Consider the following 72,089-nt stretch of genomic DNA (forward strand, 5'->3'; position numbering starts at 1 on the left):
TGAGCACAGTAGAAGTATGTTATATACATATGGCTCAGCTACACTATATTTAATATTTATATAACATGGAAATATATTAATATATTTAATAACATGGAAGATTGCCCAGGATAGATTGATAAGTGAAAAAGGAGGTGACAAAACAAGGTTTAAAATTCAATCTATTTTAAAATTAATGTATATGTACAACCCAAAATATTAATAGTGATTATTTCTTTGGGGGGTAGATATAGATGGTTAATTATCTTCTTGTAATTATCTGTAATTTTTATACTTTTATAACAAATGCTTCAATAATGAAAAAACTACTAAAATAGTCAAATACACACAAAAATCCCTTAAGCTCTGGTATTTTTCACAGATTTTTGTTGTTGAACCTTGACAAAGGCATTTTGCTGGCCTATGTGTAAATCATAATCACTGGTGGTAATTTGTCTTCATACTTGACCTCTAAAAGAATCCTAAAAGCCATGATTTTTAGTCTCAAAACTTGCATTGCCCTTCTCCTAGTATGTCTTTGGTGAACTTATAGGTCATTATACATTTTATTATTTTCCCTGAAAGGAAATTATATCTTAGTGGTCTGCAGATTCTTTATGCATTGAGTGAGTTTGAGTCAATCTCTGAGTTGGTATCACTGTGGATACCAGGATACTTTCACATGCAGTTGCTATTCCCTTTAGAAATGGAGGTTACACTGGCAAGTCCTAATGTGCTGCAGAGTCCATGAGGAAATACTTTGGTGTTTTAGTTTTAACCCTGGGTAGTCATTGTTGAAAATAAAAGTGAGACTAACTGGAGTTGTCACCAGTAATGAATGTCTTATACGTTGACTTAGAGGCAAGTACTGAAAGCCAGTCATACAAAAGACAGTTAAAATCCTCTTAGCATTTTCATAGAGTTGCCAAAAATGATGTTATTTATATGGAAAAACATGGCAGATATAGCATAGATTTGGTCTATGTGCCTCCTAATGATAACTGATTGTCTGCTCTCTATATAGTAGTGTTGTAGGAGTTATGGATAGATGGTGTATAAATATTGCAAACTGCCCTTTTCCAAGGGAATTGGGTTGCTGGGGAAAGAAAGGTCGTCTATTTTCATTGCAAATTACTGAAAGACAAAGAATGAAGTGAGAAAAAGACTTCATGTGGATTTAGCCACAGTTGGGGTTAAGGGCAAAGTGACCTTATGCTCTTTGATGAATCTATATGGTGCCAATTGATTAGGTTAATATGCTTTCAAGCAGAGATATAGGTCAGGGGAGGTGCTCATTAATGAGAATTGTGGAATAATGTGAAAAATCCCTAGATTTGGAGTCCTAGGTACCTATATTTTTATCCCTTAGTAGTAATTTAGTTAAAATGACTGCTTGCAACGAGGAAATATGAGTCTCTGGTGTATAGTATTTAGTAGTGCTATTCTTAGGCTGGTATGTGCTAACATTTTTTAGGAGCCCTCCCTCATCTATTCTGATCAAGGATTTGCACTGCCCTTCTTACTTGTCTCCACAGCAGATAAAATTTAAAGGAACATGTAAATTAAGAAGCATTGCAATTAGTTATCTTAGGCAAGTTTGACTAATTTTAATTTGAGAATTACATTTGTGTTTCCTACTGAGCGACAAGATTAGAGATAACAGGGACAATGGCATTGTTGTGTGAGAATGCCCCATTGCTGGGAGTCAGTATAAAGCCCTTGCAAAGGTGCTTGCTCCTTTGATACTTCCCCTAAATAGGAGTTTGGAGTAGTTCAAAGAGGTCATAAAATGCCAAAATTGATTTCCAACAGTAAAGAAAGAATATTGGAAATGATATGGATATAAATTATATGAATATAATCTCTGGCATTTCCAGGATACTTGTCTTGTAGTTGCAGATGATTTCAGGTAGAAAACTGGCAAAAGTTTCCCAGTTTCCCATGTGGGGAGTTATGAGGCTCTAATTAAAGAGCTCTGCAAGGCATTCTCACTTACACAAAAACTCCACTATCCATACCATCTTCCATCTTCTGGCCTAGTAGAAAACATTCGGAAATATTTGAGATTCCCTAGCTCATAGTCTCTCTCCTTATGGCTTAGTAACAGGAATCTGTGCATTTTAGAGCATCATCTGATCTTAGACACCATTCTGTTGCAAGCAGATATGGCCCAATACTACAGGGAACTCATGTAATACACTCGGCTTTATCATTAGCAGATACTACCATCTTTTCTTCATCCTCCCAAGGAAACCTTTCATGCCTTAACAGCTGGAGAATTTCCTAGAGGAATCGCTGATTCACTTTTTCTGATTCCATCCAAATGGAGATTTTTATAAGTGATCATTAATTGGAAAACATGGCCAGAAATGTGTAATTAACCTTAGTGAAAGTTATAATTGACTCTGACAGCTTTTGAGGCTCAATAGGCAACTCTAAGCATTTTAGCCGGTGCGATAGTGGACAACCAAATAGCTTCAGACTTTTTATTAGCGAGCCAAGTGAGTTATGTCTGTGGTATTGCCAACATTTTTTGTTGCACTTGGATGTGAGCCAGAAGAAACAATTAATCTCTAAACCGAAGAAGATGGTTTATCTGGCTTGTCAAGTAGGTAAAAAATTCAGGGACACATTGTTTTAGCTTGAGTTTGGTAATTTTAAATTATGTCTCTGAAGCATTCTGCAGTGTTCAATCATTATTTTGCTCTTGAATTTCTGTGCATTGTGATTGCAGTGATTTCCAAAGTTTTAAGGCAGCTCTGCAACCACTGTCATACCACATGATCCAACAACTCATCATTTGACAAAAGGAGCTTGGAGATCAGTTCCTAATTGGACTCCAGACTGTAGTTTCCGTGACATCAATGCCATCTAGAAATCCTGACAATGATGTATGCAAGAGTGAGGCTACTTTTTTCTGACCCTCTGGATGGGACAAAACACAGTCATCAGTTATCCTTGACTAAGAACTAGAACAACTATCTCCATCAGTTGTGTAATTATAATCAGGGAATAACTTGTGATTCACACTGCACTTTTTTTTTTTTTTGCCTAAAACCTTGCCTTGCCTGCATCAGCTCTTGCCTTAAGACATCAACCAATCCAAATATTTGCCCAGTTTTTGATAGCCTGTTTTAATAACTGTGAGATCAACCCATATGCCATAGAAACCATGTTCTCACTTTCCCTAATTAAGTGCTGTTTTGGAATTGTGTTATTCCTTGATGCAGTAAGTCAGTAAAAAAAGTTTAGTAATATCATAGCAGATTTTTTTTATTTGAGAAGGAGATTTCCACATAAAAATCCTTAAATTCACTAACTCTTTAAGATATTTAGGAAATTCCTAAACTGAGACTGTAAAAAAATTATACCATATTTTTTCTGGTCTTATAAACAAAAACACTTCATATAAAAAGTGCCCAAATGTGGAAACCTTTAATGCTTGTAATGTGAATTTTAAAATTCATCTTTACTTTAGAAAATAGTTGAAGGATGTGTGGCGATTTCTTTGACTTTCTCAGATCAGAAACCATAGTATCAGTAGCTTCAAATGAAGATTCAAAGGACACCAAATAATTTTTTCAGAAGTGTGTCTGCATTTTAGTTACTTTGTCTCTTATCTTTATTTGATCTTTAATCCTAAAGAATCAACTTGAGTCTGTCTTTGAGATAAAAGAGTTCTTTCATTGAAATTAGTTGCCACTCAGTAATTTTTTTTAATACAGTAAACCTGAACTCTTCGACTTAATGATCTTATGAATAACTCAGTTTGTGATAACACAATTCAACTACTTGTAAGACCTCTACAATCTAGGGTACTCAGAATCCATCAAGTATCCTAGAATGACAAAAGGCATCCAGCATTTTTGAAAAAAACAACAAAACTTCTCACAAATTCACGGAAACTTCTGTCTACCTGCATTGTTTTCATACAATTATCTTTCAAACAGAAGTTAAGGTGCAGTCCTCATCCAAAAAAGGAAAAATGTAATCAAAACAGAGCATTTTTAAGTTACATCCTTACCACTTCCCATCAATAGTCTTGGCATTTAACCAACTTCCTTTGCCAGAAGAGGATTTTTGTTGATTTTTAAAGCTAAAATGAGAAAGATCTTATCAATTAGTTTATGTTGTAAGTCAGTCTTTTCTGGTTAGAGGCTACATGATGACTTACTGGTTAGTTTTACTCTCTTTGTTCTCCCTCATGTCAGTTATTACTTTCTATATTTTCAATATATTGAAATACAGACTTGTCTTTAGTATCTGGCTTTTTAGCTTATTTCTGTGTTTTATCTGTATGTGCAATACATACTGGCAACACCTCAACTCGTTTTTAATTTTCTATAGGTCACTAGTTACAAATGGGAAGAAGAAGTAATCCTCAAATAAGATAGTCATGACCTGTAAATTGCTAGGCTAGTGGGAAAGAAAAAGTGATTATAAGCAATTATTCCCATAGCTGCACCAAGCTCCAAAGGCAGGGAGCTCAGTTATTTCTTCCAGCAAGAAAAAGAGCCAGAGAGGAAAATATAAAGATACGTTTCCCACGTTTTTATAATTTGTGATGCAGTTTTTCTGATAGAATTCTTGTATTCTCTGTATATGCAGTTTCTTTATGACTTTTAATTTGATTGTTTTCTCTTGATAATCTGGCAATTTTATGTAAGTGTATTGTTTTATGAATAATTATATACATGTCTGGAGCAAAATAATTCCACCTCAAGAATTTGTGACTTGGCAAATTCTTCATAGAAATATCTCTTCCTAGACCACCTCCTCCCCTTATTTCAGAATCAACTTCTGTTTGTGCAGAAAGAGTGTTTGAGATGAAGGCATTGTAAATACATGACGACATTTCTATTTATCTCTATTATATCAGGGCCAAACAGAGAAACCTGATTCCTATCAGGTCAGCTTCAGAACTCAAACTGAGTATTCATGACTTAATTTCATGAAGAACACACTCAAACCAAATCACCTTGGACAGCACTTTAAATATTCTTGCAGACTAGTTTCTCTGCAGTGAGGCGGTTAGATTTGCCCAGTGGGTTCCCACAAGAGAATTTTTACTTTCCTTTGAACATCATTTGATTGCACTGGAGGGGAGACTTTTTGTTGTTGTTGTTTTAACCTCAAATTAATCAGGTCTTGCTCTGGGAAACAGAGAAATACTTTGTTAGGAAAAATTTGAGGATGACTTGGAAATGGCCAGGAAATTACTGGATGCCCCTTCTGTGGAATAATGGGCATTAGCTAGGGGATCCTCTGGGATTGTGTGGTTCTGTAGGAATGTGGGCCTTTGTCTTTGAGGAGGCTGTTAGTATCTGGCTTTTTAGCTTATTAGAAAATTGAAAGTAATGCATATTTCCTGTTCAGAACAATGGAAATGGGTTCTGTCCGTGGCAGTGTCAATACATGCTGTTTATGGCAATGCAAAATACAGAGAATGTAAGTCTCTGTAAGTCAAATTCCCATATGAATTGATTTTAACATTTTGTTAGTTTGCTCATTAATGAATGACTTTGGGTGAGTGTCATGATTTTAGTGGTTTGAAAATGATCCTTTCACTTCTCTATGCAGGGACAACTGGCCTTGCAGACACCTGTGCAGACGTAGAGCCTGGCATCTCACTTGCAGTACACCCCCAGCAGCTAGCCCCCTGGGTTAGTGCTTACCTAACCCATCAACCTGGGTGCTGCCAACCAATCCACAAAATTCAGAGAGTGCTTTCCCAGTATGGGAGGGAGTCACATCGTGGACTTTCAGCTTTAATAGAGTTATTCCTTTTCTTCCCATTTCCTTCTAACTACCAGTCTTTATTATTATTTTTTTAAGTCTGTTTCTGGATTGGATTTGATAAAATGTTTCCATTCAACACTTTCTTCTGTCTCTTAATTTTTATTTTACCACACCAACAAGATAGAAACTGAGACTGATTAGCCTCTAAATAGAGGCAAAGGCAAGTGCTTTCTTCAAGAAGACTGTAGTAGTGACTACCGAACAAATTTTAGTTGGCGTTTTTGTTGAGACATGGCTCAGCAAACCTTTGTTAACTTAAAGTGAGGTGGTGGTACAGCTTGTTCATTTTCAGTACTCCTGTGATTTTTTTCATGACTGGTCCGTTTATGGTTCATGGTGGTCATTGCTTGTGATTTGGTTTTGCTCCTGAGAATTTTTTGCTCCTATTTTCTTTTCTCAGTTCCTAAAACTGCTTTTAGATACAGAGAGTGTTATAAAAGTTCATGAGTGGAAAAGTACAGCTTTTCACAGCATCATCTGACCTTGGATCCTTACTCAGTAATTTCATGAATTTCCTTTTCCTTATCTCATTAGCAAATTTACAGGGGAAAAAAAAAAAGAACATAACAAAACAAAGTGGTTCTATTCCAAATTAGAGATTAGCTGCAGAGACAGAGAGCTCTCACTAAAAGCCTTAAAGAAAGGGTTCTAGCTCTAAGTTTTTGGTGTACCTGTGATTTAGTGCCAAGCTAGTTTGTTTTGTTACCCTGTGTTGGAAGTTGCTATCTGAAAGAAAAGGGCTTTTTGGAGTTTGACGTGACTTACAGTTTTTAGGGCTGCAAAGAGAATGGTGGACTTAAGAGCTGAAGTTTTCTGACTAGCAAGAAAGATCCATAAACCTTAATAGTGATGAATTTACTTATCACAGAAGTATTGAGTAGTTTTATAGCTTTAGTAAACAACTTAAACAAATTTTACTTCTAATAATAAACATATTGTGTTATAACTTCAGTATACAATTGGAATTCTCTGGGAGCAAATATGGTTTCCTGATTAAATGATAACATTGATAAGTTTAGTTTCTTTTCTTTCTTTCTTTCTTTCTTTCTTTCTTTCTTTCTTTCTTTTTTTTTTTTTTAAAGATTTTTTATTTATTTTTGTGACAGAGAGACAGCCAGCGAGAGAGGGAACACAGCAGGGGGAGTGGGAGAGGAAGAAGCAGGCTCACAGCGGAGGAGCCCGATGTGGGACTCGATCCCGGTAAGCCGGGATCACGCCCTGAGCTGAAGGCAGACGCTTTAACGACTGCGCTACCCAGGCGCCCCTCTTTCTTTTTTTTTTTTTTAAACATTTATTTGAGAGAGAGAGAGTGAGCACAAGCAGGGGGAGGGGCAGAAGGAGAGGGAGAAGCAGACACCCTGCTGAGTAGGGAGTCTGACAAGGGGCTCAATCCCAAGATCCTGGGATCCCAAGACCCTGGGATCCCAAGACCCTGGGATCCCAAGACCCTGGGATCATGACCTAAGCTGAATATAGATGCTTAACTGATTAAGCCACCCACGTGTCCCTATAAGTCTAGTTTCTTTTCAACAACCATCAGTAAAGACAGAATCTTAAAATTGAAAATAGATTATATATTTTCCAGCTTTATTATGATATTATTGATACATATGTAACTTTGAGGTGTACAGTGTGATAATTTGATGCCTATATACAAATCAATAAATGTGATACACCACACTAATGGAGTGAGAGATAAAAATCATATGATTATCTCAATAGATAAAAAAAAATTTAACAAACTTCAACATCCTTTCATGATTAAAAATTCTCACCATATTGGGTGTATAAGGAATGTACCCAAACAAAATAAAGGCCATGTGTGACAAAACGACAGCAAACATCATACTCAGTGGGGAAAGGTTCACACCTTCTCCTGTAAGATCAGGAATAAGACAAAGATGCCCACTCTTGCTGTTTCTACTCGATATAGTGCTGGACATCCTAGCTGCAGCACATAGATAAGAAAAAGAAATAAAAGCCATCCAAATCAGAAAGGAAAAAGTAAATTGTCTATGTTTCCAGTTGATATGATTTTCTTTAACACAGAAAATCCCAAAGACTCTTCCAAAAAACCCCTTAGAACTAATAAATCAATGTAGTGAAGTTGCAGGATACAAACCAACACATAGAAATCACTTGCATTTCTTACACTCACAATGAACTACCTGAAAAAGAAATAAAGAAAATAATCTAATTTACAGTAGCATCAAAAGAATAAGATACTTAAAAATAAATTTAATCAAGAAGTTAAAAGATTCAAAGAGATTGATTAAAGACATTGAAGAAGACACAAATAAATGGAAAGATATCTTGTGTTCATGGACTGGAAGAATGAATAAAATGTTTATATACTCAAGGCTCTTTCATAGCTATGAAACACTTTAACATATTCTATACTTTTTATTTTTATACTTCTATAGATTCAGTGCAATGCCTGTCAAAATTACAATGGTATTTTTCATCCAAATAGAAAAAAGAATCCTAAAATTCTTATTACAAAAGATCCTAAGTTGCCAAAACAATCCTGAGAAAGAAGAACAAAGCTGGAGATACCACACTTCCTAATTTCAAACTTTACCAAAGAAACCTATAGTAATCAAAACAGACACATACATCAGTGAAATAGAATCAAGAGCGCATCACAAATCTCTGCATATACAGTCTCACTCAGAATTGGGTGGGGCACCTGGGTGGCTCAGTTGGTTAAGTGTCTGACTCTTGATTTCAGCTCAGGTCATGATCTCAGGGTCATGAGATCAAGCCCCATGTCTGGTTCTGCACACTGCCTGGAGTCTGCTTGTCCCTCTCCCTCCCCCTCTGTCCCTCCCCCTGCTTGCATGTGCATGCGTATGCACCCCCACTCTCTCTCTCAAATAAATAAATAAAATCTTAAAAAAAAAAAGAAATGGGATTACATCAAACTCAAAAACTTCTGCCCAGCAGAAAAAGTGACTTACAGAATAGGAGAAAATATTTGCAAACCATCTATATTATAAAGGGTTAATACCCAAAATATATAAAGAACTTATACAACTCAATGGCAAAACAAATAATCCAATCAAAAATGGGTAAAGGAATGAATAGACATTTCCCAAAGACATACAAATGGCGAACAGGTACATGAAAAGTTGCTCAACATCACTAATTATCAGGGAAATGCAAATCAGGTAGTACCTCGTACCTGTTAGAATGGCTATTTTCAAAAACAAGGGATAACATGTGTTGGCAAGGTTGTGGAGAAAATGGAAACTTTGTGCACTGTTGGTGGAAATATAAATTTGTGCAGCCACTATGGGAAACAGTTGGGAGTTTCTTCAAAGAGTTAAAAATAGAACTACCATATGATCAACAATCTCACTTCTGGGCATACAACTGAAGGAAATGAAATCACGTGTCAAGGAGCTATCTGCACTCCTATGTTCATTGCAGCATTGTTTACAATAGCCAAGACATGGAAACAACCTTAGTGTCCACTGATGGATGTATGGATAAAGAAGCTGTGATACACACACATGCCTTCACATAGTGGAATATTATTCAGCCACGAAAAAGAAGGAAATTCTGCCTTTTTCAACAGTAGGGGTAGATCTTGAGGGCATTAGGCTAAGTGGAATAAGTCAGGCAGGGAAAGGCTGATACTCTGCAGTCTTTCTTATAGGTGGAATTTTGAAAAGCCAAACACATAGAAACTGTAGAATGGTGGTTGCCAAGGACCAAGGGGTAGGGAAAATGGGAGGATATTGTCCAAAGAGTACAGATTTCCAGCTATAAGATGGATAAGTTCTGGGGGTTTAATGTACAGCATAGTAACAGTAGCTAACAATACTGTATTATATATAGAAAGTTGTTGAGTATAAATTTTAAATGTAATCACTACATATGTAATAATGGTAATTATTGAGGTGGTGGAGATGTTTATTATGAAAATCATTTTATAATGTTATGTGTGTATCAAATCATGCTGTACACTTCATTTTTTATTTATTTTTTACATGCTGTACACTTTACACAGTATCATATGCCAATATCTCAGTAAAGCTGGTAAAAATTTAGGGTATCTATAGGCATTTTTGCAAAGAAATTCTGGCATGATTCCTGAACTGTAAATATAACACTGATTAATGTTTAATTAATGTTAATTAATGTTAAGCCATAAATATCTGAGGTTATCTGTTCTACTGGACAGAAATTATGTAACTTTGAAATTATATATAATTATTGGTTTAATGTTAAAAAAAAGAAATTATGTATATCTCTACTGGGCAAAAATCTGTGAGGAAAATGGTAACTTCACCAAGTCTATATCCTTTAATCAATACTTAATAGATGAATTATGTATATTCTCCTGGGTAATCCTTGGGTGTCCTTTGCCATCACGTAATGTTGAAAGGATTAAACACCAAACTTTTTGCCTCCAAGTTTTGTACTTCTGTATGTTTATTGGCGTTTTAATTTTTTTTCCTTTATCAATTGTCAGTTCATTCTATTTTTCGTTTTCTACTGGTTCTACTATATTTGATTTACTAGAGTAGAAGAAGGTAAATGTCTGTAGTGATTAATCTATACTCTTATTTAAAATGTATTTTATTTTAATGTTTTTCATATTTAATATATGTAAAATCCAAGAAAGTTGTATTTTGGGCCTTATTTTGAATGCAATAATCTTTTTTTTTTTTAAAGATTTTATTTATTTATTTGACAGAGTTAGAGACAGCCAGCGAGAGAGGGAGCACAAGCAGGGGGAGTGGGAGAGGAAGAAGCAGGCTCATAGCGGAGGAGCCTGATGTGGGGCTCGATCCCATAACGCTAGGATCACGCCCTGAGCCGAAGGCAGATGCCTAACCGCTATGCCACCCAGGCGCCCCTGAATGCAATAATCTTAATGTATTTAATTGTGAGTCCTTGTATTAACAGTTTTTGTGTGAATTATCTCGTAGTTTTCAAATTTGCTGTGCTCTGACAATTCTTTTAGTTGGTTTCCTATTGTTTCTCCAGAAAGTAAAGGGTTTGTGCACACATCTCTCCATCTCCATCTCTACGTTTCTTGTCCTAATCTGTTTCTACTCAAGTATTCACATCTTCCTCCATTATTCTAAGTCTTTCGTATTTACTCACACTTGCTGCTCTTAATTGTTGTTTGGACCTTTGAACACACAGAGACTTAGTTGACAAAATGTGTCAAGATTTCTAAGTTCTACAACTTTTTTTCATAAAAGTGTTGGAGTTTTTTCCATTTAAAAATTAGAAAATACATCTTTCATTAGAGATTTTTCTGGGTCATATCATAAAATAAAGGTAAAAAGTATGTAAGAAAAAAATAGTGGATCTTTATTTTTTATAAGAAAATCCTACACCTCTTTCCTCCCTCCCTTATTATCCTATGAGACCGTCCCCTTGGCCTGATGATCTCAGTCTGAGAATCCCAGAACTCTAATGCCTCACTTGGTCACCACCTTCTGCATTAGCTTAATTAGGCTCCTTTCTCAAAACAGCAGTTTTATTTAGCTCCTTGTCCTGGGGTGGGTGGGTGGATATGGGCAATGCTTATGCACAGGAGAAAATGCAGTCGGTGGAACTTCTCTGACTCCCTGACCATGTTGCCACCGGAGGTCTTTTGATAGATTAGGTAGGTGATGTAGTGAAGAGGGACTGAAGGCTTGGTGAACCGTCTTCTACCTGAAGAAAAATCTCCTTCACGGATTCCTATGCTTCCAGAGAGGAAGGAAATAATAAAATAAGCAGGAGCAGAAATCGTACAGGAAAGAAGAGTGGGGGCAACTGTATAGAGAAAGGCACGTGAAAGAAAGTGAAGTTGATTTTTTTCTAGTTTTGTTGAGAAATAATTGACATACATCATTTTAACTTTAAGGTGTACAGTATGGTGGATTGATTACATAAATTATGAAATGATTACCACAATAAGTTTAGTTAACACCCACCATCTTATAGATTAAATAAAAAGAAAAGAGAAAAAAATTCTTTGTGATAGAAACTCTAAGGATTAACTCTCAACAGTTTTCTTGTATATCATATAGCAGTGTTAACTATAATCATAGTGTTGTCGTGAAGTTGATTTTTAATGGGAATCCAGTTTTGAAAACAAGATATGGAAGAGAGAGTAAAGGATAGAGTTACTGTCCCTGCTTTTAAGATCTCTGATCTGTATTTTGTTATCTCCATATATCAGCTCCTTTTTGGCTTCACTTTCTGCATTGCCCAGTATGTAATTTGCTCAATTTCAGTGTGACCTCAGACTTCCAAGGATCTTTGTTTTTCTTTCTCTCTCTCTCTCTTTTTAGAGGAATATATTTTATTTTTTTATTGTTTTTAATTTTAATCCCAGGTAGTTAATGGTGTTACATTAGTTTCAGGTGTACAATACAGTGATTGAATAATTCTATACATTACTCAGTGCTTATCATGGTAAGTGTACTCTTAATCCCCTTCACCTATTTCACTCATCCCCCAACAACCTCTGCTCTCATAACCATCAGTTTGTTCTCTATTGTTAAGAGTCAAAAGGATATATGCACCCCTATGTTTATTGCAGCATAATTTACGATAGCCAAATTATGGAAGCAGCTCAAGTGGCTATCGATACATGGATGGATGAAGACACACAATGCAATATTATTCAGCCACAAAAAGAATGAAACCTTGCATTTGCAACAACACGGATGGATCTAGAAAGTATAATGGTAAGCAAGTAAGTCAGAGAAAGACAAATACCATGTGATTTCACTCATATGTGGAATTTAAGAAACAAAACAAATGAACAAAGGACCTCTGTCTCTTTTGATGCTCCATTCTGCTTACTGTGCCAGACAGATGTGCTGCTCTAAAATGCTGAATATCAAGTTCCTGACCATTTCTGAAGGGTGTCACAAAAAGGTTCCATCTGGCTTTGGACTAAGTTTGTGAAACCTGTCTTCAACAAGATTCTCACAGTTGCTTGGAAATTATCTTTTAACTATTGGTACATTTCTGACACTCTACAAATTTTCTACACATAGCATATTGCCTTATTTTCCCACTCACCCCCAAACCTTTTCCTCTATATGATTGAAATTGTCATTTCCTGATTTTGCTTTCTCCACTTTAACACCATCTGTTACTTCCCTAAAATCTTGATTTTTCTCTCTGCTGTTTGGTTTTCTCCCTTTAATGGTACCAGTGATATCTCAGCTCTAAATCTATGCCTTTTATTTAGTCTTCTAATTTTGGTCACTCTTTAGCATGTGAAAGTGAGCTGTTACTTACTTCTGTGACATTCCTTTTTCCTTGCTTTTTATACATTGAAACAGGGCTTTTAAAAGGCAGATAATGTGTAAAAATAGTAGTTATAGTAACACAAAAATGATGACAACAAATACTATGTATTTGTTCTTTTTTGGCCATGTATGTTTCCTCCACTAGCTTTCTTCTGTCTTATATGTTATCCTTTAAGTAAATCTTTCTTTCTCATGACTTCAAATTTTGGATGGCTCCTAAATTTTTGTCCCAGAGTGGGAAATTGCTCATCTGTCAATTACTGTGGATTTTTATGAATAAATGGCCCCCTGACTTGGTGAATTTTTTTAAAGATTTTATTTATTTGAGAGAGCACACGCATGCAGGAGCAAGGGTAGGAGGAGGAGTGGGGGCAGAGGGAGAGGGACGAGCAGACTCCCCACTGAGCAGGAGGCCTGATAGTGGGGGATCATGACCTGAGCCAAAGTCAGACACTTAAGTGACTGAGCTACCCAGGCGCCCCTGCTGAGTCTTTTACTAGCACCAAAACTCTGGTGGATTTTGTTTTTTTTCCCTTCTGATCAGCAAACACCTTTCTCCCTTCCCCTCAACTTGTAGCAGTAATATGTAGGTTTAAGTCTTAGCTCTGCCACTAGTAGCTATAAAATCTTGGGTAAGTTAATTTATTTATGTATTAAATGTTTATGAGAATGGGATGGAATATTCCTAGTAAAATGGAATCCTTTTTTCCCCAGATTTATTGAAATATAATTGACGTATAACATTGTGTCAGTTTAAGGTGTACATTTTTTGCATTCTTGCTCAAAGTTCATAACAGGAATAATTGTTTTAGATCATGAACAGATATCCATATTTGCATGATGTAGTCAAAACAGCACTGGATTTGGAATCAGAGGGTCTAGTTTTTGGTTTTAAACTATGTAACTATGTTTTTAGGTAAGTTACTAGCTTCTCTGAATTTGAGATTTTGCATCCATAAATGAAAATAATTCTATCAGGTATATCTATCCTATAGGTAATTATAAGGATCAAACATGTGAAAGTACTTAGTAAATATGTGCCATAAAAATAATGTATGGTTTTCCAGCTCTGAGATTCTATCATTAAATATTTTAGAAACTTTCAGAATATGGTGTAAAAAAATCTATATTTTCTTTGTGACTTTAACAATGGCATGGAAGATGATTACTAATTATATCATGAAGCCTGGGAAATAGAAACTGTATAAATTCCCTGCTATGCTGGCTGCTATTGGAACTATTGCTCCCCCAACCCTTTCTTTTCCTTTTACATGCTGCTTCTTCTTTTCTAAAACCTCATGAAGTTAAACCATGGACCATTATAAGTCCTGAGATGAGGCTTCCCTACTCCCCAGCTGGAAGTTTATAGCAAGAATACCAGGCATTCTCTTGGGAGTGACTGGGAAATGTGTTAATGCTTAGGTTTGAATTTGGAAACTTCATTTGTGCATGCTGGACTTCAAAGAAAAAGATGGTAGACTAGAAAAACAGGAACTGTGAAAAATTATGGACCCGAGAAAGTGCCTTTACTTCAGAGAAGTGTTATTAATTGTATTTTAGGAAACACAAGAGCCAGAAGAAAGGCTCCTTTTCCTTCTCAAACTTACAGTACATTTGAGGAGGGAAAATCTATAAAATTGAAACCATTGAGGAACTATGATTAGTAAGAACTGATTTGCTCTAGATAAGCAATCAGTTATTATCTCTTTTCAGCATGTTTTCCTCTCCCCTCTCAACTTGTTAAACTCCTATAGTTATTTTTGCAAAACTCACAAGACCTTTATCCTTTGTAAAGTTGTGTCTGAATTTCCTGGACTCTTGTGTGTCCTTCCTGGCCAACAGCAGACATCTGGAATGTCTCCTATGGTACTATATATTATGGTTTATTTTTATGTGGATATTTATTATTTTTCAATTAAAATTTAAGTTTCCTGACTTCTGGGAATAAGAGAAGAGATTCATATAAAGTGGAGTTACTAGGAAAATTTTCGTGGAGGAGATGGGATTTTGATTTACCTTTAAGGGATGAGTAGTGATTGGAAATGTTCCATATTGCACTATCCTGTCCGTAACCAGTAGCTAGATGAGGCTATTGAGCACTTGAAATACTAGTATTTCAATACTAGTATTTCCTTGGCCAGTACAACCGAGGAAATAGATTTTTAATTTCATTTAATAACCATATGTAATTATTGGGAACTAGTTTGGACCAAGTAGATCTAGGTTTGGCATATCTCTTCTTATTTTGTGATTTTTCTAGCATGTGGTATCTGAAGCCATACGTGGACTAGAAAAACCAGATTCTCTGTCTATAACTAGTTGCTTGTTCCTCACTGGACTACTGTTTTCTCATTTGTAAATGATTAATTTGGACTAGCTAATCACTTACGAGATTTGTGGGATAATATTTTTATGACTGATTTCACTCGTCATGCACAACTGAGGTGTGTGTGTATGTGCATATATAAATACACATATTAAAAGACAAAACTTTGGGATCCTTTTTTTTTTTTCTATTGCTGGGTTTCTCTTGCCCTTTCCTTTCAGTTCCAGGTGTGAGGCTTTTTGTGCATTCATGTACCTTTATTTTACCAGCTCTTTACTGTGTATGCTGTAACCCACCTCTTTTCTCAGACCACTTCATCTTTTAGCAGCATATCTAAGTATTATGGGAGCAAGAGGGCTTGAGACACAGAACTGTTTGACCTACAGGCAAGAGAATATATTTTCCATGTGGTCACATTGTATTCCCTGCAAAAAAGTGGATAAGAACTAAAGAGATTCATGTAGTCACCCAGAATTAGAGTCAGGGAACCATCAGACTTGGCATTGGATCCCAGACACTTGAGAGGTTTGAAGCAGAGAGATCAGATAAGAGGGATAAAAGGGGCTAAGGTTGATGAAGGGACAGGAGAAAATCAATGGTTATATGGCAACTATGAAGTTTGCATTTCTTCATCCCCAGCAAATTCCAAAAGCTTCGGGCTCTAGTAGCTATAGCCAAGGTTCACAAACTTCAGAGATTGTGAAGAATCTGGACAAATAAATCAAATTGGCTTCCTTAACTTCCTGACTTCCCATAGCACTCCCTTCCCCCTTGTACATCTTGGCCATGTCCCGGCTGCTGACCATCCTACTAGGTACTTCTACTTTTACCTTCTGAGTGCCCATGCAAATACTCTGTGCCATTAGTATCTAGTCTACCCTTGCCTTGATCCTTCATACTCTCGAGTCACCTTTATACCCTATGCCTGGTTCTCTTTTGTTCACTGCTACTCTGTGGGCATTGTATGAATTGTAAATATGATTGTAGGTAGTGGTATAATTATAAGAGACATATTATGTGCCTGAGATGAGGCAAGGGTAAGAAACGAGACAACTTGAATGGCTGAAGAATTGTTCCAGGAGCAATTAAAATAGTACCAGTGAATTCTGGCAAATGCCATCTTTACCTCCTCTTTCTTTTTCTCATTGTGTTGCACTATACCACCTTCCTTGCCCTTCCTAATCTTTGTTATGCATATCTACAGTGTTTTTATATTTGCTTCATTTTCTTGTTTATAGATGAATTGTCCTGGAAGCCATGGTGTTAGGGATGTTGCATGTGGAAGTGACTCAACTGCTTTAGGTGACACCAGGTAAAATGCTTATTTAATAATGGCCCTGTGAACGAATTGAGGGGATAGATAGTCTTCACAGTGTGAATATCCTTGAATAATTAATCATTATAATGTAGAACTTTATTAACATTCTTATTTTAGTTTCTTTTTAATTTTTTTTTTAATCTGGAAACATTCCAGCTGATAAATCAATGGATGGAGTGAATCACTCTGTGGTGTCAGAGTTGGTGTTCCTGGGAGTCACCAACTCCTGGGAGATCCAACTTCTCTTTGTGTTCTGCTCCATATTTTATGTGGCAAGCATGATGGGAAACTCCCTCATCATGCTCACTGTGACTTCTGACCCTCACTTACATTCCCCCATGTACTTTCTGTTGGCCAACCTCACCTTCATTGACCTTGGAGTTTCTTCTGTCATTTCTCCGAAGATGATTTATGACCTTTTCAGAAAACGTAAAGTCATCTCCTTTGGTGGCTGCATCACTCAGATCTTCTTTCTCCATGTCATTGGTGGTGTGGAGATGGTGCTGCTCATTGCCATGGCCTTTGACAGATATGTTGCCATATGTAAACCTCTGCATTATTTGACTATTATGAACCGAAAAATGTGTATTTTGCTTCTGGTAGCTACATGGGTAATTGGCTTGACCCACTCAGTGATTCAATTGGTTTTCGTTATAAAATTGCCATTCTGTGGCCCTAATGTGTTAGACAGCTTTTTCTGTGACTTCCCTCGGTTAATCAAACTGGCCTGCACAGACACCTACAGTCTAGATTCATGGTCATAGCCAACAGTGGGTTTATATCTCTGGGATCATTCTTCATATTGATTGTCTCCTACAGTTCTATCCTGACCACTGTTTGGAAACACTCCTCAAGACGCTCATCCAAGGCCCTCTCCACTTCAGCAACTCATGTCATGGTGGTGATTTTGTGCTTTGGTCCTTGCATCTTTGTTTATATCTGGCCTCACCCCACATCACGCTTCGACAAATTTCTTGCTGTTTTTGATGCAGTTCTTATTCCCTTTTTTAATTCAGTCATCTATACATTCAGGAACAAAGAAATGAAAGTGGCAATGAGGAGAGTATGCAGTCAGTTTATTACTTACAGAAGGATTTCATAAATGACAAAAGTATTATGGACTTTTCTTAATGACTTGAAATAACATCAAATTTCTATAGTTTCAGTATCAGTTTCCAAGTACCTTACTACTGTTTAGGTGTCTGAGATGAAAATAACATGGTTATTTAAGAGTCTTAATTGAGAAATTGTGTTGCTGTCTATTGTTGAAGGAAGCATGTTGTGTGATAAAAAATATCTCCCAGAGAAGGCCAAATGCTGTCTCTCAGGAGACATTATCTTGATGAATTTACTATGGTCTAGAATTCAAAATTGAGTCTCTTCAGTGGGAGTTATACAAGGGAATACTTGCTGATTGACACTAAATAAATTGATACTGGATAGAAATATATGTATATCAAGATGTCAATTTGTTAATTTGCTATAAAAAATTAGTAAAGTGGTCTAAACTTTCATGAAAGCCTAACTTACTATTTCATTATAGGGAAATTTCTGAGAAGTTAGGTGATAAGGACATTCATGAGCAGGGAATCAGAGCAAGAGGAGTTAGATGGATTTATTCAAATATTTAATCATATCAGATTTTGATGATTAATGCTTATATCTCCACACTAGGATATGCTTTCCATAACAAGTGGAAAAATAGGATCCTTAGACCAGGCCACTTTTCTATCTGGACAGCGCTGGCTGGTCTCACAAGTTTTAACTTTTGACTTTTGTTTGTACTGTGTTTCAGGCTGTCTAACCCCTTTATTCTTTAAGATTCATTCTTATTTTCATTTGTAAATAGCCAGGTTCTTCCTTTTTCTTCTGCTGACATAATACTATTCCCATTGCATTTACATGATTTGAGTCATTACAAGCTAAATTTTAGTTTGGGAGGCTTTTTATATATGACCATATTCTCTTCTATCATAATGAGGGATTTGCATACACCAATTTAGAAATTTCAATTCTTATCCATTTCAACACAGAGGAACCAAGGCTCATTCTCAGAGATGTAGTGTGAATGACTCTGAACCACTCCATACATCTTAACCAGTTTATCAGTATTCCTATTGTCTTATAAATGGTCCTTATTTACCTCATAGTTCATCTCACTTGATAATTTATGTGCCTTTTCTTTTGATTTCCATTGCTCTTATATTATTCATTCATTCATTCAGCCCCCTCTTGGGGGCTCTTGACTATTGGAAAACCAATACATATATTATCAATTTAGTAGCTACCAGTTATGCTCAGTCTCCCTAAAATTTGTTTGGAAGTGGTGTATTTAAAATGGAAATTCCACTCGGTTTTCTCTTTCATTAATTAAAATATGTTCAAAAGGCCTAGCAGGGATTCCTAGATTCCTCACTGTTTGTGTGTGTTCATTAAAAAGAAAAAAAAAAAAAAGGCTTACTCCCAATCTTTTGTCTTTCTGCCTTTCTCTCAGGTCTATATCTATTACAGTATACATTCATTAACTGCATAGTGCCTAAAGATTTTCTGTATCATCTAATTTTAAAGGTCATTCTTTTTACTCTGAAGAAATAATGATTTTTAAAGAACATCTAGTCTGTTGTTTGCTCAAATCAGCAACCTTCTTCTCTTGGTAAATGTAGTTTTCTCTTGCAGTAACCATGTGGTATGATTATGAAGGTGACATTAAGTCTTACTTCTTTGACCCCTACTGTTTGGTCAAAGGTTGGGCTTCTGAACCAAGTCATAATGCACATCTCTTAGCCACAGTTGAAGGGTGCAGGTATGAGCCTCTGACCAAGATGGGCCAAATCTGAGCTTTTTCCCAGGATGTTGGATTTGAGAATAGAGAGAAAACAAGCACAATCTCTTTTGGAGCTATATATGCAGAAACCACTGGCAATCATATTTCCTGTTGTCAAAAACCAAGTCTGGGATACTGAAAAAAGATATGTTGGAGAAGCTATAAGTTTTAAAGATAGAAGCTTGGCAGTAATCATTTTCTTGGTTCCAGCTGTCTTGAGCATTCTGCTTCATTCTTGCCCTCCAATTAGTTTGTTCCAGCTGAGCTAATGAATGAGCCAATACATTAACCCTCTTGCTTAAGTTTGCTTAAGGTGTAGTTCTGTCATCTACAATCAAAAGGGTACTGAGAAATACATCTCTGGTTCTAAGAAGATTGTATTTTCCATTACTTCTGTTGTGAAATCCTCTATGTTTTATTATTTATTTGGGGAGATTTTTTTCTAATAAAAGAAAAAAATTTCTTCTAATAACGAAAAATTTATTTGTTAATTAGAGGTGATAAAATAGAAATCATCTCCATAAAATCACCATATGGAGATAATTAGTAGTAATATCTTGATATACTTATTTCTAGTGTTTTTCTATGCCTAAATAAAAACATATATTTACAAAATGGGGATTTAATGGTCTCTGTATTTTTATCCTGCCTTTTTGATGAATATTACATTCTGAGAAATTTTTCACATTATTAGATATTGTAGTACAAAATAATTTTAAATACATAGTACTGCATTATATGACTATATCATAATTATATTTGTTATTCCTCTGTCATTGGTCAGATTATCTTTAATTTTTTACTCTGTCTTGAAAATCTTGCATGTATATTGTCTGTATTTCAGATTTCTTCCTTTGTAGAGTGATACATTTGGAGTTAATAGGGGATAATAATCTTTTAAACTCTTTATTCACATTATCATTTCTCCCCAAAGATTTGTACCTGCTAAGAAGTAGGTTGAGAGCCTACTTCAGCAACCTTCCTCTCTTGGCAACCTCAAATCAAGAGGTTTGCCTGAGAGCCTCCAGAGAACTGAATGAATTTGAAGGGGAGCATTTCTGAAATGGAGGAGGTGGGGAACAACCATCCGTGGAAGGGAAGTAGTAATTTAGGGCAGGCAAAAAATTGTCACGTGTTTTTTCTAATTTGAAGTAGAACCTTTGCTGAGGTGTTCTTCCTCCCCATCTTCATATATAGAATATTAGTTTTGTCATATTTATTTACCAGTCTCACATATATGTTGAAGACACTAACTCCTTTACTACTGTATCTATGTTCAAAATATTTTCCCCAATTTGCGGTTTTCTTTTTAATTTTACCTATCATATTCTGCAACATGAAAGTAATGATTTTTGTGACCAACTTCATGGAGCTTTTAAATTGTGACTTTATAGTTTTATTCTTTATTGTGAGTAAGTTTTATTCTTAGTCCTTTTCCATTCTAATACCTAAAGAATATCCATGAACATGTATTTCTAAAATACTTTATCCATCTGAAAATTATTTTTAGTGAAAATAATAGGAGAGGATCTAAATTTCTCAAATTTGTTTATTAATTTTCTTGGCCCCATTTAGTGAGTAATCATTTCCCTTCTGATCTGTAACCATTTTATACTACACTATTATATAAAACATAGTCCTTGTCTCTTCTGAGATCTAGATTCATATGTAATCTGTCTTCTGGCATTTTTTCATATGTCCTTTGACTGAATAAATGCAAAATGGTACTTGTGATCATCACTGAAAACTGTGTCTTCTTCCACTATTATCTATCCACTCATGGAAACAAGAAACCCAGGAGTGATTCTCGTCCTCTCCCTCTCCTTTTCCCTCCACCTCCTCTTTTCAATTTTTCATTTATGCAGCAAATACCAAGTGCCTACTGAGTGCCAGGCATTATTGTAAGCTTCTGGAATATCTCAGTTAAAAATATATTTAATGTACATATATATCGTATTATATACATAGTATGTATATATATGTTATATGTGTATATAAAATTCCTACCATTGTGAGGCTATCCAGACAATAAATAATAAGCAAAACATACAAGTAAGTTCTGTAGTAAGTTAAATAGAAATGAGTGCACTTACCAGTGCAATAGAGGAGGTTAGGGTGAATCTGAAACTCCAGAGTTGTGGGGAGTGGGTTGCACTTCTGAGTAGGGTAGTCAGGGTGTAGGCATCATTGGGAAGGTTTGATATAGGTGAGTGGATTATCAATGTAAATATCAGGGAGAAGGGCATCCCAGGCAGAGAGGATAGTCAGTACAAAGGCGTCAAGTGCTTTGTTGTATTCAAGAAACAGCAAGGAGGCCAGTGTGACTTTGTCAATATAATAAACGGAAAATAGTAGGAGAATATTCATGGAGGTAAAGTGGGGCCAAATCATATAGGATTCTGTAAACCATTGTAACAGATTTGGCTTTTACTCTGAAGAAGGGGGATCATTGGAAGATTCTGAGCAGAGGATGGCATGATATAATTTACATTTAAAATTAACTTTGGGGCACCCAGGTGGCTCAGTCTGTTGAGGATCTGATTCTTGATCTCAGGTCTTGATCCCAGGGTTGTGAGTTCAAGCCCCACATTGAAACTTAAATTGAATTTTTTCAATAAATTGAAAAAAAAAAAGGAAAAAAATAAGATTAACTTTTTGTCTGGTTGTCCTGCTAAGAATAGTCTAGGAAAAGTGTCTAAGCAGTGGTTAGTTACTACTGTGTTGCAGATTAAGGGAAGAAGGAAACTGGCTTGGGTAGCAATGCAAATGGTAAGAAATGATGAGATTTTGAAGGGTGAGCTAACACAATTTGCCAATTGATGGATATTGAATTTTAGAGAAGTGATTCCCAAGTTTTTTGACATAAGCAGCTGGAAAGATGGATTTGTGATCAGTTATTTGAAGGAGTAGGTTAAAGTAGGAGTTCAATTGTGTGCGCGTTACATTTAAGATGCTTTTTGGATATTCAAGTGGAAATGTAAAGTAGGTATCTGGATAAGCAAGTCTGGTATACAGGTTAGAAATATGAGCAAGAGATTGATACATAGATGTTTATTTATTATTTATTTATTTATTTATTTATTTATTTTTATGATTAAGTTGATCACCTTATTTTTAATTATTTAAATTTAATGGCTCATCACTTCCGTATAACACCCAGTGCTTATCATAACAAGTGCCCTCCCTAATACCCATCCCCTGTTTAGTCATGCTGCACCACCCACCTCCCTCCATCAACCTGCAGTTTGTTCTCTATTGTTAAGAGTTTCTTATGATTTGCTTCCCTCTCTTTTTTTCAGTTTTCCTTCCCGTATGTTCCTCTGTTTTTTTTTCTTAAATTCCACATATGAATGAAATCGTATGGTATTTGTCTTTCTCAGACTGATTTCACTTAGTATAATACACTTTAGCTCCATCCATGTGGTTACAAATGGCAAGATTTCATTGTTTTTGATGGCTGAGTAACATTCCATTGTGTGTGTGTTTGTATGTATATCACTTTTTTTTTTTTAAGATTTCATTTATTTATTTGAGAGAGAGCGAGAGAGAGTGCGCGGTGAAGGTATAGAGGGAGAAGCAGACTCCACTGAGCCGGGAGCCAGACACGGGACTCGATCCTAGGATCCCAGAATCATGACCTGAGCTGAAGGCATACGCTTAACTGAATGAGCCACCTAGACACCCCGTATCACTTTTTCTTTATCCATTCAGCAGTTGATGGACATTTGGGCTCTCTCCATAGTATGGTTATTGTTGATAATGCTGCTATAGTGAGAGGCATGTATCCCTTTGAATCTGTATTTTTGTATCCTTTGGATAAATATCTAGTAGTGCAACTGCTGGGTCATAGGGTAGTTCTATTTTTAACTTTTTGAGGACCCTCCATACTCTTTTCCTGAGTGGCTGCACCAGTTTGCATTCCCACCAATAGTGCAAAGGGGTTCCCCTTTATCCACATCCTTGTCAACACCTGTTGTTTCTTGGGCCCTTAATTTTAGCCATTCTAACAGGTGTGAGGTGGTATCTCATCGTGGTTTTGATTTGTATATCCCTGATGATAAGTGATGTTGGGTATCTTTTCATGTGCCTATTAGTCATCTGTATGTCTTCTTTGGAAAAATGTCTATTCATGTCTTCTGACCATTTCATAACTGGATTATTTGGTTTTTGGGTGTTTAGTTTGATAAGTTCTTTATAGATTTTGGATACTAACCCATTATTGGATATGTCATTTGCAGATATCTTCTCCCATTCCATAGGTTGCTTTCGGTTTTCTTCATTGTTTCCTTCGTTGTGCAGAAGCTTTTTATCCTAATGAAGTCCCAATAGTTCATTTTTGCTTTTATTTCCCTTGCCTCTGGTGACTTGTCTAGAAGCAGTTACTGTGGCTGAGGTCAAAGAGGTTGCTGCCTGTGTTCTCCTCTAGGATTTGGATGGATTCCTATCTCACATGCAGGTCTTTCATTCATTTTGAATTTATTTTTGTGTGTGATATAAGTAAGTGGTCCAGTTTCATTCTTCTGCATGTTGCTGTCCAGTTTTCCCAACACCATTTGTTGAAGAGACTGTCTTTGTTCCATTGGATATCCTTTCTTGCTTTGTCAAAGATTAATTGACCGTATAGTTGTGGGTCCATTTCTGGGTTTTCTATTCTTTCCATTGATCTATGTGTCTGTTTTTGTGTCAATACTATACTGTCTTGATAAGTACTTTGTAGTCATCTTTGTAATATCGTCAAGCTTTGTAATATGGCTTGAAGTCTGGAATTGTGATGCCTCCAGCTTTGCTTTTCTTTTTCAGGATTGCTTTGGCTATTTAGGGACTTTGTACAAATTTTAGGATTGTTTGTTGTAGCTCTGTGAAAAATGCTGGTGGTATTTTGATAGGGATTGCATTAAATGTGTAGATTGCTTTGGGTAGTGTAGACATTTTAATAATGTTTGTTCTTCCAATCCATGAGCATGGACTATTTTTCCATTTCTTTGTGTCCTCTTCAATTTCTTTCATTAGTGTTCTGTAGTTTTCAGAGTACAGAAACTTTGGTTTGGTTTATTCCTAGGTATCCTATTGTTTTTGATGTAATTGTAAGTGGGATCAATTCTTTGATCTCTTTTTCTGCTGCTTTGCTATTGGTGTATAGAAATGCAACTGATTTCTGCACATTGATTTTATATCTTGCAACATTGCTAAATTCATGCATTAGTTCTAGCATTTTTTTTTTTTTGGTAGAGTCTTTCTGGTTTTCTATATAGGGAGTATCATGTCATCTGCAAATAGTGAAAGTTTGATTTCTTCCTTGCTATTTGGGTGCCTTTTATTTCTTTTTGTTGTCTGATTGCTGAGGCTAAGACTTCCAGTATTTTGTTAAGTAGTAATCGTGAGAGTGGACATCCCTGTCTTATTCCTGACCGTCGAGGAAAAGCTCTCTGTTTTTCCCCATTGAGGATGATATAAGTTAATACACAGAGGTTATTTAAAGGCATGGTACTAGATGAGAAAACCTGGAGCATGAATATAGATAGAAAAGGCATGAGCCCTGGTATTCTTAAAAATCAAGAGATCAGGAAGTGAATAACAATTAATGGAGACTAAGGAAGAGCCACCAGTGACATAGTAGGAAAGCCAGGATTGTGTGGTACCTGAGTAACCAAGTGAAGAAAATGCACATGACGTTTGGAATAGATAATGGTTAAAAGATGAGAACTGAGACTTGATCATTAGATTTTGATACGGAGGTCATGGGAGAATTGAAAACCCAGTTTTAGTGGAGGTTCTGGGGACAAATTTTGGTTGGAGTGAATTTGGAGGAAAATACAGGAGAGGAATTGGACCAAGAGAGCAGAGGCAACTCTTTTGAGGAATTTTGATGCAAAGGTCTTTACAGAAATGGAGCAATAGCCAGAAGGGAAAGTTGGATCAAGAGATTTTAGTAAGATGGGAGATATAACACATGGTGAAAGGAGAGGGGAACCACACGATAGAGGAAGAAACACAGATGATATAGAAGGGTTGGGGGAAGCTGCTGTGGGTCTTGAGTGCATAAGAAGGAAGGGTTATAATGAATGAGGTTTGGTGAGAACCTTGTCACTTGTGTGTAGAAGGAAGACAAGAGGACATAACTGCCTTTTCTGCTCTCTTAAGCTGGAATTCTATATCTATTTTCAAAAGTGATGGGGCTGCTAATTTTCTTTGCTGTGGTATTGTTCTTGCCTGATACTTTGATTTTGCCTTATAAAATGGGTGGGTAACGTTGTATCTTTATTCTGTACTTTGACAAAATTTGTGTCAAAGAAGAAGGCTGAAGAGAAGAACAAGAATGAATTTTGTAGTTTTGGGTTCAAAGATGAAGCTAAGCTTTATTAGCTATATAAATACATAATTTTATACATAAATTGAAGTCATGCATGAATTGATACATAATTGGAGTCATGCATGTAATAATAGTGCTTACTTGGCTATGCTGTTCTAAGGGTTCATGGACAGGACTGGAGGAGATAATGCTAAGTGAAATAAGTCAAGCAGAGAAAGACAATTATCACATGGTTTCACTCATTTGTGGAACATAAGAAATAGCAGGGAGATTGGTAGGCGAAGGAAGGGAAGAATGAAGGGTAAACAGAGGGGGAATGAACCACAAGAGACTATGGGCTCCGGGAAACAAACTGAGGGTTTCAGAAGGGAGGAGGATGGAGGATTGGGGTAGGCTGGTGATGGGTATTAAGGAGGACACGTATTGCATGGAGCACTGGGTGTTATACGCAAACAATGAATCATGGATCACTACATCAAAAACTAATGATGTACTGTATGGTGACTAACATAACATAATAAAAAATTTTAAAAAAATAAGGGTTCAATAAAATAATATGCAAAAGGATTGATTTCTAAAATCACTTTATTTTCACATTTGAAAATATTTTCTTTTTAAAAAAACTCAATATATTCTGTCCTCAAGATTTTTAAAAATACTTTTCTGTATTTTCACATACCTAAGATGAAATATGTACTATTGAAATGATCATAAAATGATTAAAAATGCAAAAATCCAGTTTATATCTTTCTGTGAATGCATATTCAGTCACAGTAAAATAAAGATTCCAAATAGTTCTAGAATAGGGCAAAGAGTCTCTTTGTCAGAAAACTACAAACTCTTATTTCTTCTCATTAATAGCCTCTCTGCTTAGCTACACTGGGAAAACCAAAATGATCATAGGTGATAATTCCCCAGGTCAATTGATCTCAGTCTGGCAGTCCCAGATCTCTGCAGCATCACTTGGTCACTGCCCTCTGGGGCCGTGATTAACTTTCACTCTTACTGTGACACTGTTTTTATAAAGCTATTGGTGTGCGTCTGTAGTGATCCTGAATAAGGTCTGATGCACTGACTCTGAATCTTCAGTGATGCTGATCTCTTAGTTCCCTTGGCACAACAGGTAGGTGAGGGGGATAAGAATGGTAAGAAAATCAGAGAACAAAGGTTTCTCCAGTGTAAAAGTAGAGATGGTTTTGGTGATGTGATGAAGATTTTCTCAAGTCAGATCCACTCTCTTATAGCAGTCTCTTAATTGGGCTTCTTTTCTTGTTTGGCCTTTCCTTCCAGCCTGTCTGTCACATTGGCAAATGAATCATCTTCCTCCACCACTGGTCTCATCCATTAATTCCTTGCTCTAAGTCTTTATTCCCCTTTATTTATTAACAGTACTCAGTACTCCACCATCTGAAGTTAGAGCCTGAGGTCAGATAAAACTAGTCTCAACTTTCCTTCTCATCTTATTTTCCACTGTTCTCTTAAACATTTTCCATTCTCTGGGCAACCTGCAGTCTTTACCATTGTCTTAGAGTAACTTGAACTTAACTGTCATTTCTATATTGTGCTCTCTGCTTGAAATGATTCTTCAGACTCTCTTTGTGTATTATAATATTACTGTTTATAAAAGTGCTGCTCAATGCCACATTTTCCATCTTGTCTCTCTGATCACTACAGCTGTGGCTTTCTCCTTCCACTTTACTCAGGTATAACTAAGTCTGTGGCATTCATCTTACTGTGTTTGTTGATACTGACTTAAGATGTGAGATAGGGAATGGGATAGGCTGGTGATAGGTAGTAAGGAGGGCACGTATTTCATGGTGCACTGGGTGTTATACGCAACTAATGAATCATTGAACTTTACATCATAATATAATAAAAAAATAAAAATAAAAAAATAAAATAAAATGTAATAAACCAAAAAAAAAAAAAAAAAGATGTGAGATAGGCATTGTCTTACCAAGCAACTAACAAAAACAGATGCTGAGTAAATATATTTTAATTAGTAAAATAATTAAATAAGGCACAGTAGAATAGAAAAAACAGAACTAGGACTACATTGGTCTAAGTTACCATCTGCATCCATAACTGATTTTTTGACATGCATAAATTCTCTTTGTGTTTTCCATTTGTACAGAGTTAGTAACAGTTATAGCTAAAGATGCTAAATGAATCTTGAAAAAAATGGGAGTTAGGGAGCAAGTTATTTCCTGAAAGATAGGTATTTGTGGGTTTCCTCCTCTTTTTAGGTAAGTTTAATCAAATTTTTTTCTGGATGAGCACATCTTTGGAAGCACCCCACCCCGTGCAGGGGCAAATGACCAGTATTATTTGAGGTGGTCAAGGCTTTTTTTTTTTTTTTTTTGAGAATTTATCCACGACTTTGGCTGTAGGGAGGTTGTGGAAATGGCACAGCCCTTCTTATTATTCGTCAGGACAAAAACTTCTCACAAATCAAGCCCTGAGCAGTGTCTCCACTTCGGAGCAAAATTATCCTACAGGGAATGTCCTAATGAAACTTTTCAAGCTATTGGACACCAGCATAGACATGAAAACCTAAACTGAAACTGGTTCTTCTTAATTATCTCAGAATAATGGATTCAAAATTAAAAAAAAAAATAACACTTGGAACTCAGAACGGGGACATACAGCTAGCTGGTCCTGACTACTTACTAGGTACCACTCATTGTGCCCTTACAATGTGGTAGGTCCTGCATTAGGTACATATTATGTATATCATCATATCACGTAGGTCCCACCATGCCCTGCAAGGGAGGTGTTGTTATCTCCTTTTACAAATGAGGAAACTGAGGCTCGGAGAGGTTAAGTACCTTTCCCATGCTCATATAGCAAGTTGTAGTGGAGTCTGGATTCAAAAACAGGCTTCATAGACTTCAGAGCCCAAGCTATTCACAGCTCTATTGTGGCCTTCTCAAGTTAGAGTAGTAGTTATAACTTCAGGGTAATTTCCATTTGCATTGCATTATAAAAAGCAGTCTTTCCATTCATTATCATATGCGATAGTCACAGGAAATTGTGAGCCTGCTGGGCAGGAACTGAAGGAGTTTGCCTTTTCAAATTGAATCACTTATTCAGAGGTGGAAATGGGATCTTTATGTTTAATTTTATCTGAACTCTTCTGAACTTTCCCCCTCTGTCCCTGTACGGTTTATTTTCTCTCTCTTCCTTTCATTATCATAGTATGTGTGTGTGTATCTATCTATCTCTCATCTATCTATCTATCTATCTATCTATCTATCTATCTATCTATCTATCTATATTTTTTAAGTAGGCTCCACATCCAGTGTGGGGCCCAACATGGGGCTTGAACTCATGACCCTGAGATCAAGACCTGAGCTGAGATCAAGGGTCATAAACTTAACCAGCTGAGCCACCCAGGCACCTCAGTATGTGTCTTTTCTATTTTCTCTTTTCCTTGTGTCTTTCTCTCTTTTCATATTGCTTTCTACTTCCTCTCTTCCCTATTTCTTTCTACCTCTCAGATTATTGCAAAGCTTCATGAAATTCAGTGTTAGGTGTAGGTTTGCAGAGAAAAGTTTCCTCATCCCCAAGCAAGGTATATGTTTTAGAGGATGGGGTGCCTCTGAATAGAGACCATTAGTTATGGTTATTATCAGTTTTGATATAAGAGATAAATATTCTTCTGTGTGTGTGGAATCTATTTCAAAGATGGCAGAGAAACAGTGTCAGAGTCACTGGTTCCTGAGTGTGGAGTGGTTATTAACCAATGTTTCATTCTGGAAATATTTACGGACTTTAACACTTAGTAACTTAGGGCAATACAAATAAAACTTTTAAGGTATTATGGTTAATAGCAAAAGACTACAGTTTACAGATTAAGGTGTTTCCCCCTCATATTTAAAAGGACACAGCATGGGGCACCTGGGTGGCTCAGGCAGTTTAAGGTTGGACTTTCAATTTCGGCTCAGGTTGTGATCTTGGGTTTGTGGGATCCAGGCCTGTGTCAGGCTTGTACTCAGTGAGGAGTCCCTCTCCCTCCCTCCCCCTTCTTGCTGTCTCTCAAATAAATAATAAAATCTTAAAAAAATAAAAGGGACACGTTACATTCCATTCTCTTCCTGAAATCCTTGACTTTACTGGATAATACTGGTCCTTCCTTTGAATTTCTTTCTTTTTTTTCCTCACACATTCAGCAAATAATTTTCTCTACTGTTTGTATGGCATGTATTGTATGCTACCTTATGTTGTAGCTATCACATGTGTAATTTATGTCTTTCTGATGGGTTTATTGAGTTTGTGACTTATAGAAGTTAGAAACCAAAACCAAAAACAAACCCTGACCATTATGTACTGGAACTCTCAAGGAAATCTTTATAAAAATAATTGGGAACATTATTTGACTTTTGAGAACAGCCAACTATAGAGAGGCAGAAATGATGATGTGATAAACGAACTTCTTTCAATATTGTACTGCTGTTGGGTTCTTCCGAATGAGCACTAAAATGAGAAGAGTGAGCACTCGAAGTGTGGCAGCAATAAATGATGTCATTTCTTGTTTGTTTGTTTGTTTGTTTCAAGTTTTTATTTAAATTCTAGCTAGTTAACATGTAGTGTAATATCGGTTTCAGGTATAGAATTGAGTGATTCATCACTTACACGTAACACCCAGTGCTCATCACTACAAGTGCCCTCCTTAATGCCCATCACCCATTTATCCCATCCCCCCACCCACCTCCCCTCCAGCAACCCTCAGTTTGTTCTCTATAGACAGTTAGGAGTCTCTTATGGTTTGCCTCCATCTCTCTTTTTTTTTCTTCCCTTTTCCCCTATGTTCATCTGTTGTGTTTCTTAAATTCCACATATGAATGACATCACATGGTATTTGTCTTTCAAAAGATTTCATTTCTGTATACCATTTACTTCTAACATTTAATTGGTCACGTTGTTATTGTTGTATGTAGTTATTGTCATGCAAAATAATTTGTGCAAATAATAGGTGGTTTGTATAAATGCTGTATTTGGTGTCAGTTTTACCTCAGAAAATCACATTTTTAATTATGATATTTTACTCTTCTTTCTTAGGTTATATTTCACAGGAACAGTAGTTTCTGGATCAAGAATCCAGAGACCTAGGTTCTGGTCCCTGTTCTGGCACTTATGTAACTATAAGCAATTCAGTTTACATTTTTGAATCTCAGGCTTTTCATCTGTGTAATGGTCAGTCTGGAACAGGCTGTCTCGTAGATAGAAATATTGATATGATTTCACTGGGTGAGTATGCTTTCCACACAGAAGTCTCTATGTTTCATCAGTAACCCATGCATATTTATCCCACCAGTCCTCTTCCTCCCATCTGTCTCTCACACAATGACAACACAGGTGGTTCCTTTTTCTCCAGCCCAGGCTCAGAGATTTCTGACTGAAGAGCTTCAGGCTATAGAAAGCGTGTGTCTTGAGACTATGGACTGTAGACTCAGGAGGTGACAGCAAAATCATTTGATTCAGTTGCATATGGAGAGACTCAGCTGAGTATTGGCGAGCTAGAATTGGGGTCAGATCATAGTGAGCGCTTTTTTAAGTTTTGGGGTAGAGATATGTTTTAGGATAGATGACAATATCAACTGTATTTTTTTTTTTGAGAAGATTCTTCAGATTCCTGGAGCTGGTTCTGCAAAAGGAGAAGAAATGCCAGTAAGCCTGTATTACATTCCAGCACCTTCTGAAGGAATAAAATTTCAGCAGCTGTTTTCAGGGCTTACCCTCTACTGGGGAATTCATTATGGTGGGTATCTGGACAGAGCAATGGAATCTTCTCCACCACTTTCATTCCTTCTCCTCCCAAATACAAAACATAGCCAAAACTTAAAAGTCACTAACCCCTTGTTTTTTAAAGATTTATTTTTAAGTAATCTCTACACCCACTGTGGGGCTTGAACTTACAACCCTGAGATCAAGAGTTACATGCTCTACCAACTGAGCCAGCCAGGTACCCCAGCTACCAACCCTTTAGTATCTGCATGTGATCAAGCCAAGGTGATAACTCTGGTGCCCTCCTATAATATTACTGAAGTTTGACATTCTTTTCATTTCAAAATGGGCTAAAGCTTAAAAGTACAAATGATCTTGGAGATAACCATATACCTGCATGGATTTCAGACACATTGAGTACGATGATGTCAAATATCAGAGCAAGTTACAATAAAGTACCGAATACTTTAAAAAGATGGAGATACTACCGAGCAGAAAAAGGGAGTGGATGGCTGAATCACTGATGAAGAAAAATGTAATATTTTAATGTTTCCAAGTGCTGGCCATAAGCATTTTATATGTGTGGACAAATAGAAGCTGTTTCAGGTGTATTTCACATTCCTTGTGGTGATATAGGGCCATGCTTTAGCAGAAACTAGGGCGAAATCCCAAATACTTGTATATATCTTAGGTCCTGATAAAAGTCTTGCAGGGCCAGGTGTTGGTTCCAGAGGGAACTTTATTGAGTCGAGTGGCCAGTAGAGATCTCTGTATGATTTTGATAGTACTTTTAAAAAAATGGGAAGATGTAGTTGATGAATCTGAGGACATTATGCTAAGTGGAATAAGATAGTAAAAAATAAATCAATACTGTCTGATTCCACTTCTATGAGGTTCCTAAAGTAGTCAAATTTATAAAAACAGAAAGTAGAATGGTGTTTACCTGGGGCTGAGGGTAGGGGGAAAGGAATTATTGTTTAATGGGATTGAGTTTCAGATTTACAAGGTGAAGTTCTAGGGATCTTTTCCACCACAGACAAATATACTTAATAATACTGAACTGTACACTTATGCAGGATTTAGATGGTAAATTTTAATGCTGTATTGTTTTTACCACAATAGAAAAAATGGGAAGATTCAGGAAAGCAGTGAACCTGATCTGATGTGATGAAATAAAAACATGAAATTCTATCTTTGATAAAGCCCATTCCTCTCCTTTTACTACTCTCATTTGGTTTTGGTGTTTTCTTATTCCTCAGTTTCATTGCCCCTAATCTCAATCTGTGTCCTGTTCTACAGTGTGTTTCTCCTTAATTCATTCCTATCTCATGTTTCAGAAAACTTTCACTCCTAAATGGTGATCCATTGATTAATCAGTTTCCCCACAATCCTACTCCCTGAATGTAAACTGTACAGAGAGAAGAAATTGAAAATGATCATAAAAGGGAGATGAAATGTGTTGATATAGGAAAGTAGAGTCAGATATAACTTGTAAAACTATAATTTCCCTTTGTGCGTAATTAAATTTTATTTTCACCTACTATCTCTTTGTCTTTCATGAGCAAATATACCTTCTTGCTTATATATTCTGTTTCTTGTTATAGGCACCTGTGAAGCTTTTCTTCTTGCCAAATTCTCCTATTAATTTTAGGCAATGAGAGGTTTTCCTGATAGTTCCAATTATAATATGATCTCCTGAGTTGTGCTTATGTCATCATCATTGTCACCATTATCATTATTACTTATGAAGTCTGAAGAATTGGATTACCAGGTAATTCTCATTTGTAATGCAACATAAATAATTAATACCACTATAATTCCTGATAATCATAATTTCTTCCTCACATTGTTAGTTCTCATGATTTCAGTGGCAGCCCAGTTGGCTGGATCCACGGACGGAAGGAATCACTCAGTGTGTCTGAGTTTGTGTTTCTGGGACTCACTCATTCATGGGAGATCCAGCTTCTCCTCCTGGTGTTCTCCTGTGTGCTCTATGTGGCAAGCATGACTGGAAACATCCTCATTGTGTTTTCTGTGACCATCGATCCTCACATTCCCCCATGTACTTCCTACTGGCCAGTCTAGTCTCTCTTTCACTGACTTGGGGGCCTGCTCTGCCACCTCACCCAAGATGATTTATGATCCTTTCAGAAAGCACAAAGTTATTTCCTTTGGAGGCTGCATTGCCCAGATCTTCTTCGATCCATGTCATCGGTAGCGTGGAGATGGTGCTACTCATCGCCACGGCCTTTGACAGATATGTTGCCATTTGTAAGCCTCTCCACTACTTGACCATTATGAGCCCACGAATGTGTGTTTTGTTTCTGGCTGCTGCTTGGGCTCTTGGCATTATTCACTCACTGTTCCAACTAGCATTTATTGTTAATTTACCCTTCTGTGGTCCTAATGTATTGGACAGCTTTTACTGTGACCTTTCTCATCTCCTCAGACTGGCCTGTACAGATACTTACAGATTGCAGTTCATGGGCACTAGTCAACAGTGGGTTCCTTTGTGTTGGCTCTTTCTTCATACTCCTCATCTCCTACATCTTCATCCTGTTTACTGTTTGGAAACATTCCTTAGGTGGTTCGTCCAAGGCCCTCTCCACTTTGTCAGCTCACATCACTGTGGTATTTTTTTTCTTTGGTCCAACCATGTTTATCTATACATGGCCACATCCCAGTTCACGGATGGACAAATTTCTTGCTCTCTCTGATGCAGTTCTCACTCCTTTTTTAAATCCAGTCATCTACACATTCAGGAATAAAGAGATGAAGACAGCAATGAAAAGAGCTTTCAGGCCATTAGTGATTTTTAGAAAGATTTTGTAAAAAATGCTGTAAGATTTTTATCGTGATCATCATGTAGCTTGTATCTGAAATTTTAGAATTGGCTTCTTTAGTGATTCTGCAATTGATTTGTGTTCCACACCTTTTAAGAATGCTCCTCTTTCCTTAGAATCATGAAGACTTAGACAAATAAAACCTTAATTGAAAACTTACGTTGATTCATATGGGGTTGCACATATATGTGCTACTTTTAATAATTTCTTTGCCTCAATTTTTCAGTTTATCATTATTCAATTTATCTACATACTTTCTTATAATTTTCTCTTCGATGTATCCGACATGCTAATTATTTACTTACAATTGATAATCTCCACTTTTATCAATAATGGATCTTTTTCTTATTCCTTTGGTGAGTTGGGAAATATTCATATCTAATTTAGGTTCTTTTTTTTTTTTTTTTTTACAGATTTTATTTATTCATTTGAGAGAGACAATGAGGCAGAGAGAGCGCAAGGAGAGGGAATGGCAGAGGGAGAAGCCGACTCCCTGCTGAGCTGGGAGCCCGATGTGGGGCTTGATCCCAGCACCTGGAGATCATGACCTGAGATAAAGGCAGAGGCTTAACCATCTGAGCCACCCAGGCGCCCCATTTAATCCAGGTTCTTCAGGTCTATTACAAGCTAACTTTTGCTTTATGATTTGGAGGACATAGTTATCTTGTTCAGCAGGAAAATTTTGTGTTCAGATTGTTCTTCAAATAATTAAAAACAATCTGATTTCAGACTAGAGGAGTACTGATCTCTCCTGCTTCATTGTGTTCTCCCTTCACCCCTTTCTTTGATAATCTTTTTCTTAGATAATTGCCTCACGATCACTCAATATTTTTTCTATTGGTGAGGTAACCCTTTCTGGGAAGAATTTTGAAAAGCATAAACCAATGACACCTTCTGATTTTCTTTTGATCACATACATATGCACATTCATGAACCAGTAATTCATTCTTTGTTTTATTTTTTTGTTCTCTAAAAATTTTTTTTTTGGCTTACTAATATATGGAGTTGTGCTTACTCTATATCTGGCATTGTTTCTAGGAATTCATGAAACCACCCTAAAATGGATGGCCTAGAAGATTTTATATATATATATATAAATTTTATATATATATATATAAATTTATATATATAAATTTATTTTATTTTATTTTAATTAAAATTTTTAAAAAATTTTATTTGAGTGTAGTTGACAGATAATGTTACATTAGTTTCAGGTATGTAGCACAGCAATTCAACTTCTGTATATGTTATGCTATGCACACCATAAGTGTAGCTACTAGCTACCATCACCATACAGTGTTGTTATGATACCACTGAGTATATTACCAATGTGGTGCCTTTTATTCCCTTGATTTATTTACTCTGTGACTAGAATTCTGTGTCTTCTACTCACATTCACTCATTTTCCCCAGCCTTCACTCCCCTCCTCTCTGGAAAACCATCGATTTGTTTTCTGTATTTGCAGATCTGATTATGTTCTTTGTTTGTTTATTCTCATTTTATTTTATTGAGTTTTTAAAAAGTTTATTTAAATTCCAGTTAGTTAACATACACTGTAATATTAGCTTCAGGTGTACATTATAGTGATTCAGCACTTCCATACAACACCCACTGCTCATCAAAAGTGCACTGTTTAATCCCCTCACCTGTTTTATCCATACTCCCCGCCCCCATTCTGGTTACCATCAGTTTGTTCTATATAATTAAAAGTGAAATAATATGGTATTTGTCTTTCTCTGACTTATTTCACTTAGTATAATACTTTCTAGTTCCTTCCATGTCATTGCAAATGGCAAGATTGCATTCTTTTTATGGCTGAGTAATATTCCATTATATATATATACACCACTTCTTCATTACTTATTCATTAGTCCATGGTCACTTGGGCTACTTTCATAGCTTGGCTATTGTAATTATGCTGCTCTAAACATCGGGGTTCATGTATCCCTTCGAATTAGTGTTTTTGTATTCTTTGGATAAATACCTGGTAGTGCAATTGCTGGATTGTAGGCTAGTTCTATTTTTAACTTTTTGAGGAAACTCCATCCTGTTTTCCAAAGTGGCTGTACCAGTTTGCAATCCCACCAACAGTGCAAAAGGATTCCCCTTTCTCTGCATCCTCACCAGGTTGTTGCTTGTGTTGTTGATTTTAGCCATTCTGACAAGTGTGAGGTGGTATCTCATTGTAGTTTTTATTTGCATTTCCTTGATGATCAGTGATGTTGAGCATCTTTTCATGTGTCTCTTAGCCATCTGTATGTCTTCTTTGGAAGAATGTCTATTCATGTCTTCTTCCCATTTTTTTAACTGGATTATTTGTTTTCTGGGTGTTGAGTTTGGTAAGTTCTTTATAGATTTTGGATACTAACCCTTTATTGGATATGTCATTTGCAAATATCTTCTCCCATTCCATAGGTTGTCTTAGTTTTCTTGATTGTTTCCTTCTCTCTAATGAAGATTTTTATCTTGATTACATCCCAATAGTTTATTTTATGTTTTGTTTCCCTTGCCTCAGAAGACATATCTAGAAAGAAGTTGCCATGGACAATGTCAAAGAAGTTGCTGCCTGTGTTCTCCTCTAGGATTTTTATGGATTCCTGTCTCAAATGTAGGTCTTTCATCCATTTTGAATTTATTTTGTGTATGGTATAAGAAATTGGTCCAGTTTCATTCATTAGCATACAGCTGTCAAATTTTCCCCAAAAGTTCTTCTCATTTATTGAAGAGACTTTCCCATAGGATATTTTTTCCTGCTTTGCTGAAGATTAATTGACCATAAAGTTGTGGGTTCATTTCTGGGTTTTCTCTTCTGTTCTATTGATCCATGTGTCTATTTTTGTGTCAGTACCATACTGTTTTGTAATATAACTTGAAGTCCAGAATTGTGATGCCTGCAATTTTCCTTTTCTTTTTCAAGATTGCTTTTAGTGCTTGGGGTCTTTTGTGGTTCCATATAAATTTTAGGATTGTTTGTTCTAGCTCTGTGGAAAATGTTGGTGGCATTTTGATTGGGGTTACATTAAATGTGTAGATTGATTTGGGTAGTATAGACATTTTGGCAATATTTGTTCTTTCAATCCATGAGCATGGAATGACTTTCCATTTCTTTCTGTTGTCTTAAATTTCTTTATCAGTGTTTTATAGTTTTCAGAGTATAGGTCTTTCACCTCGTTGGTTAGGTTTTTGGTGCAATGGTAAATAGGATTGAGTCCCTAATTTCCCTTTCTCCTGCTTCATTATTGGTGTATGGATATGCAACAGATTTCTGTATGTTGATTTTGTATCCTGTGACATTAGTGAATTTATTTATCTGTTCTAGCACCTTTATTGGTAGAATCTTTCAGGTTTTCTATATATGGTATCCTGCCATCTACAAATAGCAAAAGCTTTACTTCTTCCTTGCTACTTTGGATGCTCTTATTTAATTTTATTGTCTTATTGCTGTGGCTAGGACTTCCAGTACTATGTTAAATAAGAGTGGTGAGAATGGACATCCCTGTTTGTTTCTGACTGTAGAGGAAAAACTGTGAGTTTTTCCCTGTTAAGGATGATAATAGCTGTGGGTTTTTCATACATGGCTTTTATTATGTTGAGGTATGTTCCTTCAAAGACTACTTGTGGAGGTTTTTTTTTTTATCATGAATGAATATTTTACTTGGTCAAATGATTTTTCCATATCTATTGAAATGATCAAATGGTTCTTATCCTTTCTTTTATTAATGTAGTGTATCATATTGATTTAAGAATATTGAACCACACTTGCAACCCAGGAATAAATTCCCCTGGGTTGTGGTGAATGAATTTTTAATGTATTGTTGGATTCAGTTTGTTAGTCTGTTATTGAGAATTTCTGCATCTGTGTTCATCAGGGATATTAGCCTGTAGTTCTCTTTTTAAGTGGTGTCTTTATCTGGTTTGGTGTCAGGGTAATGCTGGCCTCATAGAATGAATCTGGATGTTTTCCTTCCTTTTATGTTTTTTGGAATACTTTGAGAAGACTAGGTATTAACTCATCTTTAAATGTTTGATAGAATTTGCCTGTGGAAGCATTTGATCCTGGACTTTTGTTTGTTGAGGGTTTTTTGATTACTGATTCAGTTTCTTTGCTGGTTATTGATCTCTTCAAATTTTCTATTTCTTCCTGTTTCAGTTTTGGTAGGTTATATATTTCTAGGAATTTACCTGTTTCTTCCAGATTGTCCATTTTGGTCATATACAATTTTTCACAATATTCTCTTACAATTGTTTGTATATCTATGGTGTTGGTTATTATTTTTCTCTCATTTATGATTTTATTTATTTGGGTCCTTTATCTTTTCTTTTTGATAAGTCTGGCTAGAGGTTTATCAATTTTATTTATTATTTCAAAGAATTAGTCCTGATTTCATTGAATTAGTTTTTTTTTTTTTTTAGTTTTTATATCATTTATTTCTGCTCTAGTCTTTATTATTTCCTTCCCTCTGCTGACTTTAGGCTTCATTTGTTGTTCTTTTTGTAACTCCTTTAGGTGTAAGGTTTTGTTGTTTATTTGAGATTTTTCTTGATTTTCGAAGTAGGCCTGTAATTGCTATTTACTTCCCTCAGGACTTGGCTGCATCCCAAAGGTTTTGGGCCATTGTGTTTTCATTTTCACTTGTTTCCATGTATTTTTTTTATTTCTCCTTTTATTTCCTGGTTGATTCAGTAATTGTTTAGTGGCATGTTATTCAGGTACATAGGGTCTTTCCAGGTTTTTTTGTTGTGGTTGATTTCAAGTTTTATAGTGTCATCAGAAAAGGTGTAATGTATGATTTAAGTGTTTTGTATTTGTCAAAGTCTGTTTTGGGACTCAATGTCTGATCTATTCTGGAGAATGTTCCACATGCACTTGAAAAGAATGTTTTCTGCTGCATTAGGATAGAATATTCTGAGTATATCTGTTAAGCCCATCTGGTTCAGGGTGTCATTCAAAGCCATAGTTTCCTTGTTGATTTTCTGTTTATATGATATGTCCGTTGATGCAAGTGGGTTGTTAAAGTCACCTCCTATTATTGTATTATTATTAATTAGTTCCTTTAGGTTTGTTATTGTTTTATATATTTGGGTGCTCCTGTGTTGGGTGTGTGAATGTTTATAATTGTTATATCTTCTTGTTGGATTGTTCCCTTTTTGATTATATAATGCCCTTTTTTGTCTCTTGTTACAGTGTTTGTTCTATATTTATTTTATCTTTTATTTTATTTAAATTCAATTAATGCACACATAGTGTATTATTAGTTTCAGAGGTAGAGTTTAGTTTCATATAACACATCAGTTGCATATAACACCCAGTGCTCATTACATCATGTGCACACCTTAATGCCCATCACCCAGTTACCTCATCCCCCCCACCCATTTTCCCTCCAGCAACCTTCAGTTTGTTTCCTTTAGTTAAGAGTCTCCTATGGTTTGTCTCCCTCTCTGATTTCATCTTATTTTATGTTTCCCTCCTTTCCCCTATGCTATTCTGTTTTGTTTCTTAAATACCACATATGAGTGAAATTGTATGATAATTGTCTTTCTCTGATTGACTTATTTTGCTTAGCATAATACCCTCTAGTTCCATCCATGTCCTTGCAAATGCCAAGATTTCAATTTTTTGACAGCTGAGTAGTATTCCATTGTGTGTGTGTGTGTGTATTCATTCATCTATTGATCGACATCTGGGCTCTTTCCATAGTTTGGCTGTTGTTGCTACTATAAACATTGTTGGTTTGGACATTGCTGCTATAAACATTGGGGTGCAGGTGCCCCTTTGGATCACTATGTTTGTATCCTCTGAGTAGATATGTAGTAGTGCAATTGCTGGGTCATAGGGAATCGATTTTTAACTCCCTGAGGAACCTCCATACTCTTTTCTATAGTGGCTATACCAGCTCGCATTCCCACCAGCAGTGTAAGAGGATTTTCTCCGCATCCTCGCCAACATCTGTCATTTACTGACTTATTAATTTTAGCTGTCCTGACTGGTGTGGGAGGCTATCTCATTTTGGCTTTGATTTGTATTTCCCCGATGCCAAGTGATGTTGAGCATTTATTTATGTGTCTGTTAGCCATTTGTATGTCTTCTTTGAAGAAATGTCTGTTCATGTCTTCTGCCCATTTCTTGACTGGATTTTTTGTTTTTTGGGGTGTTGAGTTTGATAAGTTCTTTATAGATCTTGGGTAATAGCCCTTTATCTGATAAGACATTTGCAGATATCTTCTCCCATTCTGTAGGTTGTCTTTTGTTTTTTTCAACTGTTTCCTTTGCTGTGCAAAAGCTTTTTATCTTGATGAAGTCCCAATAGTTCATTTTTGCTTTTGTTTCCTTTGCTTTTGGAGATATGTCTAGCAAGAAGTTGCTGAAGCTGAGGTCAAAGAGGTTGCTGCCTGTGTTCTCCTCTAGAATTTTGATGGATTCCTGTCTCACATTTAGGTCTTTTATCCATTTGAGTCTATTTCTATGTATGGTGTGAGGAAATGGTCCAATTTTCCCAACACCATTTGTTGAAGAGACTGTCTTTTTTCCATTAGATATTCTTTCCTGCTTTGTTGAAGATTAGTTGACCACAGAGTTGAGGGTCCATTTCTGGGGTCTTTACTCTGTTCCATTGATCTATGTGTCTGTTTTTGTACCAGTACCATACTGTCTTGATGATTACAGCTTTGTAATGGAGCTTTAAGTCTGGGATTGTGATACTACCAGCTTAGGTTTTCCTTTTCAATGTTCCTTTGGCTATTCAGGGTCTTTTCTGGTTCCATACAAATTTTAGGTTTGTTTGTTCCAGCTCTTTTGATGTCTATTAGCATGATAAATGGTTTTCCATCTCCTCACTTTAAATGCGGAGGTGTCTTTGGGTTTAAAATGACAGCATATCAGTGGGTCTTGCTTTTTTATTCAGTCTGATACCCTGTGCCTTTTGATTGGGGCATTTATCCCATTTGCATTCAGAGTAACTATTGAAAGCTATGAATTTAGTTTCATTGTATTACCTGTACAGTCACTGTTTCTGTACATTGCCTCTGTTCCTTTCTGGTCTATGTTACTTTTGGGCTATCTCTTTGCTTATAGGACCCCTTTTAATATTTCTTGTAGGGCTGGTTTGGTAATCACAAATTCTTTTAGTTTTTATTTGTCCTGGAAGCTCTGTATCTTGCCTTCTATTTTGAATGACAGCCTTGCTTGATAAAGTATTCTTGGCTGCATGTTTTTCTCATTTAGCACCTGGAATATATCATGCTAGTCCTTTCTGGCCTGCCAGGTCTGTATGGATTGGTCTGCTGCCAGTATAATGTTTCTGCCCTTGTATGTTATAAACCTCTTGTCCACTGAGCTGCTTTCAGGATTTTCTCTTTGTCTCTGAGATTTGAAAGCTTCACTATGTCGAGATGTTGCCCTATATTTTTGATTTTAAGGGATGTTACCTGTGCCTCCTGGACTTGAATGCCTGTTTCCTTCCCCAGATTGGGGAAGTTCTCTGCTATAGTTTGCTCCAGTATACCTTCTGCCCCTCTCTCTCTACTTTTCTTCTGGAATCCCAATTATTCTAATATTGTTTTGCTTTATGGTATCATTTATCTCTTGATATCTCTCCTCATTATCCAGTAGTTATTTCTCTCTCTTTTTCTCAGCTTCTTTATTCTCCATCATTTTTTTTCTATATCACTAATTCTCTCTCCTGGCTCATTTATCTTAGCATTTAGAGCCTCCGTTTTTGATTGCCTGTCATTAGTAGCCTTTTTGATTTGACTTGATTAGATTTTAGTTCTTTTATTTCTCCATAAAGGGATTCTATAGTGTCATCTATGCTTTTTCAAGCCAAGCTTTTCTGTATACATTATTCTGAACTCTTGTTCTGACATCTTACGTATATTCATACTGATTAGGTCCCTGGCAGTCAGTAATGCCTCTTGTTCTCTTTTTTGCTGTGAGTTTTTCCATCTTGTCATTCCATCCAGAGAAGAATAGATGAACAAGAGAACAAAATACTAAAATTGCAACAATGACCCCAGAGCAATATACATTAAATAAATCAGAAGAGGCCTGAACCTGAAAAAAAAAATTTAAGAAAAAAAGAATATAATGAAACAGGTGAACAGAACGGAGCAGTACACTGGGCCTTGTGTGTATTTTGATCTGTTTTTTAGAAAACTAGATCCCAAAATTGTAAAGAAAGAAAAACATATATGTAGAAAAATAAAATTATATACAGTGAAAGGATAGAGTGTAATTGGAAAAATGAATATTAAAAGACCAAAAAAAAAAAAAAAGAATATCAACAGACAGATGAACAGAACAGAGCAATATACTATATCCTGTGTGTATTTTGGTCCATTTGTTAGAAGAAACTACATCCCAAAATTATAAAGAATGAAAAACTTATATATATACAAAAATGCAATTAAATACATTGAAAGGATAGAATGTAGCTATAAAGATGAATATTTAAAAAAAAACTTTTAGGGGCGCCTGGGTGGCTCAGTCATTAAGTATCTGCCTTCGGTCCAGAGCGTGATCCCAGGGTACTGGGATCGAGCCCCACATTGGGCTCCCTGCTCTGCTGGGAGTCTGCTTCTTCCTCTCCCACTCCCCCTGCTTGTGTTCCCTCTCTCGCTGGCTGTGTCTCTCCCTGTCAAATAAATAAATAAAATCTTTAAAAATAAATAAATAAAAAAATAATAAAAACTTTTAAAAAAGATAGAATATAATCAGAGGAGAACAGAGCAATACACTAGAATCTGTTTGTATTTTGTTCTGTTAGAAGAAACTGCATACCAAAATTGTAGAGAAAGAAAAACTCAAATACATACAAAAATAAAATTAAATACAATGAAAAGATAGTATGTAACTATAAAAATGAAAATTGAAAAAGACTGAAAGAGTTGATTAAAATAAGAAATTGGTTGAAAAGGAAAGAGAAAAAAAATTAAATTGAAAGGCTAAAGAATCATGGAAAAAATTCCCATTAATTCTATATACTATTTTCCCCTACCCCTGGAGTTTTGCAGTTCTGTGTGATCCATAAACTTGGTCTTAGCTGGATATTCTTGTTGATCTTATGAGGGAGGGTCCTGTTTTGCTGATTCTCGGGTGTCTTTGCTCAGGGGGCCAGGCTAAGTAAGGGGCTCTGGATTGCTCTCTGCGGAATTTGTTCCCTGAAGGCTTTCCACACTGCTTTGGAGGATGAAAATGAAAATGGCAGCCTCCCAATCTTTAGCCCTGGCACTGAAAGCTCTCACCCCCTACCCCCCACCTATTCTTCAGTGCATCCTCAGGGAAAAGCAGTGGATCACTCCTGTCTCCCTGGACTCCGTCTGCACTCCGTGCTCACCCAACCTATGACCAAGCATTTCAATCCCAGACACATGACCCTACTTCAAGTCCAAATGCTGCAGGCTCCTGCTGCATGCACCTGCACCGCTCATCCTGGGGGAGAAAGGGGGTCTCGCCATGGTTCTGCCATTTGTTGGGCCCCTGCTTGGAGAGCAGTCACCTGACCTGTGCCGCAGTTTGTGATTTATGGCAACACTGGGCTGAAAGCCCATTCTGGGGCTTGCTGATTGCAGCCAGCTTCCCCTATCTGATGCCTGGGAACTCTGATGCACTCAGGCACCCCCATTTTTTCTGTGGTCCCATGGATCCTGAACCCACTCTGTCCCACCTAGGATTCCAACCTGCTTCTCCACCTGAATGCCTGTCAGGCAGGGTTGTCCCTCACTGGAGTAGACTTCTAAAAGTTCCAGTTTTGTGTTCAGCTGCTGTATCACTTTCCAGTAGCCACGTTACGGAGGCTCCCTCCCGTGCTAGGTTTATCTTCCCATGTATCACCTTGGATCATTTCTTTGCACCTCCTACCTTGCAAAAAGTCATCACTTTTTTATTTGTAGAACAACAATTCTTTTCTAATTCTCTGGTTGAGTTCATAGCTGTTCAGAATGATTTGATAGCTGTCAAACTGAATTCCTGGGGTCAGACAAAACTAGTTTCCTACTCCGGAAAAGCACTCAACATCAAAATTTCTGGAATGCAGTTACAGCAATGCTTAAGGAAAATTTTATAAAAATACTAATATTAGACTATAAGGAAGTTATTAAACCAGTACTCTAATATTTCACCATAAGAAAATAGAACAAGATTAAATTAAATACAGATAAGCAGAAGAAAAGAAAAAGTAATGATAGAAAAAGAATTGAAAATAGAAAGATCTGAAACTAATCATACACTATATGTTAATTAATTGAATTTAAATAAAAAAGAAAATAGATCTATAAAGTAATAACATTGAAACCAAAAGATTTTTGGAAAATACCAATAAAAGTGGAAACTCTCTAACCAAACTAATCAAGAAAAAAGAGAAGACTAAATTATTATTATCAGAAATGAAAGTTATGGCCTCAGTGTGTACTCTAGACACATCAAAAGGATAATAGTGAGATAATACAAGTAGTTATTCCCATAATTTTAACAACTTAAATGTCTTGATTTTTGAAAGACATAAAATACTCAAGTTGAACAAGAAGTAAATAAGTTGAATAGTCTTATATTAGTTAAGGAAATGGAATTTCTAGTTAAAAACCTTCCATTAAGAGAACTCTAGATCCAGATGATTTCACTGGTGAATTCTATCAGATATTTAGGAAAGATATAATATCCATTTACACAATCTTTTTTTTCAGAAAATACTAAAGGAGGAAACACTTTGCAACTCAATATATGGGATCAACATTATTCCGATATCAAAACTGTACAAATACATTACAAGAAAAGAAACTATAGACCAATATCCACCATGTGCACAGACACAAAAATGCTCAAAAACTATTAGAAAATTAAAATCACACATGTATAAAAGGATAAATACATCATAACTAATTAGGGTTTACCCAAGGCATGAAAGGCTGGCTCAACACTTAATTGTCAATTTAGAGACTAAAGAAGTAAGACCACATGATTGTCTTAATGGATGCAGAGAAAACATTTGACAAAATTAAATATCCATTCATGATAAAAACTCTCAGCAAACAAAAATAGAAGGGGATTTCCTTAATCTGATTAAAGGCACCAATAAGGGTAACATTAAACTGATAAAAGACTGAATGCTTTCATCCTAAGATTGAGAGCAAGGCAAAGATGGACATTCTCATGACTATCATTACATTAGAAGTCCCAGCCAGAGAAAAAGGCAAGAGAAAGAAGAGACCTGTATTTTTAAAAGGAAGAAATAAAAAACTGCCTCCATGTGCTAAAGACATGGCTTTCTATAAAATAAATTCTAAAGAATCTATAAAACAAGCTCCAAAAAATGATAAGTGAAGGCCACAGGCTTCAAGTCAATATATAAATTCAGTTGTATTTCTATGTACTAGAAATATATGGTTAGAAATAAAAAATTTAAATATGCTGTTCATGATAACACTTATAAACATGAAACACATAGGTATGAATATAACAATATATACACTTCTATAATTATAAAACTGATGAAATAAAATGTATAAACAAATCATAAATTGGAACACTTAATATTGTTAATATGTCGGTTCTTTCCATACTCATCCACAGAGTCAACAAAACCATGGTGAAAATACCATCAAATTTTTGAAGATATCAACAGACTGATTCTAAAATTTGTATGGAAATGCAAAGGAACCAGAACAGCCAAAAACAATTTTAAAAAAAGTCATGTTGAATTTTACAAAATACATGTGGATCAGTATAACAGAAAAATGACTCAGGGAATAGACCCACAAGTGTACAAACACAATTAAGTGGAGGACAAGTAGTCTTTTCAACATATTGTGCTGAGACAAACATTTACCTGCAAACATTGAACCTCAACCCATTTCTTACATCTTACACAAAATTAACCCACAGTGGATTGTAGATCTAAATGTACAATCTAAAACTATGAAACTTCTAGAAGAAAATATTGGAAAAGTTTTGTGACCTTAGCTTAGTAAAGATTTCTAAGATATGACACCAAAAACATAAAACAAACAATTGATATATTGTACTTAATCAAAATTAAAAATTTCTACTCTGCTAATGAAGTGACAAGCCACATAATGGGGGAAGAATATTTGCAATTATATATCTGAGAAATGACTTGTATTTTAAATTTATGAAGAGTTCTCAATACTAAGAAAAAAAATGATCCCATTTAAATTAGCAAAAGATTTGAACAGATACTTTCCCAAAGAAAATATGTGGATACCAAACACATGAAAAGATGCTCAACACTGTTAGTTATTAATGGAAATAAATGAATACATAAATAGAAAGAAAAAAGAAAGAAAGAAGAAAAAGAATAGGAAAGAAAACCTGACAATTTCAAGGGCTCTTGAGGTTGTGGAACACTGGAACCGTCATGCATTACTGATGGTAACGTAAAATGTACAGCTACTTTGCAAGACCATTTGGCAGTTTCTTTTATAAAAGTTAAACTCGCATTTATCTTATGACCCTGAAATCCCACATCTAGAATCACTTATGCTTCATTCTGTTAATCAAATAACTGAGGTCAGCTCAGGATCAAAAGGAGGGAGGGAATAGATCTTGTCTCTTGATGGGGGAGTGGTGTGTGTATTCAGGGTGGATGGGAAGGAATCGATTATGTTCCTGTCATAGAACAGCTACCACCATCTGCTCTCTGGCTTGAACTGTAAGTCCCTCCCGTGTACAAAATACCCACCTCTTCCCAAGAGCCCCCAAATCTCGTCTCTTTATGGCCTTAGCTGAAAGTCCAAGATCTTGCCTTTTAAATCAAGTTCCCATGATATTCCCCAGGTATGGTTCTTTAAATACAGCTGTTGGAGTATGATTCTTCTTGATCCGAAAATAAGTTATTAGTTCTCTGTCCCCATGTAATACATACAATGGCAAGACTTCCACAGGGTAGCTACAATAGACCCTTTCATTCAATAGGTAGAAGTAGGAGAAACAGCAGTCAGTGCTGTTTCAGCAGGTTTGGCTAAGTGAATACAACAAAATAAAAGGGAGCAAGAAAATTGGCCATGGAATTTAAGCTGGGAAAGGAGAGAGGTAAAACATCAAGGGAGTAAGGGACAGTAAGAATATTGGTAGGATCATTGGATTGGAGATCCTATTGGAGTTGAGTAATTCTTAAACTTGAAGCATTAGTTAAAGTGAGTGCATCTCCAGCTAAACCTGTCATCAAGCCCTGTTGATTGTCTCTCCTAAATATAGGGCAAATCTACCTACTTCCCAAACTCTTATCCTAGTCTAAATAACATTTTTTGCCTTGACAGGAATATTGCTTTCTAAGTGGCTCACCTGCATCCAGTCTGAACTCCTTCAAATCCAATCTGTACACTGTACCGAGAGTAATATTCATAAATGTCAGGTCTGGTCAAATCACCCTTCTGCTTTAAAATCTTCTTTTTCATTCTCTTAGGAGCGATCTCTCATTACTGAATTCAGTCATATCCTGTATAATGTTCACCTCATTTTCTTGGCATTGTGGTTCCAGACACAACTCCCAATGCACCTCTGGCCTCAAGGGGGAGCACAAATTGTTCCGTCTGCAGGGAATCCTTTTTCCTCCACTCCTAGTTAACTTCTGTTTACCTTCGGATCTTAGTTCCCAGTGTCACTTCCTCAGGGAAACCTCCCCTGATTTTCCTGTTTACATCAAATTCTTCTATTAATGTGATAGTCACTCTTTTGCAGAGTAATTTTTATGGTTGCAATTTTAATGTTTGTGTGATTGTTTGATTAATATATACCTCCCCCACTGTTCTGTAAAACTCCAAGATTCAGGAGCTCTACATCACTGGCACTCGGCACAATACTGGCATATGAGTGCTCAATAAATATTAGTAGAATAAATGAATGAATACATTTTATGCATCCATTTAATCCTTTCATTAAGATTTCTGTATATGTTGTTTTCTTTTGTGTGTGAATGGGTTAATAATATTGAAGGATTATAGATCATTTTAATTATTCACTGTTTATAATTCTTTAATTTTGTGTTACCTCCAAAGACAGTATCCATTGACTATGAGATAGAAAGAAATTATTATACTTTAACCCTTTTACCCCACTTCCCTTTCTCCCTTCACTCAATTTTGATTCTAGTATTCTTAGTTCTTCTAATCATTACCTTTATACTTTAATATAATACTTAATTACCCTTAAAATGATTTGTAGATTCTCTCCCACTGTGAAAGTGAAGAAACCAGAGTTTTTCAGTAGAAATGTGTTTTTTAAATTTTTTTTTACTAAGATAACTATTCTTTAATATTGTCATGGTTTGTAACATTTGTATTCTGTTCTTTAATCATAATCCCCAGAATTGTTTAATATCAGGCTTTATAATTCAGTATGTTATCTCTACTCACTTTTGATTAGTGAAGTTTATTCTTTAATGGTTTTCTTTAATAAGACCTCATGGGAACTCTATTTCCTAAGGTTTTTGTTTGTTGTTTGTTTTCATTATTTTGTAGGCTGTTTATTTTGTGGACGTGGAATCTGGGACTTTCAACTGGATTGGCCTTGATGTGGCCCATGCAATAACATTTTATCCCCCCTGGGTCATGACAGTCTCTTTAGACTGTAGTTTCAATGCTTCTTTCATTTCAGAAAAGTTTTCTTTTGAATTTTTTTCTTTACCAAGTATAATGAATTCTTAAGGAACATTAATTTTTCGTTTCTTAGATTTTATTTTAATCTATATTTTTTCTAACTCTTTTAAGCTCTTTGATTTTTTTTTATCTCCTCTGAGATATTGTAGGTTTAGACTGCCTTAGTAAAGCAAATTTTGCAATTAAGTGGGTCAAATGAATTTTTTGATTTCCTGGTGCATATAAAAGTTATGTTTAAGCTATATATAGCCTATTAAGTGTACAATACATTACATCTAAAAAAGCCATCTTAAACTATCTAAAATCCCATCTAAAAAGCCATACTTCGATTAAAAAATACTTTTTTGCTAAATAATACTAACCATCATCTGAGCTTTTAATGAGTCATAATCTTTTTGCCAGTGGAGGGTCTTACCTCGATATTGATGGCTGCTGACTGATCAGGGTGGTGGTCAATGAAGGCTGGGGTTGCTGTGGCAATTTCTTACAGTAAGATGAAATGAAGTTTGCTACAACCATTGACTCTTCATTTCATGAATAATTTCTCTGTAGCATGTGATGCTGTTTGATAGCATTTTATCTACAGTACAACTTCTTTCAAAATTAGAGTCAGACCTCTCAAACTCTCACTGCTTTATCAACTAAGTTTGTAGAATATTCTAAATCTTTTGTTGCCATTTTAACAGTCCTCACAGTATCTTCACCAGGAGTAGTTTCCATCTCAAGAAACGATTTTCTTTGGTCATCTCTAGGAAGCAACTCCTCATCTATTAAAATTTTATCACAGGATTGTGGCAATTCAGTCACATCTTCAGACTCCATACATAATTCTGGTTCTGTTGCTCTTTCCACCACATCTGCAGTTACTTTCTCCATGGAAGCCTCCTCAAAGTCATCCATGAGAGTTGGAGTCAGCTTCTTCCAAAGTCTTGTTCATGTTGATGTTTTTGACCTCTTCCCATGAGTCATGAATATTCTTAATGGCACCTAGAATGGTGGATCCTTTCCAGAAGGTTTTCAGTTGACTTTGCCCAGATTCATCAGAGAAATCACTATTTATGGCAGCTATAGCCTTATGAAATGTATTTCTTGAGTAATATGACTTGAAAGTCAGAATTACTCATTGATGCATTGGCTGCAGAATGGATGAAAACATTCTGTCGTACATCTCCATCAGAGTTCTTGGTGAACAGGTGCATTGTCAGCGAGTGGTTATATTTTGAAAGGAATCTTTTTCTGGGCAGTAGGTCTCAACCATGGGGTTAAAATATTTAGTAAATCATGTTGTAAACAAATGTGCTGTCCTCCAAGGTTTGTTGATCTATTATAGAGCACAAGCAGAGTAGATTTAGCATAATTCTTGAGGGCCCTAGGATTTTTAGAATGGTAAATGAACAGTGGCTTCAACTTCAAGTCACCAGCTGCATTAGGCCCTAACAAGAGAGTCTCTCCTTTGAAGCCAGACACAGACTTCTTCTCTCTAGCTATGAAAATCCTAGATGGTATCTTCTTTCAGGGAAGACTGTTTTTTGTTGTTTAGTGTAGCCATCCTCATTATCTTAGCTAGCTCTTCTGGATACTTGCGGCAGCTTCTACATCAGGACTTGCTGCTTGTGAGTCACATGTGAGAGACATGTGACTCTTCCCTTTATTTGAACACTTAGAGGATATTGTAAGGTAATCAATTGGCCTAATTCAATATTGTGTCTCAAGGAATAGGGAGGTCCAAGGAGAGGATGAGAGATGGGGAATAGCCAGTTGGTGGAACAGTGAGAACATACACATTTATTCATTAAATTTGCTGTCTTTTATGGGTGTGGTTTGTGATACCCAAAACAATTACAGTTGTAAGAGCAAAGATAACTGATCAGAGATCTCCTTAATGAACATAATAATAATGAAAAAGTTTCAAGTATTGTGAGCATACCAAAATGTGACATAGAGACATGAAGTAAGCAAATACTGTTAGAAAAATGGCACTAAGAGACTTGATCCAGGCAAGGTTGCCACAAAACTTCAATTTGTGAAAAATACAGTTTCTGAAAAGTACAATAAAACAAAGTGCAATAAAATGAGGCATCCTGTATTTCTTGAATTTCTCCAATTTATTTTTCATCACTTCATATTTTCTGTCATTTATTTCTTTGCATAACTCATATATATTTTCTGTCATTTTACAAAGAAGTTATATCTTTAAAAATTCATAGAAAAATTTGCTCACACTTTTACTACTTCATGGTATATAGCCTATTATGTATATGATATATACCTTGTGTCATTTCCCTTTTCTTTCTTTTTGAAGTATTTTCATATAGGTCATCTCCTGCTTTATTTTAAAACAAAATTATTATATATTATTATTATTATTATTATTACTATTATGTTAAGATTTTATTTTTAAGTGATCTGTACACCTAATGTGGAGCTTGAATTTACAACCCCGAGATCGAGTCACATGTTCTACCAACTGAGCCAGCCAAGCACCCCAATTATTAATATACTAACTGAATATGCTAGAAATTTGAAAGGATACTGTGGAGGAGGAACTAAGGGTTTTAGTGAGGTATGATAGAAGCTGAGTTTGGAATGTTGTCTCTGAATCACCTCTCACCTGTTGGGATGACTCTCCTGGATTCCTGGGCTAACTACTGGCTCAGAGCAGCCATATTTATTAATTTTGGTCATTTGTCTTATGATTTATCCTTTTCTTTTCATTACATAATGGGAATAGTCAGGTGTTTTGCTGCTTCCCACCTCCTCTTGCCTTGATTTTTCTTTCATTCCACCACACATGGCCTACTTATTCCAGAGGTGCTATATCTGTGTATTTCCCTCTAAGTTCCTTTCCTTGGTCATTCTGTAGAGTGAGTGTTCACACACTCCCATGTTTCTGTTCAAAGTAAAGATCACTAGTTTTGTTCTAAGTGTATCCACGTCCTTTTGACACTGCTGAGCTTAGTGACTAGCTTAAGATCTTAGGAGGCATGATTTTTATTTTGGTGTTCACTCTTGTCCTGTTTCAATTTTTATTGCACATAAGGGTTTTTTTTTTTTTTCATGTGTCATGGTTTGGAATTGTAGATATATTTCCAAGCCTTTCTAAGGATGGCGTTTACATTTTTGTTTCTTCTGCTGTAAAGGAAGAGGAAAGAAGCAGCATCTCAAGTTTGGACTCTTAGTCTGGAAGATTGAATTTATTTACATAATTGAAGTTAACATAATTTTATTTTTGCTGTCGTGCTTGTCTGAAATTTGGATTCAAGATTATATGTGCTTCATGAATATGTTGTGTAATATTGACTTTTCAATAATTTAAGGAAGTTAGCTGTAGGAGAAAGAAGAAAATTTTGGGACTGTCCTAAATTCATATATAGACCAAACTTTTAATATCTGTATAATCTTAAAGGAAAAATAATTTGAGATTAGGTGGCAATATGCGCTTCACAGTGTGGTTGTGAGGATTCAGTAGAGTATGAATAAAAGCATTATATTTGAAGTCAATTTAAATCTCATTTTCTTATATATTCTACTTCTTTCATGCAATATAATTTGGTTTTATCTCCATGTATTATTCTTCATACTTTTTTTTTTAAAGATTTTATTTATTTATGTGACAGAGAGACAGCCAGCGAGAGAGGGAACACAGCAGGGGAGAGGGAGAGGGAGAGGGAAGAAGCAGGCTCCCCACCGAGGAGCCCCATGTGGGACTCCATCCCAGAACACTGGGATCACGCCCTGAGCCGAAGGCAGACGCTTAACAACTGCGCCACCTAGGCACCTCTATTCTTCATACTTTTTAATATATTCTTGTTTAAGTTGAATATTACTGAGGTAATCGACATAGAAATGATAAAAAGATTAAAAATTGTCAAGGATAGTTTTTTAATGTTGCTCTGGAATTCAACTTTAGTCATCATAAAATAAAAATTTAAAGCTGCTCTAAAAAATGGCAAAGGCCTCTCTGTTGTTAGAAAACTAAATGCCTCTCATTTTTTCTTATTAACGGTTTCTGTGCTTGGCTACACTGGGAGAACCAAAACAACCACAGGCAGTGATTCCCCAAGCCAAGCGATCTCAGTTTGGCAATCCCAGATCTCTGCAGTATCACTTGGTCACTACCTCCTGGGGATATAACTAGCGGCTGCTCTGACTGTTTATACAGCCTTTTGTGAGTGTCTGTAATGATCCTGTATGGGATCCCTTTGATTTGGGGAAAACTGTAATCTATCCGAACCTTTAATGATTCTGTTCTCTTAGTTTTCTTGGCAAAGCAGGTAAGTGGTAGGGACAGAAATAAAATCTATAGTGAGTAAATCAGCAAGCCACGGTTTCTATGTTCCAGGAATTCAGTTTTCATCAACTCACCATGATGTCAGCTTTCTATGTGGCATGTTGCTGTTGATATCTAGAGAAGGATGGTGGAACAGGAATCAGGCCCGTGAAGGAGAGTCACTGTGTATGGGAGCTGAGTTTATGAGTAGGAGAAATTGTGCATGTAGCCCTCAAGGAGTAAGAGCAAAGCTGTAGAAGAATATCATGGAGGACTCAGAGTTTATCATACGACTACCTTCCTTTCCAAGTTTCCCAACAGTTCTACCTTGGTTTTTTTTTTTTTTAAAGATAAATTTATTTATTTATTAGAGAGGGGGGTGGAGGGACAGAGGGAGAGGGACAGAGAGAATCTCTAGCAGACTCCTCCCCACTAAGCACGGAGCCCTGATATGGGCCTCAGTTTCATGACCCTGAGATCATGACCCGAGCCAAAACCAAGAGCCAGATGCTTAACCAACTGAACCACTCAGGCGCCCCTGACCTTGTGTTTTTTTTTGGTTTCCTTTTAGTTATTTTTTTTTTTCAGTGTCTCTGACTTTCTTTCTGGCCTATGATTTATGGTTGGCTTGGCTACCTGATCTATTTAGTGCCCAGAAACTTTTCATCCTTTCATAAACTTCTGCTTCACCTGCCATTCCACTGCTCTGCCCTCATCCTAATAGTCACAGTTGTTTAATTGATGTCAAGCTGCTGAGTATTGAGGGTGTGAGTCACAACGGAATGACAGGTACGTTCTCTGAAAACTTTGTCATCTAGTCCCTAATGGGGGAGACATTTCATTCATCCATTCTTTGACAGTTCTCTCTCATTCGTTATATTATTTATTCATTAATGAACCCATTTGATATTTACAAAGTGTGCCCATGATACACCAGGCCCAAACTGTCCATTTACAAAGCAGAAAAATTTATGTAAATTGGTATCTCAATTTTTTTTTTACTGTTTTCATCCTTCATTTTGACTTGCAGTTCAGTTTTGGCTTCTCTGGCTCACCACTGATTGTCCTTCTACCTCTGAGACCGTTTTGCCTAATTTTTTGGCTCCTTTGTCTCCTTTCACATTATTACTATGACTTTCTATATGGTTGGGTTTTGCTTTTTTTTTTTTCCTCTCTTTCCCTCAGGGAATTCATTCACTCTTATACATTCAGTTATTACTCATATGGATTACTATACAATTATATATATTTTTTGAAGATTTTATTTATTTGACAGAGAGAGAGGCAGCAAGAGAGGGAACACAGCAGGGGGAGTGGGAGAGGGAGAAGCAGGCCTCCCGCTAAGCAGGGAGCCTGATGTGGGGCTCGATCCCAGGACCCTGGGATCATGACCTGAGCCGAAGGCAACACTTAGTGATGAGCCACCCAGGCACCCCTTATACAATTATATCTTGAACCTATTATTTCTTTCCACATATCCTGACTCATATTTCCATCTGTACATCTCACTAGTATCTGAAACTCCAATGTTTAATATAAATGTGATCATTTATTTTCTCCATTCCCACAAATTCTGTGTCCAATTTCCTTATTTTTAAAAATGAATCTACCATTGTCCTATCTATCCATGCTTGAATCTTGGTGTCATCTTTGACAGCACTCCTCATGTTCTCTCCAACTTTAATCAGCCACCAGGTTTTTTTGTGTATTTCTTAATATTTTTATTTTCTGATTTGACAGTCTTAAAGCTAAAACCTTATAGTTTTAATACCTCTGTATAGCCCCCAAGATCTACTTTATTTCCGCATTCTCTTTAGAGAACTCCCTACCTCCTTTCCTCCAAAAGACTCATCACACTTACAGATGGAGCATCTTCCCTAATTACTGGCCTTATCACCAATTCCTTGCACCCTCTTCATTGATTCCCTGCATTTATCTCATAATTCTTAAATATCTGTGTTAGTTCCCAATGTCAGGTGCAAACTAATCTTTATCATCTTTCTCTTTTATTTTTTTATTCTCTAAAACCAATATCTATTCTATACATAACCTGCAAGCTTTACCATTAACCCACTGAGCAACAAATGTATCTGGTTTTCATATTTTACATCTGCTTGAAATGACTTTTTTGGACTCTGTGTATTATAATATTTACCAACTCTTGACGCTATACACAAATGCTATGTCTGCTGTACTGCCTTTTGTCATCACTATGGTTATCTTTTTCCACTGTCCTCATATATTAGGGGGGCAATTACACTTCTATGACATGTATCATGCAATGCCTGAAGTATATTTATGTACATGTTGGATAGGGATTGACTTTATACAACATTGGTATGGCTTGAGATCTGGCACACAATAAGCAAATGCACTTTAACAAAATGTGTAAGTGAGAAGAATGGGGAGTAGAACATAACCAAGACTTTGGTTTTGAATAACCATCTAACTATAATATGCCTAAACTATCTCTGCTTTCTCCACTTACACAATTAAAGTGGAGGTAAAAACTAAAGAATTTTATATGCTTTATGATAAAGGCAATTAGAAAGAAAAGTCTATTTTCCTGGCAGATCCACACAAATGTGAGCGTGGATGGGCACAGCCTTCCAAAATTCCTGTAAGCACCTGCCTTGGTCCTTTCTCCATTCTCTCTTTCATCTTACCACTAATAACAAGGGAAGTATCCAGTGTTATCTGTGGTGGTCAGAAAATACTTTTTTTTTAATTGATATTTGTGACTTTGCATTGTGGGGACAGCAGTGGTGGAAGGGACACAGCCTGGTCAGAACACAAAGCTCCTTCCTGCATCCCTTAGGCAGTCTTTGATTAGTCCTTGATTTCTGTTAAGGAGAAAAACTGCTATTTGAGAAATCTGCTTAAGTGATTGAATGCAAGTGTGGATATGGAAGCTTTGCCTAAAACCAGTTTTAGTAGAACAATGGAAGTTTCAGAATTTGAGGAATAATTTTCTGTACTTGAAAGTCACTCATGTAGGTACTCTTTGGTATGTAATAGATAGCATTTATTGTGCCACACCGTGTGGTAGGTACTGAGTCAGGTAAGTTTACATATATCACTTATTTCTCATTGTGAGAAATATTATCTCCACATTAGCAATGATAATACTGAAGCTCAGAGAGGTCATGTAACTTTGACACACTCACGTAGCAAGCGAATGGTGATGCCATCAAAGCCCAAGCTGCTAATCGTTCTACTATAATGTGTGAAAGGCAATCTGTGAATTTTTGTATTTTTAGGATTGAAGAATATAGAGATGAAAATTTGGAAATGATCTCTGGACTATTGAATGTGAGCCTATAGCCGTGTGATAAGTCCACCATGTGGAAGAACACCAGCTTTGGAAATAACTGTACTGTGACCCTCAGTGGCAGGAGTTGACTGGACAGAGAACCCTCCCGGGATAGCAGAACACACAGAACACATTCAGTGGGGAGAATTTCACTTGCCTGTTGTCTTTTGTTCTGTATGCCTCCTTCTCCTGTTTAGTACATGATTAGACTCCTCAACTCATAAAAACAGTAAAAATTTTACAGTGAATGACTTTTCTATATCATTGTACAGTAAAAAGACAGTCTTTCCATTCATTATCATGTGTGATTTTCACGGAAACTCTGTGAGCCTGACAGGCAGGTAATGGAAGCAATCTGCCTTCCTTAAATGCAGCCCAGTGTCAAAGTTAGGAGCAGCCCTGAATCAGTGAATTTAAGGTGAGAGATCGATGTTCTCTTTAATGTACCTGGGTTCTCAGAAACCTTGGTTACTTACCATGTTTCCTACTCTCTGAACCTTGTTCAGCTCTTTTTCTTTTTTCCTGATGGTTTCTTTCTTTTTGTTCTTTATCTTATATATCTTTCCTAATTTCCCCCTTTGCCCATATTCCCCACATTTAAAATCTTCATTTTTTCTCCTTTCTCTCTGCTTTATTTTTTTCTGTACCTCAGATTCTTCCATAGACTTGAGGAAAATAAATTGAGTGCTGGCTATCGGCTTGAAGATTAAGTGCAATTTAATCCTCACCAAGAAATATTCTGTAAAGCCTTGGGTGCCTTCTCACTGGAACACTATTAGTTATGGTTACAATAAGTTTTTAAATGAGAAATTTCCCCTTATGTCTGTTAAAATGATTGGAAAAGATGACCAAGAAAGAAGAGAATAAAAAGTAGTGAAGATCATTGACCTGAATGCATTGCCTTACAGCAGTCTGGCGTTATTAACCTAACTTCTCAATCAAGAACTGTCTGCTGACTTTCTGTTATGTACTTGGGTACATAATATGGGCTATACACACATGCATAATGATAGTTAATATTAAAAGTTACTTTTTAATACAAAAAAATAAAAATAAAAATAAAAAATGAAAGTGACTTTCATATTACATAATTCAAGGTATTTCCCACATACTGTATCTCTTTTTATTCAGTTCTACTTCTTAAAGGGACAAATCAATGTCTGTGTTCTTGGGGTAGCCATCTGCTACCCATCTGCTCTTGCTGATACAAATTATTTTCTACCTTTGAATGTTTTTTAACACATTTCCCTTCCCCTTACCCAAATGACCACGTATTTAGCTTAGTATTCACTTGGCATGTATTGTATATCACATTAGATTGTATTTGTTATGTATACAATTTATGTTTTTTCAACTATTTTCTTGATTCTTTGACTTGTAGGAGTTAGCAAAAGAATAAATCAGTATGAAGGAAAATTGTCAATAAGAGCTACAAGAAGTATCTGGGATTTGAATTGACCTTTGAAGATAATAAAATTTAGAGAGACTGGGGTGCCTGGATGGACCAGTTGGTAGAGCATGCAGCTCTTGATTTCTGTGTTATGAATTCGAGCCCCATATTGGGTGTGGAGACTACTTAAAAAAAGAAAAAGAAAAAAAATTTAGAAAGACCAAAGGATGGGCTTTTAAGACACATTATGTTAAGTTTTTTGCTATTGTAATGACTGGTTACATAACCACCAAAATACAAAGACTCGGTACACAAATCATGATTGCAATGAATAATCACTCTCCCAGATAGAATTTACTATTGTACTAGTCAAGTAATCTTTAATTGGGCACACATTTTATGTAGTATTTCTCTAATGTCAGTTTGCTGTATTATAACGAACATTTTGTATGAGTGTCTGTGGTTAATTTGGTTTTAACCAGGAAAAAAATTTTTCACTGTTTTGAGTTTTGCTTTCTCTTACTTAATTATTTTCTCTAGGACTCTTCTTTTTGGAATAGGAATCAAGAGACATAGTTTTGGTCCCCAGACTGCCATTTGTGTGAATCTTGGAAACTCAGTTTACTTTGCTGGGTCTCATGTTTTTCATCCGAATGATGATCAGTTGGACAAAATAGACTTTATATAATTCTGTGAGAATTTTCATCTTATTACACTGGGGACATGTGCTCTTCCTCATCAAGGCCTTGGGTCTTTGTCAATAATTACTGAGTTTCCTGACTCCCTCCCCGGTGCCTCCATCCCTTCCCCATGTGTGTTCATCCTCTCAGTCCTTTCACGTGCTCTCCCTGCCTTGATGAGCAGCATTAGTGCCCCCTCCTCCAGACCCCAGGTTTCTGGTAATAGAAGGTGTGCACCTAAGACTGTGGACTGTTAGCTCAGGAGGTAGCAGTGTAATCACTGTGTGTAGGTGAGAATAGAGAGAGATTAATGCCAGTGGTTGTGACCCAGAATTAGGGGCAGGACACAGTGATAGCTTCTGTGAGTTTTGCAGTCTGGGATGACTGAGGGCATTAGTCAGTTCCTCCTTTGTGTGAGAAAGTCTGGAATTGTAGCTACAAAAATGCAGGATGTCGTTATACCTTTGTACTGTACTTCATCAATTCCTAAGATAATTAACCTCATTAGTACTGTTCTCAGAAACTACTCCCTGTTATAGGGTATGATTGAGGTAGGTATCTGGACACAGAGAAACATACAACGCTGTTCCCTGCCCACCTTCCACTTCACATATAAATACTATACATATTAAAAGACTGCATCTCCCGTGTCACATTTTGTATTTTATGGTTCAAGATCAGGAAGAAAGCTCATCTGTCCTAAAATGTGACTTATTAATATTTGACATCATTATTTTATAATCATCAGTCAAAAGTATAAAGTACAAATTGCCTTGAAGATAAAGTATCTGAATGGATTCAGTCAAAGTAAGCAGGGTAATGCCACATGTCATAATACATTACCCTGCACGTGGTACTGTGCACTTCAAAGGGCAGGGGGATATCCGTGCATGTAAAAGTTCATACCAAAGGGAGGCCAAGACACTGGTGAATTAAAACATAGTATCCCAGCAATTCCAAGTGCTGATCTTTAACACCGTGTGTGTGGACAGGAGAAAAGCTGTTTGCAAAGATGTGTTACACCCTTGGTGGCCACGTTAGGCACACACCTTAGCAGAAACTGGTGAAGTCTTTCAAATACACATTTATTAGGTGTGGAGAAAGCCTTACATTCCCAGGTGGTAAAGACTCCATATGAAATTCTTATTGAATGTTGAGGCCACTTTAGGACTTTGTAGTTATGAAAAATTGCATGGAAACTAGAGGTACCCAGGATAGTGAACATAATAAAGTGTGATGGGAAAATAATTGTTCTATTTGTAGTAGAGGCCACATAGCAAGTGTTCTACTACATTTGTGGGTTGTCCAGTTTCACATACCCCAGTTTCTCTATTCAATCTCAATCTGTCTTAATTCAGTCTCTTACATCAAGCATCTCTCACTCCAGGTGACGTTTTACTTGTTAATCATACTTTCCTCTCATTCCTACTTTTTTTTTAATTTATTTTTTTGAAAGATAGTGCCAGCAGGGGGTGGAGAGGGGCACAGAGAGTGGAGGAGAGAGGGAGAATCTTAAGCAGGCTCTACACCAGCATGGAGTCCGACCTGGGGCTCGATCTCATGACCCTGAGATCATGACCTGAGCCAAAATCAAGAGTTGAACGCTTAACCAACTGAGCCACCCAGGCACCCCTCTTATTCCTACTTTTTATTAGCAAACTGTGAGAGCAAACTGGGGAGAGAAGTGGATTATGAGATTATACATAAAAGCAAGATGGAATATGTTAGAAATGAGGACTAGTCAATATCAGAAGTGATTTAAACAGCTAATGAATGTCATGGATACTCATATATCCATGTTCATGCCTAATCTGTTAATTTGAGAACAGATCATTGCAGTCAGAGTTTTGGTGATAGTTTTGAATTATGTCATAGCTCACATGTGTGATGATAGTGTGTTGATTTTTGTTTTTTGTTTTTATATGTGTGAGAAAGCAGATAACTATATACTTTTCATTCATAATAAGGGTATCGAAACATTAGTAATTCTATGACCTATTATCATCTCCATAATCTTCCTCACGTTGTTAGTTCTCATCATTTCAGTGGCAGCCCAGTTGGCTGGATCCACGGACGGAAGGAATCACTCAGTGTGTCTGAGTTTGTGTTTCTGGGACTCACTCATTCATGGGAGATCCAGCTTCTCCTCCTGGTGTTCTCCTGTGTGCTCTATGTGGCAAGCATGACTGGAAACATCCTCATTGTGTTTTCTGTGACCATCGATCCTCACATTCCCCCATGTACTTCCTACTGGCCAGTCTAGTCTCTCTTTCACTGACTTGGGGGCCTGCTCTGCCACCTCACCCAAGATGATTTATGATCCTTTCAGAAAGCACAAAGTTATTTCCTTTGGAGGCTGCATTGCCCAGATCTTCTTCATCCATGTCATCGGTGGCGTGGAGATGGTGCTACTCATCGCCATGGCCTTTGACAGATATGTTGCCATTTGTAAGCCTCTCCACTACTTGACCATTATGAGCCCACGAATGTGTGTTTTGTTTCTGGCTGCTGCTTGGGCTCTTGGCATTACTCACTCACTGTTCCAACTAGCATTTATTGTTAATTTACCCTTCTGTGGTCCTAATGTATTGGACAGCTTTTACTGTGACCTTTCTCATCTCCTCAGACTGGCCTGTACAGATACTTACAGATTGCAGTTCATGGGCACTGTCAACAGTGGGTTCCTTTGTGTTGGCTCTTTCTTCATACTCCTCATCTCCTACATCTTCATCCTGTTTACTGTTTGGAAACATTCCTTAGGTGGTTCGTCCAAGGCCCTCTCCACTTTGTCAGCTCACATCACTGTGGTGTTTTTTTTCTTTGGTCCAACCATGTTTGTCTATACATGGCCACATCCCAGTTCATGGATGGACAAATTTCTTGCTCTCTCTGATGCAGTTCTCACTCCTTTTTTAAATCCAGTCATCTACGCATTCAGGAATAAAGACATGAAGGCAGCAATGAAGAGAGTGTGGAGACAGCTAGTGATTTACAGGAGGATCTCATAGGTAATATAAGGCCTTCTCGCTAATCATGGTATAGCCTTTTGTTTCTATCTTCGATATTTTGGATTCAGAAAACTTGAGACATCAAATATGGATTTGAGTGTTGTCCCAGCTGTAACCTAATTCTTATTTGTTGAATGTATTTATTCCTTATGAAAAGTGAGCCACGAGAACAGTATATCTTTCTATCTATATAAATCCCATTTAATTTCTTTCAGCAATGTTATATAGTTTCTGGTGAACAGGTCTTACATATCTTTCTTGAGATTTACTCCTAACTATTTTAATTTTTGGTGCTTTTCTAAATGGTATTTTTTGTTTAATAATAATCGTTTATTGCTAATATATAGAAATATAATAGATATTTTGTTTATTGGCATTGTATTTTGAAAACTTGCAAAATCTTTTGCTTCTACTTGTTTTTTATAGAGTAAGTAGGATTTTTTGTCATAGATGATCATGTTTTCAGTGCATAAAGACATTTTACTTCTCATATTTTAGTATGGATCATTTTATTCATTTCTGTTGCCTTATTGTACTTGCTAAGATCAAACAGCGTAGTGCTGAATACAAGTGCTTAGGGCAGACATCCTTAACTTGTTTTTAATCTTATGAGAAAAGCGTTTATGTTCACCGTTAAGTATGATACTAGCTGTAGGTTTTTAGTAGAAGCTTTTTATCGGGCTGAGGAAATTCCTTTCTATTTAGTTTGCTGAAAGTTTTTAAAATCAGTTTTGAAACAATGCTTTTTCTGGTTTAGTATCAGGGTAATGCTGGCCTTATAGAATAGATCTCTTTGTATTAAATTTATTGCAGGAGTTTTGTAGAATTGTTATTGTTTCTTTCTTAAATGTTTGGTAAAATTCACCATAGGAATTTTGGCCTGCAGTTTTCCCTGTGGAAAGGCTTTCAACTGTAAATTCAATTTTTGGTAGCCTGCGTCTTCTAAGAAATTTATATATTAATCGGTGTTATCAAATTTATTGGAAGAAGTTGTTCCTAATATTCTCTTATTATGAAATATCTATAAGACTTGTAATGTTTTCCTCTATTTCATTGTCTATTGGTAGTTTATGTTTTTTAAAACAGGTTTATCAGCATTTTAGAGGTTTTTCATCTTCCTTTTTTATTGCGGTTAATGTGTATAACATTATATATGTTTCAGGTGTATAACGTTATAATTTGACATCTGTGTACACGGCAAAGTGATTACCACCAAAAGTCTAGTTACTATTCATCACTGTACAATTGACCCACTTCACCCACCCCCAACATACTTCACCTTTGGTGACTACCAATCTGTTCTCTGTATCTGGGAGTTTGGTTTCGTGTTGTTTTGTTTGTTTTCGGCTTTTTTTTTTTTTTGATTCCACGTATCGGTAAAATCATGGACTATTTGTCTCTGTCTGACTTACTTCACTTAGCATAATAGCCTTGAAGTCCACATACATTGTTGCAAATGACAAGATTTCATTTTTCTTTGTGGCTGAGTCATTTTGTTGATGTTGTTTGTATATACCACATCCTCTTTATCTATTCACCTATTGATGGATAGGTGGATTAGGATAATGGATTAGGTTGCTTCCATGTGTTGTCTGTTGTAAATAGTGCTGCAATAACCATAGTGGTACATATATCTTTTCAAATTAATGTTTTTTGTATTATTTGCATAAATACCCAGAAGTGGTATCGCTGGATCATATGGTCGATCTTTTCTTAATTTTCTGAGGAATCTCTACTGTTTTCCAGAGTGGCTGTACCAATTTACATTCCCACCAACGGGGCAGAAGGGTTCCTTTTTCTCCACGTTCTTTACAACACTTGCATCTTGTCCTTTTGATAATAGCCATTCTAACCGTGTGACGTGGTAACTCATTGTGGTTTTGATTTTCATTTCCGTAATATTTAGTGATCTTAAACATCTTTTCATTGTCTGTTGGCCATCTGTATGTCTTCTTTGGAAAAATGTCTGTTCATGTCTTCTGCCCACTTTTTAACTGGATTATTTGTCTTTTGGGTGTTGTTTGGTAAGTTCTTTATAGATTTTGGATACTAACCCTTTATCAGACATATCATTTGCAAATATCTTCTTCCATTCTGTTGGTTGCCTTTTAGTTTTCTTGATTGCTTCCTTCACTGTGCAGAAGCTTTCTTATCTTGGTGATGTCCCAAATAGTTTATTTTTGCTTTTGTTTCTTTTGTCTCAGGAGACGTATCTAGAAAGAACTTGCTATGGCTGATGTCAAAGAGGTTATGCCTGTGTTCTCTTCTAGGATTTCTATGGTTTCCTGTCTCACATTTAGGTATTTCATCCACTTTGAATTCATTTTGCATATGGTGTAAGAAAGGGGTCCAGTTTCATTCATTAGCATGTAGCTGTCAATTTTTTTCCCAACCCATTTGTTGAAGAGACTTTTTCATAGGATATTCTTTCCTGCTTTGCTGAAAATTAATTAACCATAAAGTTCTGCATTCATTTCTGGGTTTTCTATTCTGTTCTATTGATCCATGTGTCTATTTTTGTGCCAGTACCATACTGTTTTGATGACTACAGCTTTGTAATATAACTTGAAGTCCACAATTGTGATGCCCCGTTAAATGTGTAGGTTGATTTGGATAGTATAGACATTTTAACGATATTTGTTCTTCTAATCTATGAGCATGGAATGTCTTTCCATTTCTTTGTGTTGTCTTAAATTTCCTTATCAGTATTTTATAATTTTCAGACTAAGGTCTTTTCCCTCTGGTTAGGTTTATTCCTAGATATCTTATTTTTGATCCAATGGGATTGTTCTCTTAATTTCTCTTTCTGCTGCATCATTATTGGTATATGAAAATGCAACAGATTTCTGTATGTTGATTTTATATCCTGTGACATTAGTGAATTCATTTATCAGTTCTAGAAATTTTTTTGTTAGAATCTTTCAAGTTTTCTATATATAGTACCATGTCATCTGTAGATAATGAAAATTTTACTTCTTCCTTACCGATCTGATGCCTTTTATTTCTTCTTATTGTCTGATAGCTATGGCTAGGACTTCAGTACGATGTTGAATAGAAGTGGTGAGAGTGGACATCCTGGTCTTGTTCTCTACCTTAGGGGAAAAGGTGTCAGTTTTTCCCATTAAGGATGATGTTAGCTGTGGGTTTTTCATATATGGCCTTATTATGTTGAGATATGTTCCCTCTAAACCTACTTTATTGAGGGTTTTTTATCATGAATGGATGGGGTACTTTGTTAAATACTTTTTCTGCATCCGTTGAAATGATTGTATGGTTCTTGTCCTTTCTCTTATTGATGTGATGTATCATGTTGATGGATTTGTGGATATTGAACCACCCCTGCAACACAGGAATAAATCCCACTTTATTATGGTGAATGATTTTTAAAAATGTATTATTGGATTTAATTTGTTAATATCTTGTTGAGGATTTTTTTTTAGTTTCAATATCATTTAATTTTGCTTTAATCTTTATTATTTCCTTCCTTCTGCTGGTTTTAGGTCTTGTTGTTCTGTTTCTAGGTCTTGTAAGTGTAAAACTAGCTTGTTTATTTGACATTTTTCTTGTTTCTTGAGATAGGCATGTATTGCTGTAAACTTCCCTCTTAGAACTGCTGTTGCTGCATCCCAGACATTTTGCATTGTTGTATTTTGATTTTCATTTGTTTCCATGTGCTTTTTTAAATTTCTTTTTTTATTTCCTGGTTGACCCATTTGTTGTTTATTTCACCTCCATGTATTTGTGGTCTTTCCACATTTTTTGTTGTGGTTGACTTTGAGTTTCATAGCATTGTGGTCAGAAAAGCTGCCTATGATAAGACTTTGATCTTCTTGACTTTGCTGAGGTTTATTTTGTGACCTGATATATGATCTAGTCTAGGGAATGTGTCATGTACTCTTGAAAAGAATGTGTATTCTGCTGTTTTAGGATGGAATGTTCTGTATGTATTTGTTAAGTCCGTCTGGTCCAATGTGTGATTAAAAGCCATTGTTTCTTTGTTGATTACCTGTTTATTTTAATTTATTTTTTAAACTTTTTATTTATTTGAGATAGAAAGAGAGTGCATGAGAGAGCAGGAGTGGGGGGAGCAAAAGGAGAGGGAGAAGAAGGCTCCCCACTGAGCAGGGAGCCTGATGCAGAACTCGATCCCAGGACTTTTGGATTATGACCTGAGCCAAAGGCAGACGCTCAACCAACTGAGCCACCCAAGCACCCAGTTAACCGGTTTTGATGATCTGTCCTTTGATGTAAGTGGGTTGTTAAAGTCACTACTATTACTGTGTTATTATCGATTAGTTCCTTTATGTTTGTTATTCTTTTATATACATGGGTGCTCCTCAGTTGGGTGTGTAGATATTTATAATTGTTATATCTTCCCATTGGAATGTCCCCTTTATTATTATATAGTGTTCTTCTTTGTCTCTTGTTATAGTCTTTACTTTAAAGTCTATTTTATCTTGGGTCTCTGCTCCTCCCTGCTCAGCAGACAGCCACAGCTTCTGGTGTAGTGCCAGCCTGAGACGAGATGGTGAAGGTCAGAGTAAACAGGTTTGGCCATGTTGGGTGGCTGGTTACTGTGGCTGCTCTATTGTTTGGGCCAGTTGTCTACAGAGGCTCTCTTTACTTGGGGGCAGTGTGTAGTCCCTGGCCTGAATGTGCCGTTTTAACTAGGTGTGCTCTGGTCTGCTTCTGAAATGAGATCTGTCACCAAAACCACTAGAGCTGAGGCTCTGCAAAACTCCTGAGTTGGGAGTTGCAGCGTGAGTAGGGGGTTAGGTGGAGACTGAAGCAAGTATGATGGGGAGAGATGGATGGTTCCACTGGAGTGTGTAGGTGGGGGGTAGGGGAGTTGGGTGCAGTGGGGGACTTTATAGGGCAGGGCTTGGTGTAAGCAAGTTAGGTAGCAAGTTTCAGCACTGTGCTGGTTCCTGAAGGTGGCCCTGTACTTATGCTGAGGGGCAGGGGAAGAAAATGGCACCTGCCAGATCTTTTATTCCCAGATGGGTCTTTTAGTGAATGCTGCCTCTTTGGAATGTACTCTTGGATGAATGAATAACCTCATCACTGTGTGCCCCAGGCACTCTTCAGATTGCTATTTCCCTGTTGTAGGCCAGTGGGTTATTTGCCTGCCTTCTCTCCTGGAGCAGTGCAGTGATCCCTGCGCTCTATCCTAGCCACACCCACTGACCTTTAAAACTCAAAGCCTTAAGCCTTGATGGTTGCACGAACTCATGAAATTCAGGCCCTCCAGCTTTCCAAGCCAATTGCTTTGGGGATTTATTTTCCCCATGTGCTCCCTTGTGTGCTAGTCTGTTTCTTCCCCTTCTCTGTGACTGTGGCTCCCTCCTCCTACAACAGCAATGATATGTTTATCTCCCAAACTTTATCTCTGCACTTCCTACCTTCTTTGATGTGGCCTCTTCTCTACCTTTAGTTGTGGAGTTTGTTCTGCCAGTCTTCAGGTCAATTTCTGGGCTATCTGGGATGATTTGATAGTTATCTAGTTGTATTCATGATATTCATTCAGTGCTCTCTTTGGCAACCCATGCACTAAGAAGATGTGGGAGATTATTACTTACATCAAATTACATATCTATATATAATGGAATATTACTCAGTGATCAAAAAGAATGAAGTTTTGCCATTTGCAATGACGTGGATGGAACTAGAGGGTATTATGCTAAGCGAAATAACTCAGAGAGAGACAAATACCATATGATTTCATTTGTATGTAGAATTTAAGAAAACAGATGAATATAGGGGAAGGGAAGGAAAAATAAAATAAGATAAAAACAGAGAGGGAGGCAAACCATAAGAGACTACAGTTAAGAGAAGAAACAGGATTGCTGAAGGGGTGGTGGGTGGGAGGATGGGGCAAATGGGTGATGGGCATTAAGGAGGGTGCTTGTTGTAAACAGCACTGGTTATTTATATGCAAGTGATGTAACCCTAAATTTTACCCCTGAAACTACTACTACACTATATGTTAACTAACCTGAATTTAAATCTTGAAAGAAAAAAAAAGCTTTTTTTTTAGAAGATAAACAAAATAGACAAAAATTTTGCTAGAGAAATAAGAAAAAGAAGACACAGATAAGGGGCGCCTTGGTGGCTCAGTCGTTAAGCATCTGCCTTGGCTCAGGGCGTGATCCCGGTGTTCTGGGATCGAGCCCCGCATCAGGCTCCTCTGCTGGGAGCCTGCTTCTTCCTCTCCCACTCCCCCTGCTTGTGTTCCCTCTCTTGCTGACTGTCTCTGTCAAATAAATAAAATCTTAAAAAAAAAGAAGACAAATAGATAAAATTACAAATGAAAGAGGACACTGTAAATGATAACACAGAAATACAAAGGATGACAATGATTACTTATGAAAAATGATATTGTAACAAATTGGATAACCTAGAAGAAATAGACAAATTTCTAGAAATATATGACTTACGAAGACTGAATCATAAAGAAATAACAAAATTTGAGTAGACCAATAATGAGAAAGATTAAATCAGTAATCTCTCAAACTCAATACACAAGAAACAAATAAATCAATCATAAAATGGGCAGAAGATATGAACACTTTTCTAATGAAGTCATACAAATGGCTAACAGACACATGAAAAAATGTTCAAAATCATTAGCCATCAGGGAAATTCAAATCAAAACCACACTGAGATATCACCTTTCACCAGTTAGAATGGCAAAAATTGACAAGGCAAGAAACAACAATTGTTGGAGAGGATGTGGAGAAAGGGGATCCCTCTTACATTGTTGGTGGGAATGCAAGTTGGTACAGCCACTTTGGAAAACAGTGTGGAGGTCCTTTAAAAAGTTAAAAATTGAGCTACTCTATGATCCAGCAATCTCACTACTGGGTATTTACCCCAAAGATACAGATGTAGTGAAGAGAAGGGCCATATGCACCCCAATGTTCATAACAGCATTGTCCACAATGGCTAAATCGTGGAAGGAGCTGAGATGCCCTTCCACAGATGACTGGACTAAGAAGATGTGGTCCATCAACACTGGAGGAGATAATGCTAAGTGAAATAAGTCAAGCAGAGAAAGACAATTATCATATGGTTTCACTCATTTATGGAACATAAGAAATAGGAAGATTGGTAGGAGAAGGAAGGGAAGAATGAAGGGTGGGTAAACAGAAGGGGGAATGAACCATGAGAGACTGTGGACTCTGGGAAACAAACTGAGGGCTTCAGAGGGGAGGGGCGTGGGGGAATGGGATAGACTGGTGATGGGTAGTAAGGAGGGCATGTATTGCATGGTGCACTGGGTGTTATACACAAGTAACGAATCATGGAACTTTACATCAAAAACTAGGGATGTACTGTATTGTGACTAACATAATATAATAAAAAAATCAGTAACCAAAAACCTTCCATAAAAAAAAGCCCAGGATGAGATAGCTTCACTGGTTAATTCTACCAAATATTTAAAGAAAACTTAATAGCAATCTTTCCAAACTCTTCTAAAAAAATTGAAGAGGAGTGAATATTCTCAACATTCCACTAGAACAGCATTACTCTAATACCAAAGCTGAAAGCTTTTCTTCTAAGATCAGGAATAAGACAGTGATGCTTTCGAGCCGGTCCCCTGAGTCGAGCTGGATAGATACCAGACCAGCCTAAATAACCAAGGAATCAGCCTGAGACGCAGGATGATGCATCTGGATCTCTACAAATGAACATCTCCAGCGCTGAGTATTGAGGTACGAAGAGGGGAGCTGTAAACCGTGCACAGATATCGGAAGATAAACAGAAGGGGGAGGGAGCCGCCACGTTTGGGCGCTGGGAAGCGGCAGCCACCTGCACGGGGGAGCAGGCGGACTCACAGAGGGCACCCGCGAGAGAGCGGACTGAGACCGGTGAGCCGTGAACGTGCGCCACCAGGCATCTCCCGGAACACCGGAATCCCGGTGTGCTCACGGGATCCAGACTGAGACCGGGAACTCCCGGAGCGCGCACGGGGCGGCTGGCGGCTGGCGGGCCACCTGCATGGGGGAGCGGGCGGACTCGCGGTTGGCACCCGCGAAACAGCAGACTGAGACCCTGAACCGGGTGCGCGCGCCACCAGGCTTCTCCCGAAACTCCAGAATCGAGGTGTGCTCACCGGGCATAGACTGAGACCGGGAGACCCGGGAGCGTGCGGGGCGGCCGGTGGCTGGCGGCATTAGAAACACAAAGGACAGAGACGCGCCAGCCCTGGAAGTGAGGGCAGGGACGCCGAGTTGGTGCGCACATTCCGGGACGCTGCAGGGTTGAGCAGCACCAACAGTAATAGAGTTAAAGTGGCCAGAACATCAGTGGAGAACGGGCCGCAATCCCTCTGTTCTGTGACAATGCAGCCTCTGCTGCTCTGACCCTCAGAAGAGGCATAGCCGGCCGCCAGGGAAAGCCGCCAGAGAACAAAAGCCTGGAAATACCTGCTCAGAGAGTGCCCATCCCCATTCTCCCTCACAGGGGACACGGAGACTCTAACCAAACAGGGTTGCCTGAGTATCCGCGCGGCAGGCCCCTCCCCCAGAAGGCAGGCTGAAAAATCAAGAATCCCACAACCGGAGGCGCCTGGGTGGCGCAGTCATTGAGCGCCTGTCTCCGGCTTAGGGCGTGATCCCAGCGTTCCGGAAAGGAGTCCCTCATCGGGCTCCTCCGCTGGGAGCCTGCTTCTTCCTCTCTCACTCCCCTGCTTCTGTTCCGTTCTTGCTGGCTGTCTGTCTCCCTCTCTCAGATAAGTAAATAAATAAAATCTTTAAAGAAGAAGCCCACATCTCTAAGATCCCTATAAAACAAGGGGCACGGCCTGCGACCCAGTCAATAATTTTGGGCTCTGGACAACCCCGCAACCTCCCCTCATTAGAATGACAAGAAGGAGAAGCCCCCCCCCCCCCAGCAAAGAAAAGACAGTGAGTCAGTGGCCTCTGCCACAGAAGTAACGGATATGGATGTAACCAAATTATCAGAAATGGAATTCAGAGTAACAATGGTCAAGATAATGAGTAGACTTGAAAAAAGTATTCAGGAAAATGTTACTGAGAATATAGAATCCCTAAGAGCAGAAATGAGAGCGAATTTGACAGAAATTAAAAATTCTATGAGCCAAATGCAGGCAAAACTAGAGGCTCTGACGGCCAGGGTCACCGAAGCGGAGGAAAGGGTTAGTGAATTGGAGGATGGGTTAATAGAGGAAAAAATAAAAATAGAAGATGGTCTTAAAAAAATCCACGCCCACGAATGTTGGATACGGGAGATTACTGACTCAACAAAACGATCCAATGTTAGAATCATCGGCATCCCCGAGGGGGTGGAGAAAAACAGAGGTCTAGAAGAGATATTTGAACAAATTGTAGCTGAAAACTTCCCTAATCTAGCAAGGGAAACAAAAATTCATGTCCAAGAGGCAGAGAGGACCCCTCCCAAGCTCAACCATGACAGACCTACACCACGTCACGTCATAGTGCAATTCGCAAATATGAGATCCAAGGATAAAGTATTGAAAGCGGCCAGGGCAAAGAAATTTCTCACGTACCAAGGCAAAGGCATCAGAATTACATCAGACCTGTCTACACAGACCTGGAATGAGAGAAAGGGTTGGGGGAGCATTTTTAAAGCTCTTTCAGAGAAAAACATGCAGCCAAGGATCCTTTATCCAGCAAGGCTGTCATTCAGAATTGATGGAGAAATAAAGACATTTCAGAATCGACAGTCACTAGCCAATTTCGTAACCACGAAACCAGCCCTACAGGAGGTATTACGGGGGGTTCTATAAAAGTAAAAAGGCCCCAAGAGTGATACAAAACAGAAAGTCACAGCCAATACAAACAAAGACGTTACTGACAACATGGCAGAATTAAAAGCATATCTCTCAGTACTCAGTCTTAACATTAATGGTTTAAATTCTTGCTTTATACGCCACAGGGTTGCAGAATGGATAAAAAGAAATGACCCATCCATTTGCTGTCTACAAGAGACTCATTTCGAACCCAAAGATGCATTCAGACTGAGAGTAAGGGGATGGAGTACCATCTTTCACGCAAATGGACCTCAAAAGAAAGCTGGGGTAGCAATTCTCATATCAGATAAACTGGATTTTAAACTACAGACTATAGTTAGAGATGCAGAAGGGCACTATATTATTCTTAAAGGAAGTATTCAACAAGTGGATATGACAATTATAAATATATATGCCCCCAACAGGGGAGCAGCAAGATACACAAGCCAACTCTTAACCAGAATAAAGAGACATATAGATAAAAATACATTAATAGTAGGGGACCTCAACACTCCACTCTCAGAAATAGACAGAACACCCTGGCAAAAACTAAGCAAAGAATCAAAGGCTTTGAATGCCATACTCGACGAGTTGGACCTCTTAGATATATATAGAACACTACACCCCAGAACCAAAGAATACTCAT

General features: G+C 37.0%; 1 protein-coding gene and 2 pseudogenes across 1 annotated transcript; all 3 read left to right on the forward strand.

Moving 5' to 3' along the window:
• The first annotated feature begins 16,637 nt into the window (after nucleotides 1–16,637).
• Nucleotides 16,638–17,798, forward strand: LOC113249394 (olfactory receptor 4F3/4F16/4F29-like). Its single transcript, XM_026490910.4, is given in 2 exon segments — nucleotides 16,638–17,443; nucleotides 17,446–17,798. Coding segments are annotated over 2 exon segments (933 nt in total). The 5' UTR covers nucleotides 16,638–16,863.
• Nucleotides 17,799–19,377: 1,579 nt separating this feature from the next.
• On the forward strand, nucleotides 19,378–34,389 carry LOC125282659 (olfactory receptor 4F3/4F16/4F29-like; annotated as a pseudogene).
• A 26,261-nt stretch (nucleotides 34,390–60,650) lies between these two features.
• LOC113249282 (olfactory receptor 4F3/4F16/4F29-like) lies at nucleotides 60,651–61,668 on the forward strand (annotated as a pseudogene).
• Nucleotides 61,669–72,089: the final 10,421 nt, after the last annotated feature.

The sequence above is a fragment of the Ursus arctos genome, unplaced genomic scaffold (assembly GCF_023065955.2).
Source record: "Ursus arctos isolate Adak ecotype North America unplaced genomic scaffold, UrsArc2.0 scaffold_23, whole genome shotgun sequence".
Taxonomy (NCBI): Eukaryota; Metazoa; Chordata; class Mammalia; order Carnivora; family Ursidae; genus Ursus; species Ursus arctos.